Source organism: Zootoca vivipara, chromosome 11 (assembly GCF_965207765.1).
Source record: "Zootoca vivipara chromosome 11, rZooViv2.hap1.1, whole genome shotgun sequence".
NCBI classification, from domain to species: Eukaryota; Metazoa; Chordata; class Lepidosauria; order Squamata; family Lacertidae; genus Zootoca; species Zootoca vivipara.
Genome location: NC_142594.1, coordinates 3741379 through 3812275, shown reverse-complemented (window position 1 = coordinate 3812275; position 70897 = coordinate 3741379). Strand labels below are relative to the sequence as shown.

Here is a 70897-nt window from a genome sequence, read left to right as displayed (position 1 = left end):
ATGTGGAGATTGATTATCAGTGCATCCAGCTTCAGCCACTACATGTTAAGTGACTTGCAGAAACAAAGCAGAAATAGATCAAGTAAGCCCATTTAGCCAGTCCCTAGTCAGGTTTATGGCCAAAATGACTTGGTTACCAAAGCAGTCTTGTGAAACTGGCTCCATATGTGCCTTGCTCAATCTTTCAGATGCACTAAAGGAAATTGGGAATAACTTCCCTGAAATCAATAAATTTACACTAGTCTAAAAGTGGAATGAAATAAAACAGACTCTTAAATGCATGATGTATGCGACTAGACTACAAAAGTGCCCTGTCAAATCCTCAAAATTTGTTTAGGGGTTGTGACTTCCATTATAGCTAATTAGTGCCCCTGGGGTTTTCATGCAGCCAGCTTCAAACTAAAGATAGCGTCTGGTTTTAAAATTGAATTAGCCTCCTTATGGTTTGCAGAGCCAAGGTGTAAGGCAGAGGTATATCTATTGACATAGATTTCTTTATTGTATGCTGCCTTTCCCCCGCCCAAAGAACGGAAGATGCTAAGCTGTACCAGGGGACTTCCTATTTTATCCTCACAACAACCATATAAGGAAGGTGAGGCTGGTGAGCTTTATAGCCGATTACTCTTGTTGATGTCATACTTTCAATTCACAATACCACACTAGCTTTCAAATGGAGGAGTTTGTGCATTAAGAAGACAATTGTATACAGCACTATTCAGAATTAAGTCCTGTTTTTTTTGTTTCATTAAATTTCTATACTGCCCTTCATCCAAAGATCACAGCCCTGTTGAGTTCAACAGAGCTTACTCCTAGCCGCTGCTCAGTGTGTATCCCAAACAACATTTATTTATAGTCAAAAGAATCAGAGCACCCTGTTATCAATTATATAGATCTGAAAGAGGTGTATTTTAATGGTGTCCCTCTATTGATGGTAGGGCTTCCATTACCAGAACAGGAACAGAAGCAATTTTCAGCAATTCTACACCCCCAGCCTGCATAGCCTTGCTAATTCTGCTCTAGAGGGAACCAAACAGGCCTTGGGTAGGATGGGTTCCAAACCAGTGGAAGCTAGATGTGCTTAAGTCATAATGATTTCAACAGGACAAGTTAGTCACAGCTAACCTAAATTCTGTTAATTTAAATTGGTTATTAATTGGATTGTTATTATTAAATTGTATTTAAAAACAAGTAACTTTTTCTGTATTGGGGTCACAAAGTCAGCCTTCATGCTGTAGCTCTGTTCGTAGTTAAATATACTCTGGCCTGGTTCACATGTAACACAAAGCCATGGTTTATTAAATTATGGCTTATGAAACCATAGCTTAGCATTATGTGCAAACCCTACTCTGACTAGGTTTTTGTATTTACTGCCAGCAAACCTTGGTTTGAAGACATGGATCACACAGATCCACCCTTGTCTTCATCCTCTCCATTACTGATGACAGACAACAGTTCAGACCCAAGACAGCTTCCTTGGATTTAGGTAGAAAGAAGAAATAAAGCTGGGTGTCATCAGCATACTGGTGACATCAAACCCCTCTCCCAACAGTTTTTGGTAAATGTTAGATAGCATTATTACAAAGAAGGGACCCAAATGTGTTTAAATTTCATATTTTAGGATGCAATACATTTAGAAATGTGTGCATTGAGATAAAATATGTAGAATCATAGAATTGTAGAGCTAGGAGGGACCCTGAGAATCATCTAGTCCAAGCATCCCCAAACTTTGGCCCTCCAGATGTTTTGGACTACAATTCCCATCTTCCCCAACCACTGGTCCTGTTAGCTAGGGATCATGGGAGTTGTAGGCCAAAACATCTGGAGGGCCGCAGTTTGGGGATGCCTGATCTAGTCCAACCCTCTGCAAACAGTATTTAGACTTAGGGGTTTTGTTTTTAATTGCAAATTAAGGCAGAAATATGTGGAATTGAATGGAGACCTGTGAAACTGACACAGACTGCAAACAGACTGAACTCTCCATCCCTAAATAATACCAGGGATATTTTCTATATTAAATTTCTATACTACTTCTTTAATGGTGATAAACAAATCTGATAGTATAGTAAAAAAAATAGTGGTGCTTTTAATTTCAGGACATTTCTTGGGTTTGGGTTAAAAAATCTAATGCTATGGGGTGAAAAAACTCTCACCCACAGGAGTCTGATGGCTTTCTGGTTTCCATGTCTGTCATATGACAAAAGACAGGTGTGGAGGAAAGAGGGCTCAATATCTACCACCAATAATGATTTAAGGATGGGGAAGGAGAAAGGGATTAAACATGTACAAAGATTTGGACTGTCTCCTTTGCATTGTGTAAAGCTATTTGATATCCAGGCCAGTGGAAAGTGTCCATTCCTCCTGCTTGAAGAAGAAAACTTTCAGAGTGAACAAAAGAGAAGATAGAAGATGCAATGCATATTGAAAGTAAGAGAGAGACACAGCAGGTAGAGAATAAATGACAATGCAGACAGGGAGGAGGAAAAGAATTTCTTAAGAAACAAATCTTCCCTCTTCTGCTTCTTTTATTGGAGTGCCTTGCGCATTTTCTCTTTTCCTGGCATTGTACTTTATGCTCAAGCTTTGAGAGAAGAGATCTCATTGTTAATTCTAAGATATGGCTGCCATGCCCCTGTGATGGAGCAACACACACCCTAACTATTCCTATAGCTGTTGGCTGTGAAAATATTCCACTGTCATTCCAAATTCTAATCAGCAGCAGCGATTGCTGCAAGACCACACACCTTGAGCCATTTCAAGATATGCTGCATTGTTAAGAAGGTGTATCCAGCTGATCTCAAATATAGGGCTAGTGTATAGGGAGTAGGCAATCCAACTGCTAACTAGGCATTATATTGGACTTTTCATGTCACACGAGCACCTTGAACTTGGCTTGGAAGCTAACTGGAAGCAGGGCAATTCCTGTCCGAATCCTGGAAGCCAAGACACAAGTTTAGGGGCAAGCACTCTGGTGAGAAAACCCCAGCGGAGACTTAACATCTTTTAAAAATGCTGCAAAGAAAAGCATGGAAATATGGGCTGTAAAACCTATAAAATATGCCCTTCCAGTGAGTTTCAAAACACCCCCTTTTAAAAGCTCTTTCCAAGCTTTTCCATTTCCCTTGCACAGAGATAGGCCACATGTTTGTTAAGTAAAATAAAACTCTTCAAAGGTCCACTTCATGTGCTTTTCCATACAGTAGTCAGAAAAGATGAACAGGCAGTCAAGTATTGGTAAGGAAAACACTACTTTCAGACTCTGGTCTGGTCTGAAACAGAGTTAAAGCCATGCTCAGAGCTCCTCACATACTGAAATTCCACCTGGAGAATGAGAGACAACAAAGGCTTTGGGACCCATTTCCTCTCCTTGTGGGAAGGGGCAACCTAGAGGCAGCTGGTCTCATGCACCTTAACTCATGCACTAATTAGATTCAAACATGCTAGTGCAGGGGTAGACAACCTAAGGCCCGTGGGCTGGATGCGGCCCAATCGCCTTCTCAATCCGGCCCACGGACGGTCTGGGAATCAGCGTGTTTTTTACATGAGTAGAATGTGTCCTTTTATTTAAAATACATCTCTGGGTTATTTGTAGGGCCTGCCTGGTGTTTCTACCTGAGTAGAATGTGTGCTTTTATTTAAAATGCAACTCTGGGTTATTTGTGGGGCATAGGAATACGTTCATATTTTTTTTCAAAATAGAGTCCGGCCCCCCACAAGGTCTGAGGGATGGTGGACCAGCCCACGGCTGAAAAAGGTTGCTGACCCCTGTGCTAGTGTTATATGAGGCTGGAACCCCACAGTTGCTTTTGAGCCAATGTATCCCAGGCTGTCAGAGGGACCAAGTTGCACCCAACAGTGGGATTGGGGGGGGGCGGCGTCACACGTCACTCCATTGTCTCTTGAGACAAACAGATGGCAACAACCTCCATAGCATACACAGGTTACCCCATTTTATTCTTACAACCATGAAGAACTGGTTCAGTTTAGTGAGACTGGCCGCCCAACAAACTTTATGTTCAGTTAAGCATTTGAACCCTGGTCTCTCTGGGGCAAATCCATCACTCTGTTTGCTGTTTCAAGTGGATGAGTTATTTATGACCAAGCAGAGCAGGCAGCTAGAATCTCTGTAACCCTCTGTCTGTGGTGATACCTTTTCAAGAGCCTTGTTCTGTTCTGGAGGGGGGAAAAAACCTCTGGGCAGTTTATGTAGGAGGGCAGAGAGAGACTGCAGGTGGAGATTTCATGTAAGGCAGCTAGCACAGAAGATGACCACCATACAGTAAACATTAAACCAACCTTATGATTGCAAAATAAAAAATATAACATTATGCTGAAGAAATCTAGTGTCTGTCTTCTCTTCACTGGTGCGTCTCAGAGAACATCCACCAACCACAAATTTTAAGGTCACCAATTTTTACTTTATTACAGCTAGGGACCTCAAAAGCAGGAAGTGGCCCAGGCCTCTCTGAACTTCTGAGGGGATCTGGTTGGGTGAATACTGTTCTAAGCTTCCTTCTGGGACTCAGCTACATTGGCAAAGAAAAAGTGCTTACTTTACGTTGTATATGCATTTTAATACTGTCACACCAGATGGCGCTGTGGAGTTCCAATTTTGCCAACCCGATTTCTCATACAAAGTTGACAACGCGTTTAACTGAAACACTTCTCTGATGTGTCTAGATCAGGCGTTCCCAAACTAAGGCCCAGGGGCCAGATGCGGCCCAATCGCCTTCTAAATCCAGCCCACGGACGGTCCGGGAATCAGCATGTTTTTACATGAGTAGAATGTGTCCTTTTATTTAAAATGCATCTCTGGGTTATTTGTGGGGCCTGCCTGGTGTTTTTACATAAGTAGAATGTGTCCTTTTATTTAAATTGCATCTCTGGGTTATTTGTGGGGCATAGGAATTCGTGCATATTTTTTTTCCAAAATATAGTCTGGCCCCCCACAAGGTCTGAGGGACAGTGGACCGGCCCCCTGCCGAAAAAGCTGACCCCTGGTCTAGATCCAGTCCAGGTCAGAAATGCATCAAAACCAGTATCTTCTATGGGTCATCAGTTTGTATCTGGGTTCCAAACAAAACTGGAACATAAAAAAAAAAATACTACAAATGAAGCATTGTTGGGAAACATTTAACTAGACATTTCAGAATGAGGGCAATTTCTGCTCTAGATAGACCCCAAAGTTTTAGAATAGTGCTTATGTTTTCCATATCAATGCTTAAATCCCTAAAATATACAACATATTGTATAATAACCTTGATGCCAGAAAGGATTTTCTTTGGCAAGGTAAATGGAAATTGAGGCTTTTAATGAAAACGACTACAGTGCCAAAAATCACAAATGCAGCCCTATAATGTCTATACACTTGTCCTTTAAAAATATAAAGCAGAGAACATTACAGGATGGAGATTTCCCCCCCTAGTTTGATTGGTCTGGAAGCTGAGTTAAGAAGTGCCTAGTTCCCGTTGCTCATATTTTCTGAAGAACAAAATAGGGAACCTCTTAAAACGAAAATAGGCCCTTGTCAAACAATTTTAACAAATGAAAATGGCATGCCCATTATGCAGGTTTTCCAGACATTCATCAACTTCTGTTGAGCATTAGTGCGGAAGGAGGGCTTGCACTGTTTATTCTCCAGTTTGCATTCTGAGATCAAAGTGTTGTGTGAGAGGGAAGGTGTCTGGTATCTAAGAAACACTTTTCTTATTATGATATTGTCTCTAGGATGCTTAGGTGTCTTTATAAGGCTTTCAGAATGGCCATGGGTCTTGCAGGACTCTGTCAAACAATGTTCTATAAAGGCCTGGGCTGAATCAAGATATTTTGCTGCCCAAGGCAAGGAAGCAGGATGTGTTCCTTCATGGATGCATACAGAGCAAAATAGGTTTGTGGCTGCCTGTTTTTGCCAGTCAAAAGCTTTGATTTTAAAGATTTGAACTTCTGCAACATAAACCTTGCAAAAATTTACACCTCCAAGCAGGTCTTTGGAAATATGAAAAAACTAATGATCTGAGCTCAGTCAACTGCCATCAGACTTTAATTTCATTCAGAATTTGAAAGTCGATAAAAGCTTGATAAAAAATACAAAATTTCAGATCCTTCTGTGAATATGGACCTTTCTTCTTCTTCTCCTCCTCCTCCCCCTCCCCCCACTTCCTTTTTATGAATCCTTATTCAAAAGTGAAACATTTGTTCAGTTCAGGGAGATTCTCTCTAGAGAAGGAAATAATTTTATCAGTGAGACTCCCTGGTGATCAGGTAGACTTGGAACTGCTCTTAATCAGCCTTTTTGACATGGTTGCTTGAATAGCACTTCCCATGATGCTTTGTGTGTCTAGCTTAATTCTTTCCTTTTGAACTCACCATGACTTATATGTGCCTTCCCCCCCCCCCTCCTTCTATGTCTGAAGTTATCCCTCTATTAACTTTAATTGGAAAGGTATCCTTTGTTCCCCCAGAGTAGTCATGCACTCAACACTGAACTCCCTAGGTTTAAATTTCTGGGGTAGCAAGAGTTCAGTTTTCTGATAACTCAAATATAAAAAAAGAAAATCCTTGCCAATAGATCTGATAGCTTTATCATTTCAGGAGTTTTTTGGGTTTCTTTTAAGGAGAGAATATTTTCAGAAGGTGAAAAGTGTTGTGTCAATATATATTTGCAAATATGTACAATTAGACTTCAAGAAATGGGAAGTTCAGAAGGAAGCAGTGGCTCCCTCCTTCCCCATAACTTATCCACTCTAAAATCCCAAGCAATTTTGCACCCAGCCCTCTTGCACAGACTAGCATGTAACTTGCTCCAATTTAGACACCTCTGCTGAAACGCTGTTCAAGTACATCCAGGAAGACATATTAAGTTATACATACTCATGGTTCCCCCTCCCCACGATTGTAATGTGGAAAAGAGGCTTAGGGAAAACCCATAAGGATTGTTTCCATTTTCAGTAAACTGCTGAAGAGATTCCATTTTGGAGGCTCCACCCTAATATTAGAGATGGTTCCAAGAGCAGAGTGAAAATGGGGAGCAGGAAGGACATTTTCATGCTTCAGAAGCCTTTGCCTCAAATGTGCTAGTTTTTAATATGTAAAGAGAGGGTTTGTTCCAAATGGGATCAAGCATGCATGCTCATCATTAGGGTATTCTGCAGTTATTGTGACAAATGGGTGGTTATTTGAGTGTGCACACTGACCCTTAGGATGGAGAGTTTGACGCACCAGGCCCATTATTATTGGCAATTTAGGAAGAAGATTCATCTGATAATCTGCATGTTTCTTCCCCCAGCCCAGCCCAGTAAATTTCATATCCACTGAAGATATGGTCAATTGTGTTTTTAGTATTTTGAAAAGCTAACCAATCATGTTTACTTCAAAAGTATTCTGAAATACTAAGCATGCCAAGCCATATGTTTTCAGCTTCTTATCAGATGCTTGTGATCAATTTTCAAATACATTCAGCAAAATTCAATTAAAAAGAAGATAAGAGAGAAGAAAAAGAAGGAATTTTTAAAAGAAAATAGCAAAGGACCAAATAAAGAAACAACAAAACGGGCGATAAAATTACTCCAATCGCACTATTCTATGCAAATCAGTGAAGAAATAGCATGGAAAAATAAGAAAACAAAACAGATTTTTTTTTTAAAAAAATGCCAAATTCAAAATTACATTTTAAAAAGGCAAATTATATCCCTTTGGAGTGGGAAACTAAAGATGAAGAAGTAAAACCAGTAATGATTAAATGGGCACAAGATATAGGTATATACAATTTGAAGATTGGATAAAATTGTGGAAAATAAATTTTAAATTTACGGACTGTATATTGTTGAGAGAGAATTACATGAAGATGATGTATAGATGGTATATATCACCAGTTAAACTGGCAAAAATCTATAAAAATAAAAAGAAAGACTGTTGGAGGTGTGAGGCTGAAGGTACTTTTTATAATATGTGGTGGGAATGTGAAAATGTAAAATTGTATTGGGAAATGATATATAATGAATTGAAGAAAATGTTGAAAATAGCATTTGTTAAACAACCAGAAGCCTTCCTGTTAGGTATTTTAGGTCAAGATCTGCCAAAAGAGAACAGAACACTATTTATGTATGCTATTACGGCGGCGAGAATTCTGATAGCACAAAAGTGGAAGACTGGAAAAATTCCAACTAAAGAACAATGGCAAGAGAAATTGATGAACTATGCAGAACTGGCAAATTTGATGGACGGACTTCGAGAAAAAGACAACAGTGACTTTGAAAAAGAGTGGGAACCATTTATAACATACTTGCAGAAACAAAGGAAGAATATTGACTTGATGGCAGGATTTAAATAAACATTCACATCTTTATTATTAACAAAGAACATTTAAAACAATATAAGAAATGATATAGTACACTTTTAAGAAACAGCAGTATGTAACAAGAGGGAAACAAACCAGAAATGGAAGTTGGGGGGGGGGGAGTGCAGGAGGCGGAGGGAAGATTGGATGTAACATAAATGTTATTGAAATGAGATGTATGCAATGACAGAAAAAGTGAATAAAAAATTGATTTTTAAAAAAGCAGCAAATACATTTCACTTACTCTACCTTGATGGTATCACAACTCCATTATATCTTCTTCTTTTTTAAGCTGGGATGATTCTAGACCTTTAACGTTTTTTATCATCTCACTAGTACACCAGTACAGATAAAAGGTTTAGGATTGAGTTTTAAACTCTTTGATCACTATCATGCCTTGCAAGTCATCATACTCCTGCAGTTGTATTTTGCACATGCACTATAAAAGAAAACTGAGGTGAACATTCCCAAGCCCCTAAGTCATGAATGGTTCAGATTTAATCAGTGGGACTGCTGCTACAGTGGGATTAGTTTATGCTTTGCCATCTAACCATCCTGTCTATAGAATCCTCTCTACAAGCTGATGCGAGAGCTTCAACACCTGGATGCTTTAAAAGGAGCATGTTTCTTCCTTATTTGTGATTAATACCTCTTTTGCACCTCCCATCAAATCTTAGAAATTTCAAGGAAGTCTAGTTTGGGACACATTGCTCCACTGCTTTTTCTGCTTCTTATCTCCGCAATTCTTTATTCCTGTAGTAGGTCATTATAAAATGTCTAGTATAAGTTACAAGACATCTACAGTGGTACCTCGGTTTATGAACACAATTGGTTCCGGAAGTCTGTTCATAAACTGAAGCGTTCATAAACTGAAGCGAACTTTCCCACTGAAAGTAATGGAAAGTGAATTAATCCATTCTAGATGGGTCCGTGGCGTTCATAAACCGAAAATTCGTAAACCGAGGTGTTCGTAAACCAAGGTTCCACTGTATTCAAACAGTTTGTTAATATATGTATCCAGTTTTAGTTCTATTAATGTTTAATTGTATTTTAAGGATTGGTTTTTTCTACGGTTTTAGCAGTTCTTGTTTTTATCTATTAGCCGACTTGAGACCCTTCAGAGAAAAAGGTAGGGTATAAATAAATATATAACAACGACAATAACAATAACAACAATAGCAATAGTAATATTAGGGACGGGACGGGATGTATGGGGTGTTAGGGGAGGGGTAGTACCTCTGGTGGGGGACGCGTCGTGCTTCTTCTTGGATAGTTTGTACAGCTTTGGTCCCCACCCTGCCTTCAGCTTTCACCTGTAGCTCCTAGAAGTTGTCAGCATGCAACAGTGACCACATCCTGGGAAACAGCTTTGACTGGCTACTAATCCAGGTGAGGGGAGCCGATGGGTCTCCAACCTCAGTGAGTTAGAGGCTTCCCCTGCATGCAAAGGCAGGCGGATGGGACCAATAGTGGGTCCAACAGTCAAGAAGGTGGTTCCTGCCTGTGCTATAGAGGGAAGTGAGGGGCAGGTGGGGCTTGTCAACCTGGGAAGGGAACCCGTCTAGGAGAAGGAAAACTCTGATCCTAAACCTCTGCTGCCATGTGGGATATCTTTGAGAGAAGAAAGGGCTCAGGAGTAAACCCAGCAGTTTGATTTCACCCCTAGAGGCACACTCCATTGTCTCTTGAGACAGACAGATGCCAACAGGGGATGGGCCAAAAGCAGAGCTAAATAGGTGGTGTCCTATGCAAAGCATCCTTTGGATTTGGTGTTGCCCACCATTTAGCTTTAACCTCATAACCATATGCAGGAGGAGGTAGTGATGAGGCAGTGCCCCGGAGTCACCCTCCTGACACAAGCTGTGTCACTGCTGCTTGTCATTGTGGGCAGGGCAGGTCTGTAGCTTCATGATGCATTAAACAAAGGGATCCATACAGTCATAAGGTCAAGGGGCTATGCTGATAGCCCTGTCCCAAAAGTCTCACAGCTTTCTTGCCCTCCTACGGAAGTTGAGAGTGGACATCTGCGAAAAGGAAGCCAACATGCATAGGTGCATGGGCACCTGTGGAGCTGGACAAAGAAGTCTCAGAACCTCAGAGCCATGCAGACCCACATTAACCAGTCGTTTCCCTTCACATGATCAACTTGCGAAAGCATCTTAATTAGTGTACTACTTTGAAAACCTGATCAGAATCAGGGCAACGCTTCTTGTCTGCACTCTGATTTGGCTTTGTGATGCTGTCCCATACAGCCAAATCTGAGGAGCTGCCAGACAATGTGACATCCCAATGCCTATATGATTTCCAATTAATTTATGAACATCCACACCACCTCCCACCCCTGGCCAGCACTTTTAAAAAGCTGGTGTCGAAGTTGCAGAGTGGCTGGGGAAACCCAGCCAGATGGGTGGGATATAAATATATCATTATCATCATCATCACAGAATGATTGCAAACAAGAATATGTGTTTGTGGGTGGGAAGTTATTGGTTTGCTTTTGTTTTATTATGTATTTTTTATTCTCAGGTTTTCTAGCTATCAACTTGAATTTACCTACACTCTCCTCCTCCTCCTCCCAGCAATCCCTTTTAACTTGAGAGCAGGAACTTGTTCCCCTTGTACCTTAACTAATAGCCTTTGTTATGTTCATATTGATGATGATGATGATGACGACGATTAGCTGCTGGCACAACACCTTTGCACAGTGAGGCATTCAAAACCTCACTTACCCAGTCAACTGGGCCCCCTTTGGCTGACTGAATTTGGCCATTTTAAAAATCTTGACCAGGCATCCCCAAACTTCGGCTCTCCAGATGTTTTGGACTACATTTCCCATCTTCCCCAACCACTGGTCCTCTTAGCTAGGGATCATGGGAGTTGTAGGCCAAAACATCTGGAGGGCCACAGTTTGGGGATGCCTGATCTTGACTCACCTTGATGGCAAACAGTAATATGGTAGCAGTAAAAGGTAAAAGGTAAAGGACCCCGGACGGTTAAGTCCAGTCAAAGGCGACTATGGGGTTGTGGTGCTCATCTCACTTTTCGGGCCAAGGGAGCCAGCGTTTGTTTCTGGAACAGGTTTCTGGGACATGTGGCCAGCATGGCTAAACCGCTTCTGGTATAACGGAACACCATGATGGAAACCAGAGTGCACGGAATCACCGTTTACCTTCCTGCCACAGCAGTACCTATTTATCTACTTACAATGGCATGCTTTTGAAATGCTAGGTTGGCAGGAGCTGGGACTGAGCAACGGGAGTTCACTCCGACTCCGTCACGGGGATTTGAACCACAGACCTTCCAATCGGGAAGCCCAAGAGGCTCAGTGGTTTTAGACCACAGGAAGAGGTTGTAGGGCGGAACTGGTAATACAAATCCCAGTGGGAAGCATAGCAGAGGAGGGGGAAATCTTTTAGATGTGTGAAATCCCCATCAGGAAACACAAGTAGGAAGGCAAATTGCCCAAGAAACACCTGAAGGTTGGTTTGCAACAGTACATACTTGAACAGAGGAAGTCTGCAAATACATTTACATTCTAGAATTATAAATCAAATCCAGCTTTGATGTAATTGGGTAAGATTCCTATTGATGTCTGTCAGTGGTGCACCAATTTATATTGCAGCTTCTTTGGGTCCACAGCCTATTGAGACCTAGAATGTCCACCATTGTGAATGTTTTTGCATGTAAATATTAAAGAGACCGGTTTGACAATAGCAACTATTTTGAGCCGAGGAGCACAACAAGCGTCAATCTGAGATGCATAATGCTTCCCATATCTAGGGATTCTTTATTCTCAATAGTTCCATACAAGCAGCAAGCATTCTTAATCTCTGCAGCACAGTTACACTATAGATTCTGTATCTAAAGGAACGATGCACAGCTCTTCTCAATAGTCTTCGCTTTTGAAAGAGCCAACCGAACAGTGGAATAAGAGAGATTGAGGTCTGTCTTAGCATTTGCTTCTCTGGGGTGTGATCTGTTGTGGTATAAGAATTTTCCTTTTCCTTTTTTAAAAAGAGGCATTTGGTTTTCATTTGTTTGAAACTGTTTCTTAGCCTGGCACACTTTATATACGGAAGTTAACTGGTTGTCTTTGGGCAATAGGAGCCTTTTTCAATTATTGCTGAGTTTTAAGGCAACCTCATAAGCAGAAACATGGCACTGATTTCATTTTGATTTTTCCCCATACCCTAAGCTGGCTTTTTAAAGGACAATGTTAACTATCAGTACAAAGGCACAAATTGCACAACCTTTCTTTTATTAGTGCTCCAATATGGAAGGAGAGAAATCTCCATAAACCATCAAGTTCTGTTCTTCACTGACAACCTCCATCAGCATGTTTTGAGTGTCCACCATTCAAGCTGTCCATTCAGCTATCCAACTTCCTTAGTCCACCCCGTCCATTCAGTGTGAGGTTAGTCTGTCAATCAAATCTGTCTAATCTCACCTTTCAGTGAGTTGTGAACTGATGAAAAGAAGGATTTGTATCACCAAAAACATGGACAGAAGAGCACACCAATTTACCTATGACAATTTATACGAATAGATGCAAATTTAGAAACAATTATGGTACTACAATTTAAATATAAATAAAACGCATCTCATCATAGGGCAGAAGACACCAAGTGACCTGTGTGCCTGCTCACTCTGTTGATGGGCAACATCCAGGCTTCTGCTCTCCCTTCGTTTGGTTCTTTATTATTAGGTCAGGCTTCAACAGAGAAGACCTTCAAACAGAGGCCTTCAAAATACAGTAGAGAAATGTTTTCTGTAAAGTAGGACACATGCCCCCCCCCCAAGTGCTAAGCTGCAAGCAACAGGCAATTTGTCTGCCCAATCTCACATTTTAGGAAAGATTCAACAGAAATAGCAATAACAAGTCACCCATCCCTTTTTGTAGCATACCGTTCTCATTTTCAAGAGCTAGTCTTTTATTTTATCTAATCAAACAGATGATTAAATCACTCATAGAAATCAATGTGCAGATAATTATTGTAGGATCATCAGCTGCAGAAGATAAAATATTTCTACATTTACAGCCATACCCATATACTTCCGTGCCAGTAGTTTATAGTACTGCCCTATACTACAGGAAAGGACTCGGGTGGCGCTGTGGTCTAAACCACTGAGCCTAGGGCTTGCTGATCAGAAGGTCGGCGGTTCGAATCCCTGCGACGGGGTGAGCTCCTGTTGCTTGGTCCCAGCTCCTGCCAACCTAGCAGTTCGAAAGCACGTCAAAAATGCAAGTAGATAAATAGGAACCGCTAAAGCGGGAAGGTAAACGGTGTTTCCATGTGCTGCTCTGGTTTGCCAGAAGTGGCTTTGTCATGCTGGCCACATGACCCGGAAGCTGTACGGCGGCTCCCTCGACCAATAACGCGAGATGAGTGCGCAACCTCAGAGTCGTCCGTGACTGGACCTACCGGTAACAGGCAGAGGCCCCTTTACCTTTATACTACACTACAGGAACTAAGATGCTACCATAAAAATGTGAAATATGGGGGAAACAAAATGGTCAATTTTCTTCCAAAATACACATACGGAAAGTATTTTGAAACGGTAATTCCCCAGCACCTCAGTAAAAAAAGTCTATTGCCAATTTCCCCAATATATACTGTAATACTATCCATGGTGCCAAGGAATGTTTCCTTATATAACACATGCCTCGTATATAAGTCATAAACTAGTAAGGCTTGACTGAGTCTTAGTTCAGCTACCATAATCAAGGTAGGCCTAACATATTGAAACATTAAGTGAGAAGGAGCCAGGCTAGCTCAGACATTTGGTAGCCCTCCAAGACAGAGGGGCTCCTTAGGGGCAGCAGCCCCATACCCTCCAAGTGGCCCGATTTTCCAGGGACAGTCCCAGAATTATGAAAGCCATCCTGGCTTCTGATTTGATCCTGGAATGTCCCTATTTCCTGTGCCATCACCGCCACTGAGCTCAGGGAAGAGGATGAGCCGCCGCTTGTCCTGAGCGGTGGCGGCAGTGGCAGCTGCAAAGGTGCATCCTGTGGCCTCTTCATGGCTGCCGCTGCTGACCTCCTCCCTTGGAGAGCAAGCGAGGAGGAGGAGGAGAGGCTGCCACGGCTGAGCCCCAGCCCTGTGTGACGTGTCTGCTCTGGGGGGCAGGCAGAGGGCAGGGCTGCCCTGGACGGGAAGAAACAGGGTGGTGGAGTCTCAGGTTTTGCATGAGATGGGGGGGGGCGAAAGTGAGAGAGGTGGGGTTTGCACGGGCCTGGTTTGGTGTGGAAGAGAGAGTTTTTGCACAGGCAGAGGCAGGTGGGTTGGAGACGGAGACTCAGCTTACCTTCCAAGTCCCGGACTGCAGAATCCGGGACCGGCAGCCGTGTGACACCAGAAGTTGCGTCGACGTAACTTCCGGTGTTGCTTTGCCCTTCTATGGGCACAAGAAATGGCCGCCGCCGGCTTCAAAAGTAACTTCTACGCATAACCGGAAGTGCGTCGACGCAACTTCCAGTGTCGGCCCACCCATCTATGGGCACCAAAATGGCCGCCGCCGACACCAGAAGTCGTATCTACGCACTTTCGGTCATGCGTAGATGCGACTTTTGAAGCCGGCGGCAGCCATTTCTTGTGCCCATAGAAGGGCAAATCAGAAAGAAAAAAATGGCCGCCGACAGGAGAAAATAACGGAGAAAAACGGGAGACGAAGTGATACAGGGGACCACCGGGAAAAGGTAAGTAAAAACAGGGGTTTCCCGGGGAAAACGGGAGACTTGGCAGCTATGAGACTCAGAGTCGGGAGGGGGGGTGCACAGGCCTGGTTTTGTAATAAAGCAGTGTAAACCCTGTATGCCACTGTCATTTCTGCACCAGGTAAAGTAATTTTTAGCCTCCCCAATCTCCCCCACTGACCTGTTCCGTGTTTTGACCAACCTGTCCTTTATTTTCCTGACCAAAGGTTGCAGCCCTAGGCACACCCTTGCAGGAAGTGAGAGTCCTGTCATTGTGGCACAATTCCACATGGGCATGGCAGGCCTAAGAATACCAGAAACATAACCGGCAGTTATGTGAGCAGCCCTGAGCAAGGGGAGGCCAATCTCTTTATTTTGCAGCGACCTGCATAAACACAGTCGTGGATAAGGAGGGGGGGGAGTGCCTGTACATCCTGTGAAAAGGATCTCAGGGTTGTACTTGCACGTGAGTCCGCAGTGTGAAGTGGCTTCTCCCAAGCTCAGGGCTAGATAGAAAGGGCCAATGTTATAGGAGGGTGGCTTTCGGCTGAACATTAGGAGAACAGCCTTGATGGTGAGGGCAACTGAACAATGGAGCCAGTGGCTCCCCCTCTTCAAGCAGAAACAAGGGAGCCATCTTCCAGGAATCCTGTTCTCTGAATTTCTGGCCACAAGGAGTCGGTCCAACTTTATGATTACAGGTGATTACAGTGGCACCATCCCAAGAAGGAATTGAAAGCATTCACTCTCCTTTCTGTAAGATTCTAAATTCTTCAGTACTATTTTGTGTCTGTGATGCTTGGGAATAGCAGTGAGTTGAGAAAGGCCCTGCGGAGCCCAGGCAGACGCACCTCTTCTCTTTCATTCTTTGTCCATCATGCTGTGGGAGCCAGCTCAAGCAATTCACGTCTTCCCTGTGGCTGGAGGGGGCTGCCCTTCTGCCCACCAGCCAGGCCTTTCATCATCACAAAGCTGACTGAACCCACACTGGTGGTAGGAAAAGTCACAGAGGTGCTTTGGAAATGATACAATAGCCATAAATGTTGTTTGGGCTTTGGCTTCTTGTTTCAAAGTGGCCTGGGATGTAGCTAGAACAGATTGTGCAGATCTCAGCAGCCTGTATTTGCTTTTTTAACGTCACCCAATTTACACAACACAGACTTATGCCTTTGCTGCCCTTTGGCATTTGCAGCTTCCCCAGACATTCATGGGAGAGGAAGAAGCAAGGCAATTATTCAGTAAATTACCATGCAGCTTTCAATCTCCCTCAGTATCATCCTAGGAGGCACCAAACTGGCCCTGCTCCATTCATTCCTGGAGGGCAGGTTCCAGACTCTGGGCTTGGGAGCTACTGCCCTGCCTCATGGTCCTTGACTTCAGGGGTCCATCTTGGCCCCCTGCTCCTTAACATCAACATGGAATCTCTCGCATAAAGTCATCTAGAGATTTGGACTAAAGTGTCATTTGTACGCCTATAAACTTTGGCGCGAAGAACATAAACGATTACGAATTTCAGACAATGACAAGTATGACCGTCTTGCTTTGAAGGAGGGCTCCCTCTTCAGGATTTTTATTTCATTTGCTGGGTTGGGTGGAGTTTTTTTAATGTGGGCTTAAGGAGACTTCCAAAACCCTTTTTCTTTCTGCTTTCCAACACAAATGTGGTGTTTTGTTCCCACCCCCATGACAAGATTTATTGCAGGAAATGCAATTCAGGCAATCTTACCACTTTTAAGTCTTGTTGGTCTCTCGGTGGAGGAGAGCTAAGCATGTGCTTGACTCTCCTTCCGCAGAAATCAATGGGACTTTAAACTGCTTAACTTTGGCTGGATTGATCCCTGGGTTTCTTGAAAGAGTTAGTATGCTGTCAATTCTTGTGTGCTTATAGAAACACTGATTATTATTATTATTATTAATAAATACAATCTGCAGTGGCCCTGCTGGCTGGGATTGAACTGCATTTTCCAAACAACAATTTATGGTTGTTTTGAATGCTGAGAAAAAATTGTTGAATGAGCACAAACTCTTCCACCCCCCAAACTGAGGCACAGAAGTGTGGTGGTGGGGGTGAATTTATTTATACCCCATATGCTACAGATAAAAATGAGAACGGCTAAAAAGTGTTATCCTACCTTTGCATTTTCCTAACACTTCCTTACTGCAAAAAGTTTGATTATTTTTTGGAAGGAGGTTTGTTGCATAAGAGCACCATATTTAATTTAACTGTACAATCTGAATTTGCCAATATTGCTGGCATGCAATTGAAATTCATGCACATGACGTTTGGCTTCTTATTCTCAGGAATAGTTGAATAATGAAAAAAATGTGTTAAAATGATTTAAGATATAATATGAAAATTGCTTAAGTTGGATTTAAAAATGGACCCAGTGAGGGGGGAATTGAGGAAGTCTACAATGTTAAGTAAAAATGAAAGATTTGTTGTAATTGATATGTTTTTCTTTTTTATGTTTTATTTTTGTCTTTTGTCCTGTTTTTGTGGTTATTTTGTATTGTTTTAAAATGAATAAATATTATTTGGGGGGGGAAGACTTTTGGCTTCTTATTCTCAAAGCTTGACTAAATGGAAAGAAATAAGAATTTTTTTATTGATTTAATACACTGATATGGAAAAAACCCAATTCTCACACTCTGTTTCAAGCCTGATTTCCTCAGTGCCTCACAATTAAAATGCACACCAGTGAGTCAAAAGCTGGCTCAACAACCCCATCCCATGCTCCAGATGGGATGTGTATATGTTTTATTGTTTAAAGTACTGCATAATTGCCAAAACATGTTGTGTGCATTTAGAAACTCTTGATTTCTGAATAAGCCCACACTTAGGATGCATATGTATCAATTCACATTATTTGTTCTCAAAAGGCAGCTTTGTAAAAGTGAGTACAGCCAGTTTAGAGAGGGGAAGATTTTTGGCAGCATCACAGCACTCGGCCAATCAGTGCTATGCATTTTGCATTTTAACCCTTGGAGAAGCCTTTTTGTCCTAGGGCTGGGGAACCTTTTTGGCTTCATCTTCCCACCCCTGTGGGCCAACTTTGACAGCTGGATGGGATAGTCCTCCTCTCAAAGTCCCTGGCCCAGAACTTCCCAAGCACCTAACAGCCAGCTGGTTGTCTGGTTGCTTGGGAACCAAAAGCGCATGGGGCTTTAACACCCCTGTGCACAGAACATGGGAAACATTGAGCCTGGGGCTTGCAAAGCACTTTCCACAATGCTTTCCACACACCCAACAAGCAAACCGGCTGTCAGGCATATGTGAAGTGCTGCACAAAGTGCTTTGCAAGCCCTGCGCTCACCATTTCCCAAACACCATGCGCAGGGCCAGCAAAGCTGATTTCTGTAGGGATCAACTGCAGTCCACGCCATCAAGTTCCCAATAGGGAACTCAGTCACACAGCCAATTCCTGTTGAGCCCTGTCTCTACCTGCCCCACAGACGACATCATGTAAGTGGGGACAGTTTGGTGAAAATTGCCCCCATGGGCCAGAGGTTTCACACAAGTAGTGTGTTGGTGCACAGTGAAAAAGTTTCATTACACTATTCCCTTGCTCCTGCCACACTGCAGATGAAACAAGCCACAATCTGGGCTCAAGGTCTGTTCTCCACCACAAGTAACCAAGAACAAACATCCCAGGTTGAGACAGCGCAAGGACTCAGGCTCTGGCCTGTTTCATCTGCTGCCTGAGTGGGGAAATAGCACCATGGGACTCTTTGAACAGCAGGCACTAGTCTGCTCTTCATTCACATTAAAATGATAGGTGGTTTTAAACTGTGGTTCAGTGTGTCGTGCAAGCTGGGGCTCTCTTTGCCAATGAACAAAACACTAAGCTTAGAGAAATCTACCCAATGGATAAAGGAAACGGAAATGGAGTCAGAAGCCCCCAGGGAAGGCCAACTGGCTGTGCTGTGCTCCATCTGCTATGCAGGAATATCTTGAAAAGGAAATTGCCTAATAGCAACTGAACAGTTCTGAAACTACTGGGCAAACCAGACCTACAAAGGAAAATAGCTTTTTACCTTATCCAAACAACATTTCTTTATTCTGTAGAGGAAGGGGTGGGAAATAACTCCTTGCTCTAAGCAGAGCAGTTAGGAATACAGTGGTACCTCAAGTTGCAAACGCCTCAGGTTACAAACTCTGCTAACCTGGAAGAGTTACCTTGAGCTGAGAACTTCGCCTCAGGATGAGAACGGAAATCATGTGCCGGCGACGCGGCAGCATCAGGAGGCCCCATTAGCGAAAGCACACCTCTGGTTAAGAACAGTTCCAGGTTAAGAACAGACCTCCGGAATGAATTAAGTTTGTAACTAGAGGTACCACTGTAATATACAAATATAATCTAAGAGTCTGATTCTACGGTGGTCACAGTGCCAGCTTTAGGGAGGTGCAGGCAGTTTCGCCCCCTTCCCATAGGGCACTGAGCTGAGGGGGTGCAAAATGGAGAAGATCCATTTGGGAGCACCAATTTTTGGCCTTGCACAGGGTGCCATTTTACAAAAAAAAAACCCTACCAAAGTCTGGCCCTGGAGGTCACTATTGCTTATTTCTAATTAGTGCCACAGCTAATTGCTTATAATTATTGGTTATAACAGTGTCTCAAAGTACCACTATAGGAAAGCACTAATTCCTGCAGCACAAGAAAGAGTAACAGCAGTGCCTTGCCAAGTGCTAGCTGCTGGACTACAACTCCTATCATCCCTGGCCATTGACCACACTGGCTGCAGCTGATGGGACCTGGAGTTCTCCATCCCTACTTTTCCCCCTGCAGTTCTGCTTGTGGAGAGGGATCATATTCACTGGCCCAGGCCCCAACCTTCATGGACTGCGTTGTTTACACAAAAGCGTAAGCTACACTGAGCTAGATGGAGCAATGGCACAAGGCAGCCTCTTAAGTTCCAAGGAACTATTTTAGGATTGTTGTTTATGTTGTTAAATAATTAAAGGGAAGATGTAATGACAGAGTTTGTAACTTAGAGATATTCCCTCAGTATTAAGAAGGACTTGCCTTGAGACTGCATGATCAAAAAACTAGATGTTGCTGCACAAGTATGACTTAAAGGCTCCGAAGAATAAAGCTGTTTCAGGCCATTCCTCTTCTTTGTCTCTGGACCCAGAACTATTATGCCAGGGGCTGCTGAACATTTGGAGACTGTGGGCCCATCTGCAAACCAGAGAAGCTGTTGTGGTCTCCACACTAAACTGCAAACACGCACCTGCTGCAACCTGTTCTGTTGGCTACCAGAGATTGTTTCTTTCAAGTGTAATTTCCGCCCGGGGGTGGGGGTGGGGGGTGGCGATCAGGCATGTATATTTGTGGGCACTGTATTGGTGGCCTCTGGCCCACACACAGTCACAATGAAAACTGGTGCTTTAGGGTTTTTGTTTTTAAACAAAAACAACCCCACTTGCCTGAAAATAAAGTGATTTTTAAATTTGCATTTTACAGTGTTGTTGTTGTTTAGTCATTTAGTCGTGTCCGACTCTTCGTGACCCCATGGACCATAGCACGCCAGGCACTCCTGTCTTGCACTGCCTCCCGCAGTTTAGTCAAACTCATGTTCGTAGCTTCGAGAACACTGTCCAACCATCTCGTCCTCTGTCGTCCCCTTCTCCTAGTGCCCTCAATCTTTCCCAACATCAGGGTCTTTTCCAAGGATTCTTCTCTTCTCATGAGGTGGCCAAAGTATTGGAGCCTCAGCTTCACGATCTGTCCTTCCAGTGAGCACTCAGGGCTGATTTCCTTCAGAATGGACAGGTTTGATCTTCTTGCAGTCCATGGGCGTACCCAGGATCAAAACTAGGGGGGGGCAAGGGAGGGGCCAAGGCACGGAAGGGGAGGGGCCACAAAGTGGGCGGGAACAGCGAACTCGCGCTCCGCCGGGCTGTGCCCCTCCCTAGAAGCAGGGCTGGTGGGCGGAGGCGGAGCCCAGCCCAGCGGAGCGCGAGTTCAGCGTTCCCGCCCGCCGCGACGCGCTCCCTGGTTCCTCGCCGCGCTTGGCCTTGCCTGAGGGCGCGCCGGGGAGCTGGAGGGAGGGTGCGGCGCGGTGCGGCGGGAATGGCGAACTCGCGCTCCGCCGGGCTGTGCTCCGCCTCTGCCCACCAGTCCTGCTTCTACAGTAGGGCAGCTGCCCTAACTTGCCGAATGGTGGGTACGCCCTTGTTGCAGTCCATGGGACTCTCAAGAGTCTCCTCCAGCACCATAATTCAAAAGCATCAATTCTTCGGCGATCAGCCTTCTTTATGGTCCAGCTCTCACTTCCATACATCACTACTGGGAAAACCATAGCTTGTTCTTAAAACAAAATACGGCCAATATTGGGTATTCCTTTACAGCACAATTTATATTAACTTGGCCCAGAATTTAGGCCAATCTTTTCTTATTTATAGTGCCCTTCATCCAAAGACCACAGGGCAGTTCACAACATAAAAATACAAAATGAGAACACAAAAGACATAATAAAGCGCAGAAAAACCAATAGCCCCCCTTGCACAAAGACATTTAAAAGTCCACAGAATGTTATCCAGCCCAAGGCCTGGTTTTTCAGAAACGTTTTCACCTGGTGCCTAAAGATATTTAATAAAGGCGCCAGTCGAACCTCCCTGCAGTCCTACTCACAGGCCTATCTATGCATAGCTATCCACAGCCCACAAGATTTTCCCACCATTACAAACTTTGATTAGATTGGAAGCTATCTGAAAATGGATAGCATGGGTGGATAAGGAGAGGTTTACAGAATGCAGGTTTCATTATAGCTCATCTTTTAAAAAAATAATAGTACTGTAATAAGAACAGCTCCACCTAGACCTAGCCAACCAAAATCTGAAACTAGTTTATAAACTATCTGGGGAGAGTAATCCAACTGCCCCTGGCTGAGCCACTTTACCCCTGCAGCTCATGTTTTGGGTAGGCAACTGTCCTTATCTGATAAGAAAGGAATGAGATGCTTTCGCCACCTCTCTCACCTTTCCAGAAAAGCTGGGTTGTGCTGCTGCTGTCTCATTCAAAGGAGAAACATTCTCTCAGTGAGTAGCCTCCAGTCTCTCTACCAGAAGGCTGAACTGACTCATCTGGGTTTCTTAAGTGAAAGATTTGTTCCCCACTTTATAGAACAAATATGGTAATCCCTGTAGGCTGATGTCAGATGGAAGTCATAATTCTCTTTCACACAGTGCCCTTTTCTACTCACAATAACAATTTCCCAAAATCATACTGTGAACTAGGAAGAACAGGCTACTTCTTGACCAGTGGCTGTGACTTTAAGCTCGTTTATGAGTAAGCCTCATTGGACACTACTGAACCTAATCAAACACAGCAAGGCAACTAAACTCCCACTGACAATTATGTCCCTAGAAATCCTCAAACAATTATACACCCAAGCCTCAGCACAATCCAAAGAGGCACAAAACAAGGATGCCCACTGTCTCCCTTCTTATTTATCCTGGCTCTGGAACCCTTAGCAATCCGAATCCGAGCAGCCACAGACATCAAGGGAGTGGAAATAAAAGGCAGAACCTATGAATTAGGGCTCTTTGCATATGACCTAATGGTCACAACACCAGACCCCTTAAACACAGCAACCTCCCTAACCAGAGAACTCAACACATTTGCAATGGTGTCAGGCCTACCAGTAAATTTTGCAAAGTCAGAAGCTATGTGCTTCAACACCCCTCCTCACACCCCAAAAGAACCCACTAATGTCACCAAGATAAAACTTTGCCACACCAAGTTCAGATACCTAGGGGTACAAATAACCAGAAACCTTACCTCCACAACTACAAGCCCCTGGGGCAACAAATAAACAAAGACCTAAAGAGATGGAATAACACGAATTTCACTCTCTGACAAAATAGCCATGATCAAAACGATCACCCTCCCAAAACTAACCTACCTATTCCAAACCCTCCCAATCTGGATTCCCCAAACCCAACTCCGCAGATGGCAGAGAAAACTGCACTCCTTTATCTTCTCACACACAAAAACCAAGAATAAGCCCCAAATACCTGCACCTCCCCACTTCAGAAGGAGGATGGGGAATCCCCAACATAGAAACATATTACATTGCTAACCAAATACGCTATATAACCCTATATACGAGAAGATGAGACAAAACAATGGATACACCTAGAGAGGGACACAATTGAAAATACCTGCACCACAGCATACCCTCTCCTCCCAAACAAACTAAGGAAAATTCCCACAACACTTAACAGGTACACACAGACCATGCTCAAAGAATGGAAAACAGAAATAAGCAAACTATCCCCAACCCCATCCCCACTAATTGAACCCTCCAAATTAAAACCTGGTAAACCAAAGGCTTATATTGCCTAATAGACTTCTATAAAAATAACAAACCTTTGTCAACACAAGAAATACAAGACAAACTAGAAGACACCCAAATGCCCTGGTTAACACATCACCAATTACATGCCCTCTTAAACAATCCAGTAGTAAAATCAACAGCAACTAGGCCCCTGACAACCTTCAAAAACCTCCTCCTAACAACAAAGGGACACGGTAGAGGGATGGTATCTGCAATATACAAAATACTACTCCAAAATCCCACCAACTCCGTAGACACAATCAAAAAACATTGGGAGGACAACATAGGCTATGAGATTAACCCCACTCAATGGACCAGAATGTGGTCTAAACCCCCCTTTAAATCCATATCAACAAAAAGAAAAGAACTCACTCTGAAACTCACCTTCAGGTGGTACCTAACACCAAGAAAACTAGCGCTAATATGCCCAAGAACCTCAGCAAAATGCTGGAGAGGGTGCACCTCCACAGGCACATACCTTCACATGTGGTGGGAGTGCCCCAAAATCCAACTATTCTGGACAACAACCATACAAGAAATATGTAAAATAACCAAGCAAGTATTAGAAATCACCCCAGAGTTGGCCTTACTAAACATCTCCCAAGACAATAATGCCCATTTACACGACAAAGAACTCATAACCCACCTACTTTCAGCAGCCAGAAACATCATAACCAGACACTGGAGAGACCTGTCAGGAGTAAGCATGGACCAATGGTACCAAATAGTATGGGAAACAGGCTTACTAGAAAAATTAACCAATAAACTGAAACTGACACGGGGACAAATAGAAGAAGACTCCCCTTTATCACATACACAGGCCAACAAGGCAATGACAAAAATCCACCAACAGGATACAAATCAATATGGCTAACCTGATCCAAAACACACACACACCCCACTCACACATGAAAACAAAGACCACCACAGCCAATCACAAGTGAACAATCACACCCTAGGCCAACCCCAACCTCTCTCACCACCAAAGGAACACAAGTGAACAGCAGAGAACCTACACAAGCAACACTGACACAAAACCCCACATATATTAAGTAAAATAGAAACATCGCCACCTGACCCCACCCGCACCCATCTTTCCCCCCTCCACCGCTTTCCCCCTTTTCTTCCTAATGTCTCAACAAATGAAACCGATTTGTAAAAATGTTACGGGGGGGGGGGATACGAGAGAGAGACATTCCACATACTTTTGTAAATCAAGAAAATCTTTAATAAAAATACATTTTTAAAAAGTCAATATCGCCCCATGCTCGAGGTTCACTCTCTGCTGTTTGAACCTGTTTCACAACAATAAAGGATCGAAGTGTAAAAAAAAAGGAGGAAAAAGAAAATCACTATTTTATAGATCAAATCGGGGGAAATAAATACAGTAAATGGACAAAAGTACAAAGATTCACAAAATGTTTAGGGGTATGCGTACCCCTGCGTACCGCCAGAAAAAAGCACTGCATGCATATATTTGTACTGTAAATGCCTTAATGCTAAATATATTTATAGTGGCTTCGTTCCAGTTGAGTTTATGTCATTGGCTCCAAGTAAAACAGTAAGCACGCTTATTTGGGTGTCAGCCCCATTTTGCTCAGTGGGATCTGCTTTGGAATAAACACGCTTTGGATTGACCTGGGAATGGGCAGTTCAGGGGTGCAGCCACCTGGCCTGGTTTTGCAGACAGCTGTACTGGCATCCCCCCCCCATGTGATGAAGCTATGTCACAGAAGGGCATTTTTACAACACTAAGAGGAGCCCTACAGGATCAGACAAGATCTACAGGATCTAGTCCAGCATTCTGGTCTCTCAGGGGCCAACCAGATACTTATCGGAAGCTTGCAAGAAGGACCTGTACACAACAGCAACTGGCATTCAGAGAATCAGAATCAGAAGAATCTTTATTTGCACCAGCCACTGGCCATAGCAATAAAATAAAATACAATGTACTGAAAAGAGAGGTGAAAACTTAACTATACAAAATACATTCTGGAGGTTTACATCACTAAGGCATTCAGAGGCCTAGTGCCTTTAACAGTGGACGTCAAACTTTGCCACTGTGGCTATTAACCTTATCCTACATAAATCTGTCTAATTCTTTCGTAAGCCCATCCAAGCTATGGCCATCACTATCTCTTGTGGGAAACGGAAGCAGAATGAGGAAATGATGCCTCCCTCTGTGGCATCCTCTGACAGACACCCTCAACTAAATGGAATAAAATAAAAAGAAGCAATTGAAACCTTGCCTTTCATTACATTCATCAATATAATTGATGCCAGATCTACTCAAGTTTGTGTATCTGTTGTATTACGCTATAGCAATCTTAAAAACAAAGCTTATAAATGAAAATTAGAATAATGGAATCATATAACTGTACAGTTTTTAGGGGACCACAAAGGTCATTTCATTCAACCCCCTGCGATGCAACATGGGGCTCAAGTTTACAAGCCTGGGATTAAGAGTCTCATGCTCTACCAGCTGAGCTATTAGAAGGATATAAGAGTTGCCTTTACTGTCCTTCTAATCCAAGAAGTAAGAACCTGCAAGACTCCAGATCCCATCGGAGCAGGACAGCATGGCCACTTGGTGGGGATGATGGGGATTGTAGTCCTGCAATGTCTAGAGCAGGCATCCCCAAACTTCGGCCCTCCACATGTTTTGGACTACAATTCCCATCTCCCCCAACCACTGGTCCTGTTAGCTAGGGATCATGGGAGTTGTAGGCCAAAACATCTGGAGGGCCGCAATTTGGGGATGCCTGGTCTAGAGGAATACAGATTCCCTACCCCTAACCTAAACCAGCTCATCATACATTCTGCTTACAATGTGATCTCTGAGTAGGTGGATAGGTAATAATTATTACTTACTAGCTGGCCCGGCCATGCGTTGCTGTGGCTCAGTCTGTTAAATGGACCTGGGTCTGAAGGGGGCTTCAGACTCCCCTCACCTTCAGAGTCCCCCTTCATTTTCTTGAAATGTTTATCCATGTTCTGTTTACACAGGCTCATCCCTGTGACTCCCCCCACCCTGTCCCGACTCATGAGGCATGCCACCCCTCCTCCCCCACCCTGGCTCATCCCTGTGATTGGCCCCACCCTGTCCCAACCCATAACCTATCTCACCCCCTCACCCCCTCACCCACCCAGGCGAGCCCCCACCTCCACTCGGCCCAGTCTGGAAAGCCAAGCCGAGATGCTGTGGAGATGGAAGTTTTCCAGTGTAGCCGTCGCTAGAGGGCGCTGTTTTGCAACCTCTCCTGTGCTCCTAGCATGCATTTTCTTCTGAGTTGTGAGTTCTGGAAAATGTGATTTTGGGGTTTTACGTGGCCCAGGTGTGACATCTGTCTAAGCAAACAGTATGGGGTCACTCTCATATTCGTTTGGGACGTTGTGTCAAAATTTGAACGCAATCGGTCAAGCAGTTTCAGAGAAAAGTGGAGACACACCCACATGGCCAGTTTACATTTTTATATGTACACTGTACAGGGGTAACTGTGCCCCTGAAGGACCATGTGCGCAGCCTGGGAGTCATTTTGGACTCACAGCTGTCCATGGAGGCACAGGTCAATTCTGTGTCCAGGGCAACTGTCTATCAGCTCCATCTGGTACGCAGGCTGAGACCCTACCTGCCTGCAGACTGTCTTGCCAGAGTGGTGCATGCTCTAGTTATCTCTCGCTTGGACTATTGCAATGTACTCTATGTGGGGCTACCTTTGAAGGTGACCCGGAAACTCCAACTAATCCAGAATGCGGCAGCTAGACTGGTGACTGGGAGCAGCCGCCACGACCACATAACACCTGTCTTCAAAGACCTACATTGGCTCCCAGTACGTTTCTGAGCACAATTCAAAGTGTTGGTGCTGACCTTTAAAGCCCTAAATGGCCTCGGTCCAGTATACCTGAAGGGGCGTCTCCACCCCCATTGTTCTGCCCGGACACTGAGGTCCAGCGCCGAGGGCCTTCTAGCGGTTCCCTCCCTGTGAGAAGCGAAGTTACAGGGAACCAGGCAGAGTTACAGGGAACCATTATTATTATTATTATAGATAGATAGATGATAGATAGATAGATAGATAGATAGATAGATAGATAGATAGATAGATGATAGATAATAGGTATATGGTAACTAATAGGGGGGAAGGAAGAAGTTGGCTGGGGGCAGGGGTCACACTGGTGAAATAGCACCTGAAGAAGCAGTTTAAAAAACAACAACACTTATTATATTTGTAGTGCCTAAACATGAAATTTCCAATCCATCAAAATAACTACTTTTGACCTGAAAATCAAAACTAGCAAAGATCAACACAGCCCTGTCTTTGGATCACAAACAAAGCATGAAAAGTGTGAAGATGGGATTCACTTTCAAAGTATATTAAAAAGAGAGCTTTGGGATAGCGTTCCCATCCCAGCCAACACTAGGATTGAACAGTTAAGGCATGTTCACAAAAATACACAGTCATTTCCACTGATTCTTCACCTGCCACCAACTGCCCAGAGGCACTTTCAGTGAGTCAATGGCCATTTCCCCCAGTATGCAGCACACGCCGCCAGATAACATTGGGAAAATTTGCCTTGAGAAATCAGCACTGCCAGAAGCAAATTCTTATGGACCTTATTCTGTCAGTCTTTTCCATTACTATATCCACCCATCCCCACAACAAACACCTGTAATTTTCCTTTGAGCTCATTGCATAAAGGTTATCTTTCTCTGAGATAGCAAAGTGGAATTTTACCAATGGGAATGGTGATTCCTGATCCTATTCTGAGTCTTGAGTATGTTAAAGGGTTTTATCTTGCAACTTCCGTTGAGGGTGGAGATAGATTTTGGAGTAGGTGGAGGCAAAGGATTTTCTTCAATAAATACAACCGAAGATCACTTCCCATGGGATACATACTTCAGCTTGCTTCTCTGTTGCTTGCCCATTACAGGAGCCGATAGCCAACAATGTTGCCAAAGATTGCAATTCTCTCAGCATTAGCTCTTGTTCTGATCATACAAGGTAAGCAAAATACTTTGCAAATGCATAGTGTCAGAGTTTAAGGAATATTAGTGTTAGTGTTTCGTTAAATTATTCTAATGCTAGATGGAAAAGTTAATTGTGCCTTAACATTCCGGGATGGTTATTATTTCTGAGTACATTGCCATAGGAGTTTGGTGTATGCCAGTACCCAGGTTCTTGATACTGTATTTGGTAACAGTAGACACCTGGCATTTTATAATTGTTGCTGTTTTTAATTTTCCAGAGGCTTCTCTTGCCCCTGTGACCAAGGAACCAACTACAGGACCAAGCGAGGGGACAACTCTTGAGTCAAGCAAAGAACCAGGTGGCCAAGAAAGCACAGAAAAGCCGACTGCTGAAACAAGCGCAGGGACAAGTGCAGGGACAAGTGAGGAGCCCAGCACACAGCCAGCCGAAGAGCTGAGTGGCGAAGCGAGCGGAGAAGCGAGTGGAGAAGGAAGCGGGGAAGCGAGCGGCGAAGTGAGCGGAGAAGCGAGCGCAGAAGGAAGTGGGGAATTCAGCGGAGATGGGGGTTCACATTTTATTCAACTAGGCACAGAGGCAAGCAAAGAGCCAACCAAGGAGCCAAGTACAGCGCCAACTTCAGAGGCCACCCCAAAGGTCATCGTAGAATCAGGAGACTTTTCACTTATCCTGCCAACTGAAGAAACCCAGGGAGATGTAAGCACAGAGACAAGCACAAAGCCAAGAACAACTGCAGCGTAAACAGATGAGTCAAGTACAGGTAAGTTAATTCTGCAATTACTGTGACCTTGTTAGCAACCGTTCCCCTTCTTAGAACTAGTTAGTATGTGACATTTTGCACAAGGAGAATACCCCACTTCCCAGCTCCAGTCGCCACAAGATTTCGGCCCATAACGTATTGAGTGCCCCACTTGTGACCCATGTTAATGGTGTTAACAAGTAGGATAAAGGTAAAGGGGCCCCTGACCATCAGGTCCAGTCGTGTCCGACTCGGGGGTTGCGGCGCTCATCTCGCTCTATAGGCCGAGGGAGCCAGCGTTTGTCCGCAGACAGCTTCTGGGTCATGTGGCCAGCATGACAAAGCTGCTTCTGGCGAACCAGAGCAGCGCACGGAAACGCCGTTTACCTTCCCTATTTATCTACTTGCACTTTGACGTGCTTTTGAACTGCTAGGTGGGCAGGAGCTGGAACCAAACAACGGGAGCTCACCCTGTTGCAGGGATTTGAACCGCCAACCTTCTGATCAGCAAGCCCTAGACTCTGTGGGTTAACCCACAGCGCCACCTGGGTCCCATAAGAAGTAGGATAGATGGACTCAATGCAATGTTCCCAACAGACACAGTAATGTTCCCTCTGTTAGACTTGTCTCAGTGACATTGCCACACTGAGTTTCTCATCTCCACTCCTATACTTTTATTACGAATTACAGTACTGTGTCTGTTGGGAACATTGCATTGAGTCTATCTAACAAGTAGGATAGATAGACTCAATGCAATGTTCCCAACAGACACAGTAATTCGTAATAAAGTATAGGTGTGGAGATGAGAAACAGTGTGGCAATGTCACTGAGACAAGTCTAACAGAGAGAACATGGTGACTTCCAGATATTGTTAGGTTGCAGCTCCCATTGTCCCTATCCATTCAACATGCTGTCGGGGACCACATTGACTACCCCGATAAAGGCCACCTCCACCTCTTGTAGTGAATAGATATGAGGATTCCTGAATGCTGTAGAAGCAGGAAACCCCAGACCATGATGAGTTCCATGCTCATCAATTCACAGTTAAGAGGCCCCCTGCAACAATCACGGGGGTTGTCTTTCTACATGCAGCATGTGAGTTAGCAATACACATGGCCAACTTATCACTGACTGTTGTGCAAGAAAACAGCATGCACAATCCTTCCCCACTGTAACCAAGTTGTGTAAGCTAGGAATAAGGAAATGAATAGTATAAAGCTGAGACTTCCAGTCCTAGGATTCTACTTTTTTAAGACTCCTTTTGGCACAGACACAGTAGCTTAAAGTCCAATGCTAAGCATGTTTACTTTAGAGGCAAGTCCCTCTAAGTTAAATGGGACTTGTTCTCTGATAAATGTCTTTAGGGTCATAACCTTACGGCAGAAGTATATATATGTCTATTCAGAAGTAAGGCCCACTGAGTTCCATATGTGATTTGCAACTTAAATATCTCTTTTCTACTGACTTGGTCCATAGGTCATGCTAAAATAGCATCACAGGAGCAACTTTAGCTAGAATTTTGGATGTGGATTTGGAGGGGGAACTGAAAGCACATATACTTCCTCTCTTCTTCCTCCCTCCTCCCCCCTCATCTGTCATCTCCCCTCTTCCTCGCAGCAAATTGTATGTGGGTGGGGAGGGTGAGATAACTGGACCACAAAGAAAAGGTGCCATGTCTGTCTTCTGTATCAGGAGGTTTGGAGAATCATATTCTGTGCTCAGGGCGTGAAGCAGCATCCATAAATGAAACTATGGTGCAAGAAATAAGCTCCACGCTAAACTTTTAACATAGACTGATGTCACGGAAGAGCATAGTTTCTTTTAACCGGAACGAAGACAAGCAGAGGATAAGATCATGGGGACGTCACCTTTTCTCCTGTGTGATTAGGTTCAGGGGAAAATTAGATGTATGCTGAGAAGTCAGTGCTTCTACCTATATTTTTAATAGGCAAATAATTTGACTGAAGACTAATCCCACATATTGCCTGCATCACAGTGAAGAGTATAGAAATCCAGTCTGCTTTTCTGTGTGGCATCTGTAGATTTTTAACTTACTAGAGGCACTTAATGACTTCCTTATTTCCTTTTGCCTTTACGAACTTACACTTGGGGGCGTGTTCTGCCATCTTTGCTCCAGCAATTAAGGCCCAAGTTTTCTATCAGTATTACCACTGTTTTGTGGCAGAGCACTCAAGACAAGTTGAAATTCTTCAGGCTAAAGGCCCAAGAAAGTTTGCTAGCTGATAGCCTTACAGCTGATAAAGGCACAGGAGCCCTGAGGGTGAGTGGGAGACACGCAAGACCAACCCCACTGGGCAATGAGACAATTATTTACGGTACTCACCAGAACACAGCTGTTAGGAGTGAAGAACAGTCAGATCATGTGTACCCATCACCCCCACATGCTCTCTAGACAACATGGAAGTAATGTCAGAGAATAAAAATGCACTTTAAAAACTTAAATATCAAATTCATTTGCTGTTGCCTCTGAAATTTCCTTAGAATCACATGTACAAACTTTTAGTCTAAGAGTGATAATAAATTGGGGATTGGTACTCCAGCTTTGTTAATCATGCTTAATTAAATGAATCTATAATCTCCGTGCAACTTCATTGCCACTGTCATGCTCCCCTGTGTAGCCTTGCTTTTCTGATTTTTGTCTTATGTTTTTGTCTTCAGAATAAAAAGAAAATGAACCCAGAAAGAGAACCTGCATTGATGTCTTCCTGATAATGTTGTCTTGACTGAAGTTGCCCTCCAGTAAATGTAGGTTTAATGCCAGCAAGCCTTAAACCTAATTGGTTGGGTTTCAGATGAATCAGTATATGGTGGTTTATCCCACCCAGTCCACTACATTTTGTTTGTTATTTATTAAACTGTGACATGCCAGACAGCGGACTTGTAGCAGTTATACTGTGTTAATGCTACTGTCACTTTCCCCTCTGGTCATCTCCCACAACGATGGGCTCTCTCTATTGTATGTGCCGTCTGCTTTGCAAAGTAAAATAAAAATGGAATGACATTATCAACCTTTGTACTGTGTTACTGTTTGCAAGCCTTTCCCAGTTTGCCTTTCATTACAAGCCAGTCTTTGCCCTATAGCCTCACAAATTCCATTTTAAAGTGGATGCGGAATATGGAGAGACAGAAGACCTTTTCAGGTGGGCGCATTCAATATCATCTAAAACCGGGGGGAGGGGGGGGAGTAGTGAGAAAGGGATGTGCTAGCTCCAGTCCCTGTGCTCTTCTGCAAGTTGGATGGCAAATTTGTGAACCCTGAAAAATCCAGAGCTCTAAAAACACGCAGGGAGCCTCTGGGCGCTCCACTTCTGACAGCCATCTTCCAACTTGTGGAGGACAAGAAGAGCAGCAGCGGGTGGGCCTAGCGCACATCCCCACAGGCCCCTTCACATATTTCGCTAATTTCAGATCTACACCTGAAGGCTGGGAATATTGACATAGAAATACTTGCAACATCAAGGGTCTGATCCTCTCCAGTCCTTTTCTCCCTGACCCCCCAACCAATTTTGGCAGAAAAGGATTAGGCAATTAAAGTAGACTCAGCGTTGGGGTGGGTAGATCCAAGCTCCTTACTAGGGATGCAAATTGCTTCCCCCTTGTCATTAGATTGATCATTTTCTTGGCAGGGGAGTCAATAATACACCCCTCAAACAATTCACATTGGGCTACCTGCACATGCACAAATGTGTGTAGTTTTCCCTCACTGATGTGTTTCCCCTCTCTCACACACAACACACTACTAACAGAGCTAGGTAGGACTGTTTATTGTACAGTCATGCCTTGGGTTAAGTACACTTCAGCTTGGCCAAACCTCCCTACACAGGGCACAGCCCCCTTCTCAGCTGAGGTGAGGTTATCACCCCCTCCCTGGTCATCAAATGATTATTGATGACCAAGGGTGGGGTGATATGCATCCCCATCAGGACAGGAGCAGAATAACTTGGGTGTTTGTGTGTGCAGATCGGCACACCCCCTCCAGACCAAGGGTTAGCAAGTGAGCGTCTCCCCACAACCCAACAATGTAACACAGTGTATTCTTCCCGTTCTCAAGAAAGCAGATTTGGCAATGACACCACACCACAACTTCCCTGCCTTAAACTTTCAGCTGCATGTAAAATACTAGAAGTTGGCTATTTATTTTTGTATGAGGAAACTAGAGCGCACCCAAACGTCAGTGTTGCATGTGTGAGAGAGAACTTGTTCTGCCTAACAAGTCGCCAAGTTGCACATTGATGACCCGCCACCCGCGTGGAGTAAATAAGACACAAGGAGACGTGATTTTAGGTTAATGGGTAGATAAAGGCCACAACTTTATTGGTTATAGCATGTGAGTGGTATTGGCTTAGGCATTGGATGGGAATGCAACACGTGACTCCACCCTACTGGTGTGGAGACACGTAAAGGTTAACAAACAGTGGGAGGAGCTTGTTGATGCAAATACAACTGGAAGCTTCCCCTGACGTCACCGGGGGTCGTGCCATGGCCCTAACCAAAGTAGGGCATCAGATGGGATCCACAACCGTCGGATCCCCTTAACGGGATACCCCTAGAAGGTAGGTGATGGCCTTAACCTGACCTCCGACACACAACACAGCTACATCACATATTGAATAATCCAGGCACCCCCAAACTGCGGCCCTCCAGATGTTTTGGCCTACAACTCCCATGATCCCTAGCTAACAGGACCAGTGGTCAGGGAAGATGGGAATTGTAGTCCAAAACATCTGGAGGGCCACAGTTTGGGGATGCCTGGAATAATCCAATGCCTAACAGCCACTTGAGCCCAAAGAGCAGGAAGCAAAGAGAGAAAAATCCCCCGCCGCAGTATTTTAAACGGAGCTGGACTCCGCCGCCCCCCGTGAGCCCTATTGGCTGGCAGAGGGGTATGATGCGGCGGCGGGGAGGGGCTGGTGCAGGGGGCTGACCACATCCCCCTGCAGACACGGGAGGCGGGCCCCGCGTGCAATCATTCGCCTCCGGGAGGAAAGTCCTTTCAGGAGAAAGGGGCAAAAATTATTCACACCTTTAGACCCATGTCCCCAGATATGCTTGCATGAACTGCTTTGCAAAATGTCTAGGCTTGACGTGTTCATGGTACGGTACCAGTATTATAGACTAGAAGTACAGCCATGAGGCCTAGTAGTGATCAAAGAGCCTCCAGACTGGCTCCCCTTTGAGAACATGCCATTTATGATTGTGCAGTAAAACTAGAAGAAAGAGGGCTTCTTTACCCTTTTCTCAAAGTGAATGGGAAGTCAAGTTTCTATGGAAGAAACATGGAGTGGCTGAGTTTAAGAGCCCTCGACTTGAGTGGATAACAGTTGCACAAAAGAAGTGTCAAAAACTGGTTGCACTGAAGAGAACATTTGCATGTCCTTTGTGTGGTGACAAGTACTTGGAATAAATCAGATAGCACTTTTCAGTGACAAGAAAAGAGGAGTGAGAATTAGGCCTTTTCTAGGAGAGCACAGGTTCTGCTGAAGACTCTCAGGAAGACCTGGGATTTTCTTCCACGTTCTAAACCCATCTTGATTCACTGTGTGCCTGACAATCTTAACCAATTTAAGCTGCTTAAAATTATGGGTTCTTTAGTAGGAATAAGAAGCCTACGTGAAAGAGAGTGTACCTTTTAAAGTTTTCCTCTCTCCCATTTGTGAAAATTAAATACTGTTAGTTACCATCCTCCACCCGGTCTTCAAAACTAGTACACTCAAACAAATGATTACTGTGCCAGAGGAAGTTTTGTATGGCATTGATGCGAATGCACAATTTGATGTACTAAAAATGATTCCTGACCCCCAGAAACATGCACATTAATATTCTAGACCTGATGGGTATCAAAAGCAGCGTGCTAACATGTGGGCAAAATCTACAGAAATTTTCCAACTGTGCTATCCTATGCATGTTTGTGTCTTCAACGGAGCTTACTCCAAGGTATGTATACAGAAGGGGATCTTGCACACCCGTTTATTGTTTTCCATCCCCTTTTGCATCCAGTCTTCATGCTCTTCCATGTTTTTCCTGTACTCCACCTGACAAACAAAGGCAAAGTATTGCAACATTTCCAGAGCACTGAGACCTTAGGGAGGGAAGGGAGCTTCATAAATACCATTTTATTCTTACACAATCCGTGTCAAAGAAACAGCACACACTGTATTCAGGATGTTTAAGAACCCACAGTAGACACTGACTTGATGACCATGCTGAGTAAGAATAAACTCATTTCTGCGTCTGAATGGCACACAGGAGACAGAATGCAACTCAACTTTTAACACAAACTTTTGGCATATTTATTTAATTCATGCATATGTAGAGCAGAAGGGGGCGGGGGTGGAGAGAGCAGGTACCAAGACACCGTTTAGGGAAAAGGTTCCTGCTTGTTCCTTTTCATAATGTGAAACTAAATATCTGACCTAGAGCACTAGGAACAGGGAAGAACATCTAATTATTATTATTATTTTAAGAGCATAGATTTCGACTTCTCTAACACCGCTGGTAAAACTAACAAGGGAGAGCTCAATAGTAGAACTGTTCACTTCTAAATTATTGTGCATCTGTATTTTGTCAGTTGCTGTCATATTATTCATATTGCACTATTCTGATCCCTAATATAAAGTTTTCCCACTCCCACAATGCCAAGCCATTTAAAGGATTTCAGCAGTTAAATATGAAAAGTCATAAAAAGTCAGCCTTTGAGCACTAAGACTCCATAGACTGGTTCTGTTTGAATGGTAACATGACGATGATACGCTGCACTCTGTTAACAACTTAATTACGCCCAATAAAATAAATTACTGTGGAACCATCAAAGAGAAAACCAGGAGGATTCTGCAAAAATACCATTTACAATCTACAGGTTTTTTTTAAAAAAAGACCTGTCACTTTCTGTAAGAGATGTTAGCAGGTGCCCAAGGCACTCACATTTAAATAAATGGGTTTAAGTGTGTTTAAGTTTGGTGGGATCATACTCATGGCATATTCATGTACTGATCTTCATTCCATACAGTTTTCATCTGAAGACAGATCCTGGAAATCATAGGACCTTATGCCATGGGCAGAAAGTTGGAACACAATCCAGCCAAATGCGTGCACTTTGAAGTCCCACATGGAAGCATTACATTTATCAATAGGATAAATGTATGGGACTTAAATGTGCCTCACCCCAGGACAGAATGAAAACTTTACAAGGAACACAGCAGGGCTGCATCCAAAGCAGTAGCCTGGTGTCCATTTGCACATGTCTCCAACCTTTCATACAATATGCACTGGAAGCAAGGAACTGCACAGCAAAAAGATGCCAGCAGATACAATAAGTTGCGCCACAACTGGGTAGATTGTCTTTGCATTTATTTATTTTAAAAGCTTTGCTTTTGAAACTGCAGGCATTATAAACACACAAATACTGGGTAAGATCTACCCACTGGTTCTCTTATTTTAATGGCTGCAGACTAGTCCCGAACCATTAGGACCCAACTGAATGCTTTGGTAAAGGTGTGGCAGAAGATTCTTTGCTTTCTGTCAGCGCCCTCGGCTGATGAACAAACACACTAAACCGAACGCCCTGGTTAGCTGCTGCCCTCACAAAGCCACTGTTTGCAGTCATGGTGATGGCCTTTAAAGCATCGCCTGTGCCAAAGATGGTCAGAGAACGGCTATTGATTTTGGAGCTAGGCACTAGTCTTAAGGCACGCTCAGAGGGCTGGTCTGGCACCACACTGATTCTCTCCAGGAGTAGCAAGGCTCGACTTTTCTCACCTGCCCCTCCCAAAGTCTCTAAAATGACTTGAAAGTCTTTGACTGCAGATTGACAAGCAAACAGTTCCTTGCCCTTCATGAAATCCTCCAGGAGGGGGAGAACACTCTCTTCCCTCTCCTGCACTGCCTGTTCCGACAAGACTTTCTCCTTGAAGATGAAGTCACAGCCTCCGTAGCTCAGGGCAGAGACGTACGTGATCAGAGTAGTAATATCCAAGTTAACCCTATTGCACACGTCTACTCGGATCTCCGTAGGAAAAGCAACACTAGCTATTAAGTTGCCCCGATCTACTTTGGTCACCTGAAGGCCCTCCCCTCCTTCATCAGATTCGCCAGAGCTCAAGGGGAGGTCTTCACTAGCACACTCCATCAATGCATTCACAGCCACAATGTCTCCCCGTACCGATATGCCCATCTTTTGCAGCCTCTGTGCCATTGGGCAGGACACACCGTTGTAGAAAGCGAAGACGATGTGCGGCTTACTGTACTGCACGGGTTGCTGGCCACTTGCTCGCAGGAAATCCTCTGCCTGCTCAGTGATGCTTTTGTCACCATACTGGCCCCTGCCCAGCCAAATGTTGTGCAGGGCTTCAGCCTTTCGGCCTATGGCCTTCACCCAGGTGTGGCCACCATTTGCGACGACGTCCACCACCAAGCTTTGTTTCTCCCCGAATTGGTCCTCATAAGTGAAGACATGGACAACACTGACAACCTCCTCCAAGTTTTCAGCTGACTCAATGATGGCCTGCAGGTGAGTGAGATTGGTACTTTGCAGGTGAGACTCTTTGATGGCTACCTTGCCAGCCTCCACCTTGCGCAAGAACTTTAACTCGGCCTTTAGCTTGCTGCAGAGTTTTGATCCGCCTTCTACGCCACCTTTCCGGAATCTAGAAAGGGCTTCTGCCCTCTTGATGAGCTCCTCTGCAATAGCAATCCGCTCACACAGCAAGGCATGTACAGACATGGTAACATTATTCCTGAGAAAAAGATGAAGATCACTGTTATTTCAAGCTGTAATATAAAGACATTTATGAAGACATTTCTCAATCTAGGACAATGATTCCCTTTCAAAAACTGTTTTAAATCAGCAAAGCAAAAAGCAAAGGCTCAAAAAAAAAACCAACACAAAAAACACCCACCCCCAAACTAAAGCATGCTTTTCAATTCAGTAAAAATCATTAAAAAAATTAATTCAGGGAGAAACCTGAGATTGTGGAACTGTAACTATTTTCCTCAGGGACTGACAAAGAATGTGAGAGATTTAGGGCTAAGTCACTTGTGAAAACAGGAGAGAAAAAGAGAGAACATGGTGGGATGGATTCTCTTATGACAGCCACACTGAAGAAATGCTTCTACCTGGAAGAAATGCTTCTACATGGATAGCACAACTCCAACATACTTGGCAGCTTTAAAATTGTACCCACCCTCATAAATCTAATTTACATAGGTGGTGGGGTGTTGGAGGGGGAGAGAAACGAGGGAGTGTTGCCACAAATCTCGTCACCCAGTTCCACTCAATCCAGTTGAATCCTTCTGTAATAAGTGAAGTGAAGCCTAATTTCCTATCAAGTTTTGCCCCTTGCTTTTAAAGCTTTCATTCAAATACACTGTGAACTATATCCCCATTGATCTTGTTTTTAAAAAGAGGCAATCTAGAGGTATTTCACACAATAGACACTGATTATCCCAAGCCCTTACACAGAAAGCTGCTTCAGATAGCTGACACAATATCCTTCAATTGAGTGAGGGTTGTTTTTTTAGTTACTGCCAGCTGCTGGGTTGATAGTATGACAGCAATGCAAATAGGCAGCTATTTGTATAGGCAAGCAAGCATAGGCAGCTAGGTACCCAGGGTACACATGGGACTTTGGCCCCGAGCATAGCTCCTGATCCCATGGGAACCAATTCCCTACAAAGACAGCTTTGCACCCGGGCCACTATCTCTCACTAACCCCATCTGCTTCAGTGTCTACAGCATGACTTTGGCAAAGCCCTATACAGCTCCATTCGTACACACAAGCCAAGCCAGAGGGAATTTGGGGTGAGAAGATAAGGGCCTGACAGGAGACTTCTGGCAAAGCCTCCCTTGCTGCTCATGCTGGTTAGAAGAGCCCTCCCCTCACCCAGCTTGAATGGAAGCTGAGATCTTCCTCATAACTGCATTGTGTTTCTTAAACCTGGATCTCCATCTGTTCTTGGACTACAACTCTCATCATCCCTGACCACTGGTCCTGCCAAGCTAGGGATGATGGGAGTTGTAGTCGCAACAATATCTTGGGACCCAAGGTTGAGAAACACTGATCTATAGGGTACCAAATTGCAGAAAGATCATAGAATCATAGAGTTGGAAGAGACCACAAGGGCCACCCAGTCCAACCCCCTGCCAAGCAGATGACCTAGGTAGTCTCAGAACTACCATTGCAGGGAACTAGGCAACCCTCGGGGTCCCTTCCAACTCTACAATTCTATGATTCTAGTTAACAGTCAAAAACAATGGGCTAATCCTGAGTCAGGTATTTTAGGAAGTTTTGGTATATGTTGTAGGTACTTTAAAAATACATCATAATAATTATAGCAGCAATAACTAGTCAGGCAAGAATCATTAAACACAAAGAGAGATTTGGGAAACTGTTAGCTAAACTAACCTATGAAATAAAGGAGTCTATGAGTCAATAAGAACATAAAGTTATAGAAAAAATGACACTTATTATTAATTGCTGTGATGATAAAATCAGTAATGATATAGCAACACAGAACTGTTTCCCTTTAGTTTTCTTTCTTCTTTCCTTTTCTGTAATTTATAATCAACCACCTTTTCTTTCTCTCTCTCTCTCTCTCTCTCTCTCTCTCTCTCTCTCTCTCTCTCTCTTTTCCTCCCTCCCTCCCTCGTACAATTCTAAATTCTTATTTTCAAAAATATAAAAGACTAAAATAAACACAAGAAAGGCCACGCTGAAACAACTGTGCAATCTGAAAATGTTTATGTGGAAAGTGCAAGCAGTTTCTGAGCTTAAAAGAAAAGAAAAGCCCATATGCAGTCTGAAACACGAGTCAAAATGGCATCAATATCATGTTGCAGAACCAAATACGGTACACGCTTGGGTCATGGTTAGGCAGCATTTGCTGAACTTTTCCTTGTCAAGTCAGACGCAAGACGAATAAAACAGGGATGGGGAACCTGTGGCCATCCAGGCTTTTCAGGACAAAATTCCCACACCCCTGACTGTTGGCAGTTAGCTTAGGAAACAGAGGCAAAGATGAGCTACAAATACAAAAAAACGGGGGGGGGGGGGCTTTTCTCCAGACTTTTGGATATTAAAAATATTCCAAAAGCAGCACCAGGAGAAAAAATTTCCCAGTGTCCTTATAAGGCACCCAGGACAGAGGAATCCCATAAGCAAAGTCCATGTTCCTGACATGCTTCATTTATTGAATACGACTATTTTTGTTATGTTTGCAATTATGTAAATATTTTCATGCTGTGAGCTGCCTTGAGCATGGTTTTAGCTATGGAAAGGTAGCATGCAAATGAAATGATGATGGTGATGGGCAATGGCTTGGGAGCAGCTAAAAGCAGCAGCAGCTTATCGCAACTTTCACTCATTTCTCGTGAAGCAACAGAAAGCTGCTGTAATTTTAAACTCATTTAGTACTTTAACTGCCATATGTTTTTAAAGCATGGTTGTGATCTTTTTTTAAACCGCTTTGAGTTTTTTAAAAAACCCAACAACAATCAAATGGTGTATAAATTTTAAGAAACAAATGAAATAATACGTAACAATAAACGAACAGCAAGCACCTTCCTTGGTCTGTAGGACTTTCTGGTCTTGCAAACATAATGTTCCAAGATCCAAGTGTTTTCTTTCCGTCTGCAGAAACATAATCCTGTATCCCCTCCTCCCACCTTTGAAAGCACTGGGAGACTAACATGTCATTTGGAAGCGTGCACCAACCTGTTTTTAAAATTTTTATTATTATGTATTTATTTATGCCCCGTCTTTTAACCCTGACGGGGTTAGCTTAAACACAGCTAAAAACATAGAAAACTAAGGAGGGGGATCGTTTTTAAAAGACAAACACTGATATACACACATTAAAAATTAAACTGATATTAAACAGATATACACACATTAAAAATCTATTAAACCTGTACAAATAACATTTTCTCTTTTACTCCCTTTCCTCCCTATATATTAACAATCTATATCCTTTGCATACGTTTGTGGAAGGGGGAATTATTGGTTTGTTTTCGTTCTTCTTATGTATCTGGTGTTCTCATTTTGTATTTTTTGTATCATTTTGTATCACAACAGAAAAATACAAAATGTTTACCCCCTCGTCCACAGCCCTCGAACAAGGAGAAGCCCCGCCGCCAGGGACCCCCGAGCCCTCCTTCCTCCTGCAAGACTTACGACCAACTCGCTCTGCCGACCGTCCCCGCAGCTGCAGCTACAGCCCGTCGGCGGCGGCTGCAAGCGACTTCCGCCTCCATACCATAGAGAGCGGGGGGGAGACGGGCTCCTTCAGAGCTTCACAAGAGGAAGAAAGCAAGCAGGAGCAGGAGCCGGCACTGTGCCCAGCCCTCACTTCCGGTTCCCGTTAGGCGCCTCCATGTGCGGGGCAAGGGTGGCCGGACGTACTAGGCGGGTCAACCTTTTTCCTTGTACTGTATGCATTTATTAAATTACATTTTATTATTTATTTTATTTTAATTATACTATGACGTTATAATTGCATTTCTTTATTTATATTATAATTTTAAATGTTATAATAGTAAATAATTTATATTAGTATATTGTTTAATTACATTATGTTATAATTAGTTTCACAGAATCATAGAACTATAGAGTTGTAAGGGTCCACAAGGGTCACCTAGCCCAACCCCCTGCAGTGCAAGAATCTTTTGCCCAATGTGAGGCTCGAACCCATGATCCTGAGATTAAGTTTCATGCTCTTACCAACTGAGTTATCCTATTAAATTATTATTAAATTGTAATTATAGTATGGCATAGTATATTTTGATTGACTGCATTTAAATATACTGTACTACCTTTTTCTCTCCCAAGAGGGATGGTGTACATCAGGGGTGCCCAAACATTTTTTTAAAAAGGGCCAACCAAAGTTTATTGAAGTTGCTGAGCTTTTTAAAAGATTTTGCCCCAGGACAGACTTTCACAGGGGCCAAATTAGGCCCCCGAAACAGACATTGGACATGCCTGGTGTACATTGTTCTCCTCCTCTAATCCCCCAACATAACCCTGTGAGGTAGGTTAGGCTGAGAAGCAGTGATTGGCCCAAGCCACGGTCATAGAATTGGAAGGTCTCCCAAGGGTCATCTAGTCCAACCCATTTTGAAATCAAGTCAGGACTTCTACCATAGAATTTAGTAAGCTGCCATATATGGAGTCAGACCATTGGACTAAATACTAGTTCAGTATTGTCTACACTGACTGGCAGCAGCAATGGCTCTTCAGGGTTTCAGACAGGGAAGAGGAGGAGTTTGGATTTGATATCCCACTTTATCACTACCCGGAGTCTCAAAGCGGCTAACAATCTCCTTTCCCTTCCTCCCCCACAACAAACACTCTGTGAGGTGGGTGGGGCTGAGAGACTTCAAAGAAGTGTGACTAGCCCAAGGTCACCCAGCAGCTGCATGTGGAGGAGTGGAGACGCGAACCCGGTTCCTTTACGAGTCTACTGCTCTTAACCACTACACCACACTGTCTCCCAGCCCTACCTGAAGATGCCAGAAGGTATTGCTATGTGGCCCCTCCCTTGGAAAGTTGTTTTTCTCTGTTGACACTGAATGGTGTTTCTTTTAAACTAACAAATGAGTTGTGAGATCGATGAGGGTGGTTAGGAACAAGTGGCGCAATTGTGTGCAGAGCACAACAGTTTTCCTAGAGCCTTTTTGGCATTTTGGACAACTACAACTCATATCAGCACAGCCAGCTGATAGGACCAGTTAGCTTGATGTGTCTATATAGGGTTGCCATGTCCCAAACTTCCTAGACATACACGGAATACTCCAGTTGGAAGCAGTACCCAGGCAGAAAAGGGAACCTTTAACCTTGTGCACTTGTTTTATCTCTACAGCTCACAACAGTGTTTTTTGCGGAATACAATCAGCACCTGAAATTCTTACTAGAGAAGAATTTTGACTAAAGTTCCACATAACATCTCAGTTGGTCAGACAAACCTATTTTTTGTTCGTGTTTAGATTTTATATTTCCGAGCACACCATACCACCACCCTGTGGACAGTTTTCAAGCAAATATATCCACTAAATTGTTCTATGCCCCTCCAATGTTTTCCCCTGTGGCTCAAACATTCTACTTACATGGTATCAGATTTTTGTTTTAGTTTTTGGAAATTCAGTGGCACAAACCATTTACCCAAGGGGTCAGACTGTACCAGCGTGTACTTTACTTGTTACCCCAACACTCAAGTATCAGGCAGAATGCCTGCAAATACACCACTGAACATAAGAGGGAGAGTAGTGCTGTGTGCACGTCTTGCTTGTGGGTTTCCCAAGCCTCTATCTATGACTGGCCATTGTGGGAACAGAATACTGTAAACTAGATAGGGCTAGGTTTTTGGTCTGATCCACAGAGCTCTTAAATGCTTATGACTCAGCTAAATTAAAAACAAAGAAAAAAGTTTGACTGCATTCAGTGATGTTAACGTTTTTCTCAATTATTCTATGGTGCCCCATTCACATGTACAACTCACCTCTTGACATTAGTCAATGAATGATCAATGCGCATGGATGAGGGAGCAACGTCTTACTCATTCATCACATTGCATGCCCTTTTCCCAAACTCAAACAAGCCCTACATGTGGTTATCCACAGCAATCCTTCAGGTTAAGTTAGGATGACTGACCCAAACTCAGCTATGGAGCTTTACAGCTGAACTGTAAACTTAAGTGGAAGGTTCCTTGGTCCAAACTGGGGCACTCCCCCAGGGGGTGAAGGACAAATCACAATGTGGGACCTGTTACCTTAACACCACCCCCCTCAGAACACCTCTGCCACCCTTCCTCCTACATGAGAGTGAGCTCCTCCTGCCCCCACCCAGCTTACTTTTTGTTGTTGCTGTTATCCTGCCACTTTACCACCAGCTTCTCCGTCTGTAAAAACTTTGAACACGAGCTTTCATGTATCTTGAAAATTCACTTTCAGTCTTTCAATGAGTTCGTCCAATAAAGGTTGCATTTGCTAGATATTTCTTGCCCTATGGGATCACTGTGACAGTGGGGGCAAACCCTGCACCTTCTCACTTACACCAAGGATGGAGGTAGTGAACCTGCCACATGAGTGGAAGACAGATCTCTAACACACATGGTACCAAGACTGCTTTCTGTTCTGACTTATAGCAGCTTGCTAACTAAAGTCTTTCAGTATTACATGCTGAATGCAAATCATCTGATTTGATTCACAGCCGCTTTGGTTTAACTGCTCCCATAGAGGCCTGCATAATATCTCACTCAAGACATACATTTAGAAATCTTTTAAGAGAAGCTATGTCAGCAGCTGAAGGTAGTTCCAAAGGATTTATGAATATTTTAAAAGTGTGCTTCTGAATAAATTTTGTGGTGGTGGTGAAACCAGAAGGAACTCAGTATAATTAAATGCCTTTTGAAGTTTTACCTAGAAATCACACCACTCCTGGTATGTTTATTTTTTCATATTGTGTATTGTTGTACATTGTTTAATATTTTAAAGAACAATAATTCGACATTTTCAATATTAGGACAGTAGTATTTGGATCCATAATATTTCTGTTTTAAAAAATCTAGCAGGTAAAGTAGAAATGAGAGTGCAGAAGCCAAATATTTAAATGACTGGAAAAAAAGATCCTTGTATGTATCGAGGCAGTTTTCCTTAACGCATACTAGGCAATTGCAGCCAGGTAATCCTTAACCTCAGTTGGAGTGAGTCTTCTAAATCCTGCCTCATTACAGATGCCAACCTCTATGTTATCTTCTGTCATTTGTCCTTCAAAGCTTTCCTAGAGAGAGGGAAAGACAGGTTCCTTCATGAAAATGCAATTCACAAACCAGAGTTTTAACAAATACACTGGGGATGTTTCTTACCTTCAGTGTCAATATAGCAGTATGAATAGCATCTTCAAGCTCCAAGTCTTCGTTGTACCTATGAAAGAACAGAAGTTTTCTAATAAATATATTTTACTGTCGCTGCAACAGCAAACATTCACAGAACTGCAAAATTAGTTTCACATGGCCAAGGGCTGCATTTTGCAAATAACTTCCTATGCAGCATTGCAAATACCACTTGGATCACAGGAATATCAAATCATTTGGGGATATGGCAGGACAGTAGTGTGTACTCAAAAAACACGCAATGAGCACACACAAACTATTTGGGCACACTTTATTTAGATGCCAACCAATAGATTCAGACATAATTAAACTGGTTTATTTAAGTGTAGAAACTGTATTGCATTCTCTCTTCTCCAACTTAATGTGGTCTCACAAGTCTGAATATTAACAGAATGTTGTATTTCATCTAGTCCAGTGGTTCCCAACTTTTTTTTGGTTTGGCCATGCCCCACTTAAGCATCTCTAAAATCCTGATCCCCCCCAACCCGTGACATATAATTCTTATTATTAAAAAAGTGAAAAGGCCATTAATTGTTATTAACTCATTCTCAAATTGTTCCCCTTAAAAAAATCAAATCAAATTGCCCCCCCTCTGGACGTTAGCAGCACTGAAGTGACCTCCCCAGGGCATAAGCCTGGGCAGTGTGTATGGAGGACCTGAGCTGCCCAGACGACAATACCTTCCCCCTCTCGGCCTCACTGATGTGGTCCAAAGAAAAACAGCAATACATTTGGCACCAGCTTGGCTGCAGGAGCTGCCAGGAGGCACCGTACAAGGCAACACCCAACCGTCTTAAGGATCCTTTCCTTCCCCTGAAGATATCCCGCAAGGCAGCATGGAGGTTTAGAATCAGTTTTTCTACTCCTAGATGGGCTACCTTCCCAGGCTGACGAGCCCCATCTGCCCCAAAGTAAGGGAGCTTTTTATGTATTTCTATGTACATAAATCCCATGTTAATTAGCTTCCATTGACCCCAAGTGTATGTTCTGAGGCCTCAAAGAGCTGGCCCTGATCCCCATGAATTACAGGATGTTTCAACTACAGCAGAATCTTGCTGACAAGCCTTGAGTCGTGCACATTATCAATGAGGCTCTGAAGGAAACTGTGGACTCCACAGGATATGGCCACTACCAATGCCTTCACCACTGCTGCTGCTGATGTGATTACTGATCCTGGGATGGAAGAGAGTTGAGAGCCAAGGATGGCCAACTCTCCCTTATGGATGGGACTTGAAATCTCTGTAGGGTGTGTCCATGCTCCAAGCTGTACTCTAGGGCAGTGTTTCCCAACCAGTGTGCCTCCAGATGTTTTGGGACTACAACTCCCATCATTCCTGACCACTGGTCTTGCTAGCTAGGGATGATGGGAGTTGTAGCCCCAAAACATCTGGAGGCACACTGGTTGGGAAACACTGCTCTAGGGAAAGGTTAATTGGTAACTTCTCATCAAGTTGTTCAATGGGATCACCATACCTACACAAGCTTCTCCTAACGAAAGCAAATTGCCATTTTTGTCTTATTTTCATAGGTGTTTCTAGCACTCTTAGTCATTTTTAAACTATAGCACTTCAACACCCAGGAAAGAGCCAATCTAGACATGGAAAACAACACACCATTACATATAAACTTCTACTATCTTCATATTTTATTAGTGATTTGCAGTCATGTAATCATAAAATTACCTCTTTTCAAGGAATGTCTTTCCATTCACATAGTTTTTTCCCATTGCAGTTGCTTTCCACGCAAAATAAGCACCCTGGAAAAGTGAGAAAGACAGGGAGTAAATTTATAAGAACACGTTATCTTCGAGTCACTGATCAATGCAGTAAAAAATTAGCCTCATTTAGGGTTCTCTGCTTGGAGATATGCAGAGCAATCATGCACATGTCTACTCAGAAGTAATCCCCACTGAGTTCAGTGGGACTTAACCCTAGGTGGGACGGTATAGCAGGGGTAGCAAAAGTGGAGCCTTCAGGATTTGCTGGACTACAATTCCCATCATCCCTGACGACTGGCCATGGTGGCTGGGGCTGCCAGGAATTGCTGTATAACAACATCTGGAGGGCACTATACCTGGGGTTTAGGATAACAGACCAATTCAACGTTGTAACACTAGGGTCTAAAAAATAAAAATAAGTTGAGAACTATTGTCTAAAGCCTCCAGTGTGCTTTTGCCTGATACATCTGTAATACCAGGTTCACTTTAAAAATTCCCCCACTTTTATTCCCCAATCACTGTTTAAACCCTTGACTTAAAAAGAAATTTAAGGAAAAATTACCTACTACCACTACTAGCTATGGTAACAAAATGGAAACCTCAAATTCAGAAGCAGCCAGTTTCTGAATATTAATTGCTGAGGTGGGAGAACTATTGAATCATCTCTTCCTTATGGGCTTCCATGTTGGAAATAGGATACTGGACAGGACAGATGTTTCGCCTAATCTGCCAAGGCTCTCTTTATGCTCTTACAACTGTAAAACTGATCACCCAAGATGTCCTGAGAGTCTGTAACCTTATTCTAGTCCAGATGCTTATCATTCCTCACCCACTTATCTGTATTAATTAAAAAACAACACATACACAGAAATAATATGGCAATATTCCAGATCTTTGAATAAACATCCATGCTTTCTATTTAAGGCTATTAAGAAGCTCCATTATGAATACTTACAGATGGATCAGACTGGAATAAGTATGGTCGTCCTTCATTCCACCCACATATTAGCAATGATACACCAAATGGGCGTACACCCCTACGAAGCAAAACATTTGAAAAGGATTAATGATAACAGAAGATTATCTTGGAAACAAGTAAGATCAGCATTAAGGATGCTGACTGATGGACTCATCTATAAACATATTTACAAGCACATTCCTCTTCTATATATTCTAAAGAAGTTACATCATGCCTCGTGCAAATAGTTTGTACACTTTGTTTCTGAGTCTTTATGGCTGCCAACTGTTTTCTTGGTTAAGTTTCTATGCCTTAACCAGCAACCTGCCATACAGAAATTAAGCAGCTCAATATTTTGCTGGCTATGGGACAGATGGGAAGAGATTGTCATCTTTATTTTGAACCCCACTTTCCCCTATGAAAAAGGAAGTCCAAGCAGCTAACATCATACAGAAACAAACACAAGACCTCAAAAAACAATATAAAAAATGCTACATCAAACCTATAAACTTTTTACTCAATACTGAAGAAAAGTTAAATACAAAACTCATAAATATTGCAGTAAAGAAAATACAAGTAAGGAAAGACCATCCCATTGCTTAATTTTAGCAAGACAAACAATTGTTCCAATGTACAAGAGCAGGTCCAGGAAATTTTTGGCAACTCTACTTTTCCTACTTAGAAAACTGTAAAAAATGTACAAAAACGACCTTAGCACAGAAAAGGATTTAAGGCATAACAGTAACTGTATTTCCTGCTCTTCATTCTCCTTTGCATAAATAGCTTCCAGGCTTAAAGGTAATCAGCTTGAGAGTGTGGCATTGCTGTTCAGGCCCCACACTTAAAAGTATCAGACCAAATGCTCTTCAAAAGTGAATAGAAGAACAGGAGGAGAGTTTTTGAGGTTGGCCATGGCATGCAGACAAGGCTGAACTCTTGTCTGTATGTACCCAGTCTGATTTGCAGCTCCTCAGATGGAGAGGCAAAAATCTCACTGATATATGGTAAAAGGGGGAGGGGGCTGCATTAGAGTACAGTCTATTCTGTGTACAGCTCTTAGTAAATTTCAGTTGTTTTAGAATAAACAAGGGGCAGGGGGAAGGCATACCCAGATTGTGTGTATTCTTGCATTACAGAAGCAATTCTCTGCACTAGCTGAGCTGTTGGAATAGGTTCATGGTAAACCAAGTAGTACTGCTGGGCTAGTTTGCGTGCTCTGTGGACAAGTACTCTGAGAAAAAGAAGAAAAGAAAGAGAGTGAGTGAAGAAATCAGAACATCCATTACCATAGCTGCCAAGTACCCTGTTTTCCCCAGGAAACCCCCGGTTTTTGGTACCGTTTCCCGGCGATCCCCCGTATTGGTTCCTCTCCCGTTATTATCCCTTATTCTACTCCTGCCGGCGGCCTTCTTCTTCTTCTTTTTTTTTTTTCCTGCTTGGCCCAGGAAACTTCCGACGCCGGCCATTTTCGGTGCCCATAGATGGGCAAAGCGACACCGGAAGTTGCGTCTACGCACTTCCGGACATGTGTAGACGCTACTTCTGTTGCTGGCGCTGGCCATTTTTGGTGCCCATAGATAGGCAAACCGCCACCGGAAGTTGGTGTCACGTAGCTGCCAATCCCAGATTTTGCAGTCCAGGACTTGGCAGGTATGTCCATTATGCCTTAAAGTCCAAAGCAACTTGGGAAAGATTAAACTGAAGGAATATTAACTATCAGCTAATGAAAGAATCTGATACTGCACTGGGATATATCAACTCAAAAAAGGTTATCTATTATTGTGAGGTTACTAATGTGCTACAGCGGCCAGACCATTTCTGCCCAAGAAAGGGAGTGGTTAGCATACCAGCCAAAGCTGGTAACAGATGCACCACACTAGAGGACACCTGGGCCTCTAGTGCAGAAGATGATTCAGTGAACGCCCTTAAAATATGGACCTGTTTCTTTAGGGGTAGCACAACCCCATTCAGAATAGACAATCTCTCAAAATTTGGATCCAGGAACCTTTCACCCATTGCCTGTCTTATCATGATTCAATGTCAGTTTATTTGCCTTCATCCAGTCAATCAGCTCCCATCATCCCTGACCACTGGCTATAGTAGCTGGAGCTTATGGGAGTTGGGAGACAAACATCTGGAAAGCCCAATGTTCCCTATCCCTGCAATAACTTATGAGCAATGTCTCTCAGCTCTGTAATATTGTGGGATGTGGTAGCTCAAGATTCTCCAAGTATGACTGAAAACCAAATGCTGGCCCATTAATTTGTATCATGAACACAGCTAGCTGTCAGACACTCCTAACAGTGCTAGCCCCACCCCCAAATATCCACACATTAGACATACACATCTGCAACGAACAAAAAACTTATGCAAGTAAACTTGCAGCAGGGGTTGCCAACAGAGTTCCCATGGGTGCCATAACTTTGGATCACTACGTGGGGGCCCTAGACCAGGCGTCCCCAAACTAAGGCCCAGGGCATAGCTGCCAAGTTATCCCCTTTTTAAAGGGAAATTCCATTATGCTGAATAGGCTTCCTCACGAGAAAAGGGAAAACTTGGCAGCTATGGGCCCAGGGGCCGGATGCGGCCCAATTGCCTTCTAAATCCGGCCCGCGGACAGTCTGGGAATCAGCATGTTTTTACATGAGTAGAATGTGTCCTTTTATTTAAAATGCATCTCTGGGTTATTTGTGGGGCATAGGAATTCATTCATTATGTTTTTAAAAATATAATCCGGCCCCCCACAAGGTCTGAAGGACAATAGAACGGCCCCCTGCTGAAAAAGTTTGCTGACCCCTGCCCTAGACTTTGAGCTTTCATTAAAAAAAACAAAAACCTCTAGCCCTACTAAAGCTCCCCCCTCACCTCACAGAGGATTTGTTGTGGGGGAGGAAGGGAAAGGAGAATGTTAGCCGCTTTGAGACTCCTTCGGGTAGTGATAAAGCGGGATATCAAATCCAAACTCCTCTTCTTCTTCTAATATGGAAATACAATTATGGGAAAAGCTTCACCATGGGTATACTCTCCAATTTTGTGTCATGCCTCCCATGGCAGCCACTTTGTGGCTGGCACCCACAGAACTCTCTCAAAATTCAAAATATGCCCAGTGGCCCAAAAAGGTTGGCGACTCCTGCCTTGCATACATGTCAGGGTGAAGCCTTGTGCAACCTTGGGGACAGGACCAGAGCTACAGCCCCATTCTACATGTGCTCCACTTCTTGTGATGCACACATGAAGAGGGTCAAGTTATGTAGCATCCACCCAGAGGATGTTGAAATGGTACCACAGACCCAATGCTGTGCTGGGCAAGAGCCAAAGCCCAATAGCAAGCGTATCACAGTGTTTCCCTCCTTGCCTTCAAGATACCTGTAATCAGGACCCATGCCACTATACACCAAGCCTATGTGTTTGGTTATGGATTCCACTTTGTGTACACTTCGTTCATCATACAGAATGGATTTCTGCTTTTTTTCTGTTGCCAGTACCACGCCATTTGAAGCTGCACAAAGAAAACAAATATTTTAGTCAATGCAGTTAAAATACCTTCCTTCCATTTTCCTTGTAATCCTTCAAATCCACAATGCTTAAAGTAGGCAACTAGAATAATTCATCCACTTGTATATCCTTTACTCATCATATCATATAAATCTAATGCAGTATTTGGCACTACAGTGGAACCTCGGTTTATGAACACCTCGGTTTATGAATTTTCGGTTTATGAACACCGTGGACCCATCTGGAACGGATTAATTCACTTTCCATTACTTTTAATGGGAAAGTTCGCTTCAGTTTATGAACGCTTCAGTTTATGAACAGACTTCCGGAACCAATTACACCCATGTTTCAGTTTATGAACGCTTCAGTTTAAGTACTTCGCGGACCCGTCTGGAATGGATTAATCCACTTTCCATTACTTTCAATGGGAAAGTTTGCTTCAGTTTATGAACGGTTACTCCGTGGACCGTCTGGAACGGATTAATCCACTTTCCATTACTTTCAATGGGAAAGTTCGCTTCAGTTTATGAACGCTTCAGTTTATGAACGGACTTCCGGAACCAATTGTGTTCATAAACCGAGGTACCACTGTATTACTAAGGATGCCTACCCACCAGAAGATTTGGTTTAAACCCCAAATTGGCACTGCATAATAAAACAGGCCAATTCGACTCAGATGAATTTGGAGGCAGCTCGATTCAACTCAGGGGTCTCTGTGATGGACACCTTTCAAGTTTGATTTAAAAAACCCAAAGAACAGCAAACATCAAAACATACTAATATTTGGGTAGAATTGGACAAAATCTTAAGAAAGATTGCCCCTTCTGGAGGCATGAATCCTGTCAAATTTCAAAAGGATATATGCAGGATATTTGTTCCTGCAGCTGTTAAGTGATTCTCACTATATCTCCCCCAGCCAAAGTTCCTTTAAAGTAAATTTTTGGGGAGAAAGAATCACATGAGATTTTCTTTATGAATAAAATAATTTCCTCCAATTATAAACTAAAATTGTTGGATGCGAAAGAGCTCCCACTCCCCCACCTCCAAAAACCTTCTCTGATCATTTCCTCAAGTTAGTGATGCAAGTTTCTGTTTTGCAAATCTGCTCTCATTTCCACCCTTCCACCCATACCGAGGTATCACAAATCACTTTAGGGTTCATTGTACAGTACAAGGCTGCATGGGTTGGAGAAGATCTCACTTTGCTTTGGGAGAAACTCAAAATCCTTCCAAGATAGCCTGTTGTTCCTTGGGATTCATCCAAATCCAATAAACACCCCTAATGTTTATGTGCTACCTCAATATCACTAGACATGCCTACTTAGAAAAAAAGAAAAGGTTCAGTAAAAAACTGAAAAGAAGCTTTTCAAACTTTCTACCTTCAAAGACTTCATTCCACATTAACTGCTCTGCCTCACAACAGATGTGGAGGATTGTGTGAAGTGCACCCTGGCTAGGCCTGTCTGGCCTCATAGTGGCCCAACGCAAACTGACTGCACCTTACAACACACCATAAACTATGCCCAGAACTCTCCTATGGGGTGCACTGCAGAGGAAAATTAGTAGTGGCAGAGAAGCTATATTTCAAGGAAGCTTGCCTACTGTTACTGATTTTTTCATTAGGAAACCTGTGATAAAAATACAGTATGTAAGGAACCCTAGGTTTCCCAAAATGCAATCTGAAAATTATAGTTATACTTTCTGTTTTGAAAATATATTTAGATTCTACTTTTTGAAGATGTTTCATAGCCCCACTAAGAATCCCTATATCTAGCACAAGAGTGCTTTTCTTCCCAAGGGCCCCAAGTGGCACACACTGGGTTTCAATTCAATTCTTAAGCTCAAAAACTGGCCAGGAAGAGATTTTTTTTTGTTTCAAAACCAAACCATGCATCATCTGTATTTTAACATCAGGCTGCTGCTGAAATGCTACAAAGCTAGGGTGATAGTGAGAATCAAGACTTAGCAAAGCCAATAGAAAACAGGTAAAATCAATTCCACATATATACATTTTGAAAAGTCAGTGGTTCTCCTGATGCTGCTAGACTAACTCCCACCAGTCCTAGCCAGCATGGTCCATGATTATGGAAGTTGCAATCCAACAGCATCTGGAGGGTCACAGGTTCCCTAACCTCTGAGCTCAATGGAACTTATTTCTGGGTAGACATGTATAGAAGAAGAGGAGTTTGGATTTGATATCCCGCTTTATCAAGCCACTAACATTCTCCTTTCCCTTCCTTCCCCACAACAAACACTCTGTGAGGTGAGTGGGGCTGCAAGACTTCAGAGAAGTGTGACTAGCCCAAGGTCACCCAGCAGCTGCATGTGGAGAAGCGGAGACGCGAACCCAGTTCCCCAGATTATGAGTCTACCACTCTTAACCACTACACCACACTGGCTCTCTCTCTCTCTCTCAGTTTGCACTATTGGTATGACCAAATAGGGTCAAGCCAGGTTACTGCTTTCATGCTGATCCTTTTCAGATCAATTTCTGGCAATCATAATACACCACAATCCTAATCAAGTCTACTCAGAATTAGGTGGTGCTGAGCTCTATGAGGCTTACTCTCAGGCAAATGGGGCTAGGACTTCAGCCTCAATATGTGTCCTTTCTGTTTCTCTCTTTGCTTTTAGGTCACAAAATGCCAAAGCAGGAACACACACACATACATTTGTGGGCTTATTAATTGTGCAAGCATTTGAATACCTTTAATTCCAACAGATGGGGCTCCTGCGGCAACAGCTGCCAAAGCATATTCAATCTGAACAAGCTTTCCAGAAGGGCTAAAAGAAAGCATACAATTCATGAGACAAGTTGGCAAGAAAACATTTTCAAATCTGAAATGTCAATCAACTTATGGCCTTTCATTGGGCCTTTTTTCACCAATATGATATTGGGCACATATTAATACAGTATATTAATAATAAAAACAGGCAGATAGGAGTCAAAACCACTGTATCCCCAAAATAATTGTCTGGTCTTACACACTTTTTTGGGAGCAGACGCCAGTCAATTTAGTGGGACTTACTTTAGTATAAGAATGTTTAGAATTGTACTACACTTTTCATGTAATCATGGACTCATGTCAAGGTCTGGCAACAAGATCAAAGTAATCCCAAAATAAAAACTGAAAAGGGAAAAAGAAAGCCCACCAAAATAGTTTTACTTCCGTTTTTGGTGTAACATTTGTTTCATATTCATAATCCTAAACACACTGAATGCAATGTCATTTATTTCCAAGTAAACATGCATCTGTAAGGCTGCAATCCTATGGAAACAAATTTGGGATTAAGTGTAAATCCCATTCAATTTCATAGGTCTTACTTCCAAGAATTTATGAATTATTATTTCATAAAATCTCAACACAGATACTGTACTGTACGTTAGTAGTTCAGGGATATTTGTTTCACTTTCGATAGGGTTATAGGAGGAAAAGGAGGCCTGCTTTGGGCTCTTGCCTTCATCAAGCCATGCAGAAGGTCAATCCGTGGCTTAAAACCTAGCATACTGGATCCAAAGGCTCATCTCTACATGGTTTAGCAGTGCTAGAAATTCCGATATATAAACAAGGTGCCAAATGGCTCCTTAAACCAGGGTTGCGGTCACCAAAATGGAAGCTCTAGTTGGCATTTGGGGGGCAGACAGCTCGAAAGCTTTTGTTTCCTGAAATTCATTCTGATTGTGCAGATAAAATATAACTGATAGAATGCTACAAGGTGTGGTATTAATGTGGTATTAATGTGTGAAAACAGTCCAGATCCAATGATCCCCAGGCATGCACCTCCAGAGACGCCGGGTGCCATCCTGATACTCGGGCATCTTCACTCGGTCACAAGCGGCCAATAGCCAGGTGCATTTCGAACACTGGGCTTAGGACCAAGGCAGTTGGAAAACCCGTATTCCCTCAAGCCTGTTTGATGGGGATGCGGGATCCGCGTTAGAAACTTACGACAGTTTCCACACGCGCCACTTTCTCCTCCGAGCAAAAGGCGAGGGCGAGAAGCGCCAGCGGTGACTCTGCATAAACCTCGGCTCTCCCCTCCGCTTCAACGGCAACGAAACGGAACCCCTCCGAGGGGCCCAAGAATCCTCCCCTCATTAAAGGACAGCGCCCCAGACCTCCGGCGCCCGCCCTGCCGCCCCTGAGGGGACACCGCTCGTTACCTGAAAGTGGTGAGGGAGAAGCTGTACCCGCGTTCCGCCATTTTGACCAGCGCGATTGAACAGACTCGCTCCGCCCTCCCCTCATAACTGGCTCCGCCCGTTTTCTGGGGCTGCACACGCGCGCTGCGCACTGTTTTACAGCGCATGCGCACAAAGAGAAAAAAGATATAGAGCGCCGACATACAGAAACATGAACAGATTGAACTTCCGGGAACTCTCGAAAGCCGCGAAACTCTATGGCAGCATTTCTCAACCTTGGGTCGTTCGTACCCGCCCCCAAACGTTGTTGAACTACAACTCCCGTCATCCCTTACTAGCAGAACTGGTAGCCAAGGGTGATGGGAGTTGTAGTCCAACAACGTCTGAGCCACCCGCCACCTCCTAAGGTTGAAAAAGGCTGTGGTAGTGGTGATGGTTTGGTTTCGGTGCCGTTGGTAGGGCCGTTCCTTTCTTCAGCATTGTCAACAACGAGATCGGGGATCGCCGGCTCTCTCTGCTATGCATGCCGGGAACCGTTGCCTCACCCTCAGGAGCTAGAGTAGGGCATGCTGGGACATGTAGTCCAGCTCTCTCGGCCAAGTGGCTTGGCGTAAACGTCGCCAAAGAGAGCAGGACGACTCGGTTTCCCAGCGCCCTCAGCGCGGCTGATCTTGACAGGCGTGTTTACGCGCCGAGAAGGCGGAGGGCCGGTCAAGATGGCGGTGGTCGCGCTGCTGCTGGTGTTCCCGTCTCCTTTGCCGAGGATCCAAGGCTTCCTCCGAAGCTGCTGGTCCCAGCTCGGCTGCCGCAGCCCGCCTTGGGGTAGGTCCTGGCTCCGTCTCCCCCTCTTTCGGCTGCCTCGCTTTTCGGCGCATGAGGCTAGTCCTCAAGAGTGTCGCGGGGTCTCCTCAGGGGCGGCTCTGCAGAGACTTCACCTCCCAAACGTGGGTTCCCAGCCGTTACTGGAAACCCAAGTGCCCTTTTAGGAGAAGCACCGCTGGTGACTCCGCTTTACTTGGGGCGGGAAGGATTTGTATTGTTTGGTTCTTGCTTTAGTTATATACATATATACATATATATACATATATATATATATATATACATACATATATATATAATGTTTAAAATTGTTACTAGTTAAATTTGTTATTCGCTTCATCTTGCTCATTGCAGACCAGAGCAACTTAAAAATCAAAGGAGGAGACAAAAAGCCCAAAATTCACACAGATATATTTAAACCAAGGAGAAAAAGAAATACATTAAAAACACCCCACACACTTCTAAAAGGCTATAGATCAGGGGTCAGCAAGGTTTATCTTGCCTGGACCAAATCGGTCCTGCAGAGATCCCTCCATGGGCCAGATCGTGCACGCACAGGAGCGCATGCACCCACAATTTGCAGCACATACGCAGATGCAATTTCTGGCACCATAGAAGCGAGTCCCCGCGCTGCGCTGGTTTAGCCCAGTGCACAAGCGCGCAACTCAGTTTGGGGCAAGTTTGGGGGGGCGGTCAAACGACCTCTGCAGGCTGCTTCCGGCCCATGGGCCTTAGGTTGCTGACCCCTGCTATAGATGGTTTAATAAGACAAAGGCCTGATATAGAGGAATGTTTTCGTGTGGTGCTTAAGGAAACTAATGAAGGTGCCAGACAAACTTCCTTGAGGAGAGCATTCTGCAAACAGGGATCCACTGCAAAAAAAGGCCTCCAGACCTCTTGTGGAAGAGGCACATGAAGAAGAACCTCAGGTGATGATTGCAGGGTCCAGGTCGGTTCCTACGGAGAGAGGCGGTCCTGGAATTATTGCAGTACCTTGTTTTGCGGCCAGGATCTGTTCCGGAGCCCCAGCCTCTAGCCAAAAAGGACGCAGGGCAAAATGCTGTGTCTGTGCACGTGCGAGGAGCGGTTTTGCGCTTCTGTGCATGCGACAAACCCAGAAGTAAGAGTCTCATTGAGCAAAACCACTTCATGAAATATTGTATCTAATTAATAAAGGTAAGCAAATTACCACAATAAATTATTTGTAACACGGTTGTTATTTTCTTTAAGCTCCTGCTTTAGCAATTCAGGGTCCAGCTTTTTTGCCTGAACCTATAGAAGAGAATGCTGAAAGTAAGGAGACTCCAAGCTTTCTAGACAGCATATTTTGGATGGCAGCCCCAAAATCAAGGCGGACCATTGAAGTAAATCGCTGCAGGCGAAGGAATCCTAGGAACCTTATAAAGATAAAGGTAACTCATCACATTTCTGTGTCTTTTCTCATCACATTGTCTTTCTCCCCTTATTTTTGTAGATTTTCTATTCAATGCTCCCAAGATCCTTGTAATTTCTTAATTATTCACATTACCGTGTTTCTCATATTTTAAGACATGTCTTATATTTTTTTTTACTCAAGAAAATAAGCCTATGGCTTATTTTCGGGGGTGTCTTATTTTTTGCTGAGCCACGACTGAGCGGGAACCAGCAAAGGCAGCAGCCCGCCGCCGGCTTGGAGCTCGGCAACGTGCGCGCTGCTGCCTTTGCCAGCTCCCGCTCTGTTGGAGCTCGGCAAAGCGCCGCTGCTACGGTACCTTTGCCGGCTCGAGCTCCAAGCCGGCAGCGGGCTGCTGCTTCGCGGCTTCTCCTCCTCCTCCTTCTCCTCACTGCCGCCTTTTTCGGGCTCCGGCTCCTTCTTCCCCACAGGCTCCTCCGCGGAAGGCCTGTCCGGCAGCTCGGCCTCTGAGTCGCCGCTGCTGCTGCCGCCTCTTTCTCCTCCTCCTCCTCCGCCGGGCTCTCCTCCTCCGGGCCCCTCATCCTGGGCGGGAAGAGCGGTGGTGGGGGTCTCGGCGGCTGCCAGGCTCTCCTGGGTCTCCTCCATGGGGGGCTGCGCGGCCTTCCCGCTCGCCTCACACGCGCGGCGCACGAACAGGCAAGGCGGCGCGCTGGGCCGAAAAGGGGGGGGAGGGGGGAGGGAGAGCGCAGGCGCGCGCACAGGGGAGGCTCCCTCTCACCAGGCCATGTGCGCGAGAGCGGACCTGGCGGCGAGTCTCGCGAGAGGGGGCAGGGACCAACTCGGCACAGGAGGGGGGGAGGAATGGATTCCAAAAGCGGTGTCTTACTGGGTTGTATATGTTAATCTCCTATGTTAATGGGCTAGGACAGGGTTTGCTATAGGTTAACGCCCAGTTAGGCTTTCCCCTAGGAATTAGGCGTTTCGGTCTTGAGGTAAAGCTCGCTTCACATCCCACCCCCTCATTAGAACAATCCTGGTGGTTAAGTCCAACATGGCGGCTCGAGGCCCCCGCATTAAGCCCGCCCTTAGGTGGGGTCGGATGGACCATCCCAGAAGGAGGGTGGAAGTGAAAGCAGTGTCGTGAGTAGTGGCATCGTCATTGCGTCCTTTCGCTTGTGGCAGTATTGTCGAAATTGAGCGGGAAAGCAGCAGCCCGCCGCCGGCTTGGAGCTCGGCAAAGCGCGCACTGCTGCCTTTGCCAGCTTCCGCTCCGTAGGAGCTCGGCAAAGCGCGCGCTGCTGCCATTGCCAGCTCCCGCTCAGTCGGGGCTCGGCAAAGCGCGCGCTGCTGCCCTTGCCGGGTCCTGCTCAGTCGGGACTTGGCGCGGCGTGCCCTGCCATACCGTACCAGCATGTCTTATTTTGGGGGTATGCCTTATATTTCGCCAGGTCTTGAAAATCCTGCCATGCCTTATTTTTTAGGGATGCCTTAAAATATGAGAAACACGGTAGTATTGTAAATTTACCACAGAAAATATGTCATTTAAAATCTGTCTGCAGCTCCTGTGCAGAATTGTGGTGGTATTGCATTTTGCAAACTTATACCTTTATGTATATTACTTGACACGAGGACTTTCTCAGGTTGCTGGAAAACAATTTATTATATCACAATGGTAATGAGATAGTCATTGCCCTACATGGCTCTTAGCATTTGTGAAATCTCTCTCTCTTTAAATTGTTCATTGCCCAACTGTTTGTTTTCTTTCTTGTCTTTAGCGAAACATTGATGTCTGTCCTCAGTGTGGCAACCTGAAACAGAAGCATATTCTTTGTGGCTATTGTTATGCAAAGGTTAAACAGGAGACAATTGCCATAAGGAAAGAAATAGGGGCGCAGGAGGGAGGACCACATAAGGCTCCATCTACAGAGACTGTTGTACTGTATGAGGGAGAGAAAGCTAGAGATGAAGATGAAGGCAAGCGGATCATAGAACGAACAAGGAAGCGCCCATCTTGGTTCACACAGGACTGATTATGTAGCACAGTGGAATCTTTGGTCGCAAAAACCTTGATGTTGCAGAGTAAAAATAGCTGAAAAAATGCTACTGATAATACTTATCCCCAGAAAGGGTACATTTAAATTGTATTTTTTAATTTACCATTGTAGTACAGCATCACTGCTGTACTTTAAATGTTACAAAGAAGATTCTAAGGGAAGAAGTGAATGCATTTGGTAATTGTACTTTTGGAAATTACCTGGATGGCTAATTTAGCTACTGTAATCTTAGCTGATTTTGTCACTGTATTAAAGTTGGTTAAGCCAAGTCAATCATTTGCAGGAGCCGATTCTTACGGCATCTATTTGGTCATATTACATTGTACTGTGCATTGGGGGGGGGCATGGATCTAAACTGCAATTGTAAATGAAATAAAGCATATTCAGAATTATAATAAATACTGTGTGTGGCTCCATTTGAAATTCTGTGAAATTTTGAGCTATGAGGAGGTGAGGATTGTGAGAATGTAAGAAGTCAAGCAGAGCAGTGAAGTGAGTTGACATGGATCTCTTGCTGAGTTGGAGCCCAATGGTTGAGAGGTTGTTTTGTTCTTTCATTGCTACTGGCTACATCTAAATAGTGACAGTTCTTGTAATATCTGTTTCCATTTAGAAGCTTGTAAAATAGCTAGTTGTGTTCGTGAGGACCTTTGAGAATCTTTAATGAAAAGGACAGCCACATTAATAGTTTGAACCAGAACTTGGGTACGCATGAAGCACTTCTTAAACCAACATCATTTCATTGATTCACCCACTAGTGACACAAATTTAATCTCATTGATTAGATCAGACATCCCCAAACTTTGGCCCTCCAGATGTTTTGGACTACAATTCCCATCATCCCTGACCACTGGTCCTCTTAGCTAGGAATCATGGGAGTTGTAGGCCAAAACATCTGGAGGGCCGCAGTTTGGAGATGCCTGGATTAGATGACATTGAAGTACCATGTTGTATCTGCATTATGGGCTTGGAGTTTAACTTTTTTTTCATCTATTCTTTCAAAATCCTATTACTGGGCTCATCAACTTTCATCTCTTATAAGGGCCAATATTTTCCCCATGATACAAACTTTAGAAAAAGTCCTTGTTTGTAATGCATGTAAAACTTGCTGTTTTCTACCAAGTGACATTCGCACTTACCACGTTCGGTTGTTTATCTCCTTATCCATCAGTTCAAAGAACAAAGTTACTCTGTGGCAGGGGAAAAATAAGAACTCTGTCGCAAGTAAACACCAATTTTGTGCTCTAAATAAAAAGAAACAAATCAACATAGATGTGTTTGATTTCATGACTACTACATGGTTGATATTTTGCAGAATTTTGAGTTACTTAGCAGGAACTGGGTATAGAAGGACTGGGAAGAGATATGAGACTTTATGAAGCAAGACTAGAAGGTGTCGGAATAACGGGGGAGTTTCAAGGCTTCACGGCAGCCTTGGCTCCTTTGATACCTCCTATTTTTAGAATATTTTCTACATCCATCATGACTAGAAACCTGTAAATAAAGAGCTGAAATTTAAAGGAATTGAGATCCTTGGAGCCAAATTCTCAACAGAGAAGAGCACACAATCACATGGAATTGAAGCCCTAGACCAGGCATCCCCAAACTGCGGCCCTCCAGATGTTTTGGCCTACCACTCCCATGATCCCTAGCTAACAGGACCAGTGGTCGGGGAAGATGGGAATTGTAGTCCAAAACATCTGGAGGGCCGAAGTTTGGGGATGCCTGCCCTAGACAAAACCTGGCATGAGTGGAACACTGGCCATACCATACATTCCAAGTGTCCCTATTTTCCAGAGGAATAATAATAATAATAATAATAATAATAATAATAATAATAATAATAATATGCCCATCTGACTGGGTTGCCCCAGCCAATCTGAGCTGCTCCAAACAAAAAATATACAACATCACACACTAAAAACTTGCCTGAACAAGGCTGCCTCCCAGAATTATGATAGCCATCACGGGTTCTGATTTGATCCTGGAATGTCCTTATTTCCTCAGCCAGTGATGCTGGCGCCAAGCTCAAGAAGGAAGATGAGCCAGCACTTGTCCTGAGCAGCAGCGGCAGTGAGGGAGCATCCTGTTGCCTCTCCATGGCCACTGCTGTCTGCCTCCTCCCTTGGGCAGATTGTGGCGGCTGCTGGAGAGCGGGGGGGGGGGGAGAGGCTGTTGCTGCTGAGGCTCAGTCTTGCATGATGTGCTGGCTGTGAGGTGCATGCAGGCAAAGAGCAGGGCTGCCCTAGGTGGGAAGAAAGGCGGAGTGCAAGGAGTGAAGTCTTTGATTTAATAATAATAATAATAATAATAAACCTGTGTGTGTGTGTCCAATCTTGCACCTTTCTAAAATTTATTTATTGGTGCGTTTCTTTTTGTAAATCTACCAAATAATAAAATAAAATCAGAATTAAGGGCAAAGGCGGGTCAATGGCATGTGTGCTGTGTCCCATTGGTGAAGTTGTGGTGGCCCTTATTCAGATAGGAAATGCTTGGGGGGGGGATGGGGAGGTCGAGGAGGTTCGGTTGGGAGGAGTGGGAAATGTCCCTTTTTTCATCTGAGGAAGGTTGGAGGGTATGGCATACTTGTATGAGCAATAGCCAGTCCCCTCCTTTCTTTACTTTCCTTGTAATCTTTTCATTTCCATTCAGTTACTGGCCTTTGGAAAACTACAGAACACTATTCTGAGTAGCTGTATTGGGAATGTAAATTGCAGATGTAGCAGGAGTATAATAACCAAATGCTTGGTCCATCTAAGGGCCAGATTAGGAGGTAGCCGTGTTTGTGTGTGCAGAGAGAGATGAGATGGATACATTGCTAATACTGTAGGTCAGAGATATGAGTGGACAGTAGGTAATGCTGAATATTTATGTACAACTTTTTATTAGTACTTGATGCTTCACATATATTTCACTGATCCTTACGAAAACCCTGTTAAGTGTTAGTCCATGTCCTATGTTCTACTGAGAGAGATGGTGGCTTGGGTAGGATCAGCTGGTGACATGGCCAAGAGGAAGATTAAACCAGGGGCTTATGGCTCATGTCTTTAGTCTACTGTTCTACGGAGGCTCTATAAAACTTAATGGTCTGTCTTGGTATTCTACATTAGCTTTTTGTGAGTTTTAGTTCTGAAGGAGTAAGCGAGTTAATTTGTAAGACAAAACAATGGATTATGCTTGTCATTCCGACAGACTACAACCTTCTCTATGGCACAATCCTCTCTATGGCACAATCCTCTATGACCCACTGAAATGAATTACACCTTTCAAAGCAATAGGTGGCAGTGAATCTCTAGTTATTTCAGACTGCGATACCAACATAGTCCATGGTGATACTAGTGAAAAATCTGCAAGTGTAATTAACTGCATTGGGAATAATTAAGAGAAAATATGATTGTTGACCCCAAGGTTTAGTTACTTTAATGCACAGATTTATCAGAAGTGCATTCTGATAAATGTGGGCATGTGATAGCTTCAATTGTAGGTATGTTTTCAATTCCTTTTGCAACTGGATGACATAGTTGAGTGATGGTATATGAGGGATAGTCAGTTGGTGGCTTACAAACTGGATTGAGTCCCTGAGGCAATTTTGTCTGTTGCCCTGGTGACCACCATAATTTTTAATTCATGGTATGGTAAAATCTTTAAGAGAGGAGAAAGCATTGTTTCCAAAAGTTAGACATGAAACATGCAACATTTATATCCTTCACTTTCATTCTGTAACAGCATTTAATCCTTATGCATGTATATCCTGGGCATACACACTCCATAACGGGGGGATCCTTACTGGTGGCAGCTTCACAGGTGGTTAAGCTTTACAATAAAGGAGTTTTGCTGTGTGGCAAAATACATTTCCTGTGTATTTTGCCACATAAGAAGTGTATTGGTAATCTCTGCTATAGAGGGGATACTTTTCCAATGGCTTTTTCAAGATGGTGGCAAATGCTCAGAAATCCATAGAAATAGTGGGGGAACACACAAGAATCCCTCTGAGAAAAGACCAGGATTGGCTCTGAAGGTCATGCAGCTTTCCCAAAGATAGCTACAGTTGTTACCATTCCACTTTTAGCATTCCTCCAGAAGTTCAGATGCAGGTGCAACTCCCGATCGTACGTTTCCCTCCCTAAACAGCAGGAGAATGGCTCTTGCTGTTAGCAATACCAAAGGGAATTCCAGGGCATCCTTTGTCCAGACTGCAGTTCAGAAGTGCTGGAATATTAATGTTCTTCAAGCTCAGAGGCCATTTTATTTATTTTTTACAGGTGGGCAGTGCTATCCCTAAAATGCAAATTTGTTTTTTACAAAATCATAATGAGGAATTTAAAAATACAAATGATCGTAGATACTATAAACCAATTAACCTTTTTTAAAAAAGAAAAAAGCTAGTGGGGCAATAGAGTGTAAGTGTATTACGTTATTAAGTAATGAACAGGGGAGTATTTTATCTTGATTTTAATAATACAGGAAACAGTGACCACTTAATAAAGCTAATTGAACAAATGCACAGTTTGTTGCATGAAACAGAAAAGAGAGCAAGGAAATCAGAAGGTAAAGCTGCACCCAAGGGTCCCATTATATTTGACACTGCTTTACTGGGAGCAACTGGGAATGGATTCCTATGTTTCCACTGAAGAAAGTACAGACCATTGCGAAAAGGCTTGATGTAGGGTAGAAGATTATATTTTAATTGGATGAGCTCTAATTATTGCAACTCCAAACTCTGCAGTTTATTTTTTCCTTAAAATGTATTTACACAAAGAACTGCTCACTGTGCCACAAAAGTGTGATAGGCTTAATACTCTTAATCTAGGTATTGTCCTCTGGGTAAGCCATAGTAAACAGAGGCCTCATCCACACTCCTGTTTGCCCTGCTGTTTCCTCCAGGGAAAACCCACAGCTTAGCACTGAAGCAGAACAAAGGGCAATCAGGTTTTCCACAGACCGCCATTTGCTCTGATTTAGCATTAAAGAGAGGGTTTTCCGGGGAAAGCAGTGGGGCAAGGGCAATAATGCTCAGACGTGTGCCTAGAAAGTGCAGGACTAGTAGAAAACCACTGGACCCACGCTTTCCAAGTGCAGGACAAGCAGAAGTGTGGGTGATCCCAGAGAGAACCTGCTTTTGAGTAAACACCCATGGGAATGGAACTTAATGTACATTGTATGAATGTTTACTAAAAAGCAAGTCCCTTATAGTCTTGTAAATGGTTATAGGACCACAGCTAAGGTTTCCAGTGGACCTTAGTTGTGACTATCCTTAGCTGAATTGGAGTCACTTTCATCAGCTGCTATTCGTTTCTGAAAAACCACACAGGCCCCACAGGCTCCATCTGTAAAAGAACAGCCCCCTTAGCGTGAGCTATAAGCATAAGGGGAAATGGCAACATATGAAATAACCACCAGGTAATCTGTTAATATGGGCTGATATTTGAACTTTTTCTATTTGTATAGGAATACAGTGGTACCTCGGTTTTTGAACGTCTCCGTACTCAAACGCCGAAAACCCGGAAGTAAATGCCTCGGTTTTTGAAGGCAGGAAATGCAGCATGTGTTTTGAGTTTTCTGTATTGAGGCTTCCGTTTTGAGGCTTCCACTTTCAGTTTTCGGTTTTCAAATGTTTCGGAACTCGAACCGACTTCTGGAATGATTACATTTGAAAACCGAGGTACCACTGTACAGATGGAATGGTGTGATGCTGTATCTCTCCCCCCCCCAATTATTTCAGTGGTTTGGCAGACGTAATCCAAAAGAGTATTCAGCATACAGTGTCAATTTCTTGACTGGACTGAATGAAAGATTAAAATAGTAGCTCTTAAGGGTCATTATTACAATGTTTTCAATAAAAAGTATAGCATGTACTGACCATCCATTCACAGTGCAATATCTACTCAAAAAGAAGTCTCACTAGTAAAGTAAAGGTAAATGTAAAGGGACCCCTGACCATTAGGTCCAGTCGTGACCGACTCTGGGGTTGCGGCGCTCATCTCGCGTTATTGACCAAGGGAGCTGGCATACAGCTTCCAGGTCATGTGCCCCGCATGACAAAGCTGCTTCTGGCGAACCAGAGCAGCACATGGAAACGCCATTTACCTTCCTGCTGTAAAGGTAAAGGTAAAGGTAAAGGGACCCCTGACCATTAGGTCCAGTCGTGACCGACTCTGGGGTTGCGGCGCTCATCTCGCGTTATTGACCAAGGGAGCCGGCATACAGCTTCCAGGTCATGTGGCCCGCATGACAAAGCTGCTTCTGGCGAACCAGAGCAGCACATGGAAACGCCGTTTACCTTCCTGCTGTAAAGGTAAAGGGGCCCCTGACCATCAGGTCCAGTCGTGTCCGACTCTGGGGTTGCAGCGCTCATCTCGCTCTATAGGCCAAGGGAGCCAGCGTTTGTCCGCAGACAGCTTCCGGGTCATGTGGCCAGCATGACAAAGCTGCTTCTAGCAAACCAGAGCAGCACACTGAAACACCGTTTACCTTCCCGCTGGAGCGGTCCCTATTTATCTATTTGCACTTTGATGTGCTTTCGAACTGCTAGGTGGGCAGGAGCTGGGACCGAGCAACGGAAGCTCACCCCGTTGCAGGGATTTGAACCGCCGACCTTCTGATCAGCAAGCCCTAGGCTTTGTGGTTTAACCCACAGCGCCACCCGTGTCCCAGTACTAGTAAAGTACTGCAGCCTAAAATACTTGTAAAAACAATTGTTTGAAGGTTAACTGAGGAATTGCAAGTTATAGAAGCCTTGCTTTCATATGACACGACTGGGAAGGAAAAGCATTCCAAGTCATTACTTTTTAAAAGTGTGCTGCAAATATATTTTCCAGAGACAATATAACTTATTTCTATGTGACTTGTGTGTTATGGCTCTACAGGGTATCTCAATTAAATCTTACTCTTGTAGCTGTGCTACTGTATTCCATGGTCCTGGCAAGTGAGGAAGATAAGATGAATTGAGCTACTCTCATGCTTTATGAAACGCACAGAAATGAATGAGATAATACAAAGAAAAGGGATAATAAGAAAAGTGAGCCTGAAGAATGCATTGTCAGTTACACTAGAAAAACAAAATTAGCAGAGGTCATCAAGAGGGGAAAGTATGCAGAGTCACAGAAGGAAAACTTTGTAATGAATGGAGTTCTCTTCTGACTTGGAAGTCTCTTTTTCTGTTGTTTAGAGCAGCAGCTGGGAATCTCCAGGGTGTAGGACTAATGAGGCCAACATGAGACCATTTTCCCTGAGCGTCATATGACATGGCTCAATGCCTAAAGTGGGGTTTGTAAGCAGTTGATGTTAGCAAGTGCAAAAGCCTGGTTGGCAGCCTCAGGATCCAGCCTCCCAGCTGGAAAAGTCCCCTACCTCTTGAGAAGAGCTCACCACAAATTCATAACAAACACCTTCCTACTATAAACAATTTCACGGCCCTCTAGTGATTGAGCTCTGTGGGATATGTCAGTCAAATCCAACATTCTAAGAGAGGAGTAACTGCCTCTATGTGACAGTCAGTTTTGTCATTTGGTCGGTTGGTCTGCTGCTGATAGGAGTGTTAAGTAGTAAATGCTCTGATGGAGTCTTTTTAGGACTCACTAATATCTAGTATATAGTTTATATGTTATGTAACCTAAGTATGTACTCAATGAATCTGACACTAAAGTAGTTTATGTTATTACATTCAGGTTCATGTGTACAGTGGTCCCTCGACAACCAAACGCTTCGACTTCAGAAGGTTTCGACTTCCGAAGTTGACAGCCCCGGGAGTCTTTTCGCCGCGCGCGCCCTGTGCGCGTGTTCTGCGCCTGCACAAAGTGGTGCGCGCGGTCAGCGCATGTGCAGAAGCGCAGAATCGCGCTTAGCGCATGCGCAGAAAAAGCGCTTTGACAACCAAAGACCTCGACTTATGAAGACGGCCGCGGAATGGATCGTCTTTGTAAGTTGGGGTACCACTGTATTTTTCTTTAAGAGGGACAAAAGGGATTATCAAGCAGGAAGGCAGGAAGGTAGAAAGCATGATTATTAAAAGGACTCAAATGAGTTAGCAATACACTTGCTGCTGTGTAAACTCAAACAAGGAATTGTTTAACTCTGCTATATTACCGTATATAAATGTTCCTACAAGCTCCAGTGACAGGTAACTGTTGGCAGAAGTGATGACCTTCTTGCTGTGGATAATGCTAGCAATACCCAGTCCTACCAGGGCCAGCCTACCCATGATGCAAGGTGAAGCAACTGCCTCAGGTGGCAGAATCCACAGGGGCAGCAGATCCCGATGTATATTATCCTCTCGGTTCCTGAGGTATATCTCTACTTGCCCCTTTCTCCCTGGTATGGAGGGAGGCACCATTTTGTTGTTCACCTCGGGTGCCCAAATGTCTTGAAACAAGCAAATAAGATGTGGCTGGTGTTTTATAAGGGAACTGATAACTACTAGAAAAAGCAAAATTCTGTAGTGCGCTACCCCTATGAAAGTATAAGGGGAAAACATGTTCTGTAGAGAGAGAAAATATTATGTAGAGAGAAAAATATTAGCTCGGCAAGGTGTTTTTAAGCAATAATGCACCTTTAGGGAATCACATTTCAGCCAGCATAGAGTTGTGCATTTTTAAAGAGCAGATTCATTTTTGTCCTGTTTCAATGGAACATTTTAATTGGATTAGTAAAATTTATTTTTACCTGACTCAGACCTTAGGGATGGGTAAGATAGACACTGAAACAAGTAGCCCCTGCTTGATTCAGAGAGGTGTGGCCAACTAAACCATACTCAGAGAAGAAACATTGAAATCCGTGGTCTACTCTGAGTATGATTACGTCAGATACAACCCAGAGGCAGCAGTTGGGTATTCGGTGGATCCAGGCTTCCTCAAACTCGGCCCTCCAGATGTTTTTGGCCTACAACTCCCACTATCCCTAGCTAGCAGGACCAGTGGTCAGGGATGATGGGAATTGTAGTCTCAAAACATCTGGAGGGCCGAGGTTGAGGAAGCCTGATTCAGAGCTAGAACAGCTACCGGTAGATCCACAGCTATTACTACTGATTGAGGACATGAACTCCGCTTTCAGGCAATCAGGATATATGACTTCCTCACTGTGCTGATCTGACAAATGCTGGGGTTATTGCTCCTGTCAAATATGCTGTATCACTGTTCATCAGAATCAATTGGCAACTGATTTCAGCAGGGTGGTGTCCGCTGCCAGTAATTTAATCCAGCTCACTTTATTGATGACTTAATGGCTTTGATTATAATGACATTGTCTTCCAGATAGCAGATGTCAGAGCTTTCTAATCATTTCCCCAACTATCACACAGAACCAGCCATTGTCTTCCACATGTGGTAGACGTATTGAATTTACAAATAATAGGTTCATGTTGCGTCTTTTTGGCTTGTGAATGTGTGCGTAGAAGCACTCTAGTTACAGACTTTTCGGGGTGCGAACGGCACCTCGGAATACATCGAGTCTGTAACTAGAGGTACCACTGTACCGGCAAATGCCAAGCTTACACATTTCATATGGTGCTGAGTACAACTGCCACCATGATCCTGGCTCCCCTTTTTTGTCCCTTTTGGGTAATTCTCACCAGGCTAAACAACTAAACCAGTCCCGGGTTCAGAAATGATTAAATTGAGGCATATCATAGCCAGCCTAGACAACTGTCACATTGTTCAGAATTATTGTTTATAGTTGTCATTTTAACACCACCGCTCTCCAATAGTTGAGCTTTTAACAGCTACAAGGCAGACAGAATTTTAAGTTTTATTTTGTATGGAAATAAAATGATGAGGGGTAGCATTGCCTGTTGAATTGCTGTCTGCTGTGTCATTCTTAAAGGCCCAGAGCATCTGTCAAAAAAATAATCTGCAGCCCTAGCATCCAATGCATGTACTGTACTTTCATCTCATGGCTGAAAAAACAGTCAAAAGCAGGGAAACTCCCTTCCCCGGCACTTATACCAAATTGATCACAGTTGGCCTATGTGTCAAATAATCATCTTGCTAGCTTCCCCTGAAGCCCTGGGCAATATTTGAACTTTGCGATTTAATGATTGTGGGTGGCAATCCTTGGCAGTTAGCTGGCCTTCAAAATAGTTTTCAAAGGTCTACCTAAGAAAGCTGAGGGTACTGAACAGAAGCATTCAATAAGATTGCAGAGGGCAAAGTTCAATGGGACTTACTCTAATAGGGTTGCCAGACTCAACAGAGGACAGCACTTCTGTGCCTTTAATTGATTGCCCTGCTCTCTTTTGAGTCTGGAAACCTTAAAGAGAAACCAGCAGACCCTTTGTTTAATTTCCAAGCAAAGGGTCTGCTGGTTTCTCTTTAAGGTTTCCAGACTCAAAAGAGAGCAGGGCAATTAAAGGCACAGAAGTCCTGTCCTCTATTGAGTCTGGCAACCCTATACTCTAAAGTAAGTGCACATGGGATTGCAGCCATAGGTTTACTGGCTCCTGTTGAATTAAACCATATTAAAACCAGGTATTCTCTCTGTTTGTAGATAAGTTTTATATTACACATTTTTTTTAAAAGGGTGTGTTCACTGGGTTCCCACATAGCTATAAGAGAGCACTAGTACTAAAATTTTGCTGCTATTGACTGGGTACAAAAGATGGGGACTTTGGACTGAATTGAAGCTGTAATGCATTACTTATTGTGCTGTGAGTAATATGACTTTATGTCTTATTTTAGCTACAGAGAAAGCCCTTGAGCAATGGGGGATTACCAGGAAAATCAGCAGTATGGGAATAGGAAATGGAAAAGAAAAGGATCGAGAAAAATGCTTCACACTGGATTTCTATAAGCACAGTGTTGATCCCTTTTAGATGTGTGGTGCTGTGCAGCTTTTGTAAACGGAAATACAAATTATTAATTGGCCTATACAGCTTGCCACATTAACCATGCGACTGGACACAATTTAGAGGAGATGGCATGTATCAGCTTTCAGTTTAAATTTACCAGCTTATCATTATGTCTGAACCATAGGAGCCAACTCTTAGGAGCTGCTGAAGTCCCTTCAGGTCCCCCAAATATGATGGGCATTGCCATTCAAATGGTTTGCGTGTGCCACATCTTGTGATTGATTGTGCAAGGTAGGGCTTTCCTGCCCCATAAAAATATTTTATTCATGTTGGCACACCTGGTCTGAACTGTGAACAGTGATTAGTTTAAATTATGTGGTGTGTGTTTTTGTGTGTGTTTAAAAGCCAAGATTAGAGTTTGATCATGGCTCGTTTCTATTTCTGTAAAACAAAGTAATAACGAAGTATAGTCTGTTTAAACCTGGAAGTGGTTCCCTCTGATTTTGTCCTCTGGCATATGCTAAAAAGGGAAAGGAAAGAG

General features: G+C 43.7%; 4 protein-coding genes across 6 annotated transcripts; 2 read left to right on the top strand and 2 right to left on the bottom strand.

Moving 5' to 3' along the window:
* The first annotated feature begins 28213 nt into the window (after nt 1-28213).
* Nucleotides 28214-29117, top strand: LOC148684189 (uncharacterized). The gene is made up of 2 exons (XM_088653950.1): nt 28214-28372; nt 28617-29117. Exons 1-2 carry the CDS (start codon nt 28318-28320, stop codon nt 29096-29098), a joined length of 537 nt encoding a protein of 178 aa, XP_088510076.1. The 5' UTR covers nt 28214-28317; the 3' UTR covers nt 29099-29117.
* Nucleotides 29118-36447: 7330 nt separating this feature from the next.
* Nucleotides 36448-41429, bottom strand: C11H7orf25 (chromosome 11 C7orf25 homolog). Of its 2 annotated transcripts, none has more exons than XM_035129526.3 (2): nt 41285-41429; nt 36448-37849 (listed from the first exon to the last, which is right to left on the bottom strand). In XM_035129526.3, the coding sequence occupies exons 1-2, from the start codon at nt 41362-41364 to the stop codon at nt 36580-36582; spliced, it is 1350 nt and encodes a 449-aa protein (XP_034985417.1). In that variant the 5' UTR covers nt 41365-41429; the 3' UTR covers nt 36448-36579. The 2 variants fall into 2 exon arrangements, with proteins under 2 accessions (XP_034985417.1, XP_034985418.1); XM_035129527.3 differs by having other exon boundaries at nt 41205-41353.
* A 3120-nt stretch (nt 41430-44549) lies between these two features.
* Nucleotides 44550-55383, bottom strand: PSMA2 (proteasome 20S subunit alpha 2). 2 transcript variants are annotated; one of them, XM_035129529.3, is made up of 8 exons: nt 55332-55383; nt 53874-53950; nt 51038-51170; nt 48780-48902; nt 47669-47750; nt 46679-46752; nt 44970-45027; nt 44550-44884 (listed from the first exon to the last, which is right to left on the bottom strand). In XM_035129529.3, exons 1-8 carry the CDS (start codon nt 55370-55372, stop codon nt 44768-44770), a joined length of 705 nt encoding a protein of 234 aa, XP_034985420.1. In that variant the 5' UTR covers nt 55373-55383; the 3' UTR covers nt 44550-44767. The 2 variants fall into 2 exon arrangements, with proteins under 2 accessions (XP_034985420.1, XP_088510337.1); XM_088654211.1 differs by having other exon boundaries at nt 55117-55382.
* A 635-nt stretch (nt 55384-56018) lies between these two features.
* MRPL32 (mitochondrial ribosomal protein L32) lies at nt 56019-59975 on the top strand. The gene is made up of 3 exons (XM_035129525.3): nt 56019-56132; nt 57360-57541; nt 59298-59975. The coding sequence occupies exons 1-3, from the start codon at nt 56027-56029 to the stop codon at nt 59550-59552; spliced, it is 543 nt and encodes a 180-aa protein (XP_034985416.3). The 5' UTR covers nt 56019-56026; the 3' UTR covers nt 59553-59975.
* Nucleotides 59976-70897: the final 10922 nt, after the last annotated feature.

What these genes read in the sequence shown, in the direction of transcription:
- LOC148684189 (XM_088653950.1), top strand. Translation starts at nt 28,318, where the DNA reads ATGTTGCCAAAGATTGCAATTCTCTCAGCATTAGCTCTTGTTCTGATC. An exon ending in TCTTGTTCTGATCATACAAG is followed by an intron (nt 28,373 to 28,616) that starts GTAAGCAAAATA and finishes TTAATTTTCCAG; the next exon opens with AGGCTTCTCTTGCCCCTGTG.
- C11H7orf25 (XM_035129526.3), bottom strand. Translation starts at nt 41,364, where the DNA reads ATGGAGGCGGAAGTCGCTTGCAGCCGCCGCCGACGGGCTGTAGCTGCA. An exon ending in GTCGGCAGAGCGAGTTGGTC is followed by an intron (nt 37,850 to 41,284) that starts GTAAGTCTTGCA and finishes TCTTTTTCTCAG; the next exon opens with GAATAATGTTACCATGTCTG.
- PSMA2 (XM_088654211.1), bottom strand. Translation starts at nt 55,190, where the DNA reads ATGCAGAGTCACCGCTGGCGCTTCTCGCCCTCGCCTTTTGCTCGGAGG. An exon ending in AAGACATTCCTTGAAAAGAG is followed by an intron (nt 45,028 to 46,678) that starts GTAATTTTATGA and finishes GTTCTTTCATAG; the next exon opens with GTACAACGAAGACTTGGAGC. An exon ending in CTGCTATATTGACACTGAAG is followed by an intron (nt 44,885 to 44,969) that starts GTAAGAAACATC and finishes CCCTCTCTCTAG; the next exon opens with GAAAGCTTTGAAGGACAAAT.
- MRPL32 (XM_035129525.3), top strand. Translation starts at nt 56,027, where the DNA reads ATGGCGGTGGTCGCGCTGCTGCTGGTGTTCCCGTCTCCTTTGCCGAGG. An exon ending in CTGCCGCAGCCCGCCTTGGG is followed by an intron (nt 56,133 to 57,359) that starts GTAGGTCCTGGC and finishes ATTTTCTTTAAG; the next exon opens with CTCCTGCTTTAGCAATTCAG. An exon ending in GGAACCTTATAAAGATAAAG is followed by an intron (nt 57,542 to 59,297) that starts GTAACTCATCAC and finishes TCTTGTCTTTAG; the next exon opens with CGAAACATTGATGTCTGTCC.